The following is a 69,861-nucleotide window of genomic DNA, read 5'->3' as shown; positions in this document are numbered from 1 at the left end:
ACAAGCAATAATGTCAACAATCTTACATCCATAATTGTATTATAAATCCACCAAAAACAAAATCAATATAGGAAACACTACAGAGTAGAGATTTTATGCAAGGAATAAGAGCAGGAAAATACAGATTCTATTCTAATTACTCAAAGGCACTTGCAGCTTCCATTAAAATCTCTCTGTTTAGAAGCTATAAGTCAGAATTTTGATTTTCCGCTCCAAGGTTCAATAGAAACAGAATTATCAAACTTCAAAGAAACTATCAAGAATTCAGAAAATCGAAGTATGAGGTGTCTCCAGGTGCACTACATGTGTATTGTCAAATTGAACAAGCCGTTGGACAATAAATAAATCTTATTTACAATATCGACTATTAATGATTGCATTTAGGATACACATCTTTTTATTCATAGCAGGCTATAAATGTGCATTAGATCTCAAGGAGCACCAAGACATGTAACTTATTCTTGAGGGCACGCCTCATTGAAGGATCATGACTTAGTAGGTATCTAGGCTCAAAGACTGGGCCATAGACCCACGTCTAGTGGGATCCAAATTACTAAGCACGTGCAAATAATAAAGAGCTGAAAATAAAACAGGGCACAGGAACATACTTTTTCAATAGTCTCTCTTATGGCATACTTGCAAGCTCGCTGACATATTTCTGTGATATCTGCCCCGCTAAATCCTTGAGTATACTTGGCCAGTGCTCGTAGATCAATATCTTTGGAAAGCGGTGATTTTCTTAGGCAGGCTTTGAATATCTGATGGCGTGAATCTTCATCAGGCAAAGGGATGTATATTAGCTGATCGAGACGACCAGGACGCAAAAGTGCTGGATCGATTATGTCAGGTCTGTTAGTAGCCCCAATAATAAAAACAGTCTTTTTTGCGTTCATGCCATCCATTTCTGTTAGAAGTTGGTTGAGAACTCTATCAGCTGCACCACCAGCATCACCCACACTGCTTCCTCTCTGTGACAGTTACAAGATGAATTGTGAGTATATATAGATACTGAACATGCAGACTCCCAAGACTAGGTTCCAATTTCATAGGTTACTTCCTTTTGAAACCTCAATATACAATGCAGTATTCAACTTAGAGGCGATTTATTGCCTTTCTAACTTATATTTTATTGATTGACCACATAACTTTAAACTAGCCTGCCAAAAAAGAAAAATAAACATCTTGAATATGTAATTATCTAAAAACTGTACTGACAAACAACCTGAGTTGCAATAGAATCAAGCTCGTCAAAGAAGAGGACACATGGAGCAGATTGTCTAGCTTTGTCAAATATTTCCCGAACATTAGCTTCACTCTCTCCAAACCACATGGTGAGCAATTCAGGTCCTTTTACGCTGATGAAATTGGCTTGGCATTCATTTGCAATTGCCTTGGCCAGAAGAGTTTTGCCACACCCAGGAGGACCATAGAAAAGGACACCCTTTGAAGGTGACATGCCAAATTTCTCAAACTTTTCGGGATGTTCCACTGGATATTGAACAGTCTGAAAGATAATAAAGCAGATAGCTTGATCAACTATCACAGATTATGGTAGATCAAATCTGACCTGAAAATTTGCATTACCTCTTGAAGCTCCCTCTTCACATTTTCTAAGCCTCCAATGTCTTCCCAGGATATGTTGGGTACTTCGACAACCTTTTCATAGTTAAATTTAATGAAGAAAGAATGTACATTATAGTTCATCGTAATATTGATATGCAATGACAAATATAAAAAAGCATCCCATCAAGAAATCACTCACTGTTTCCCGCAATGCCGAAGGATTGCTTGTTCCAAGAGCAGTATGGAAGTGCTCGTTAGTTACAGCCATGGAGTTCAGTATTTCAGCATCAATTGAATCATCTTCCAAATCAATGACATCCATTTTCTCTCTGATGCACTGGAGCGCAGCTTCAGTGCAGAGAGCTGCAAGGTCAGCACCAACATAGCCATGCGTGTCTTTTGCTATTCTTTCTAGATCAACCTGCAATATAAAATATCAATACAGTCAAAATTCATCCAGAACACTCCCAATTGTAAAGTCTCTTAAGATGTGTAGGCCATACATCATCAGAAAGCTTCATGTTCTTGGTATGAATTCGAAGAACTTCAAGACGTCCAACTTCATCTGGAACACCAATGTCTATTTCCCTGTCAAACCTACCAAACCTTCTAAGAGCTGGGTCAATGCTGTTTGGTCGATTGGTAGCTCCCATTACAATAACATGGGAGCGAGATTTCAACCCATCCATGAGAGTCAAAAGCTGAGAAACAATCCTCCTTTCGACTTCACCATTTGTTTTTTCTCGCTTCGGTGCTATGGAATCGATTTCATCAATAAATATAATAGATGGAGCATTCTTCTCTGCTTCCTCAAATGCCTTTCGCAGATTGCTCTCACTCTCCCCAGCCAATTTGGACATGATTTCTGGCCCATTAATCAAAAAGAAGAAAGCACCAGTTTCATTTGCAACAGCTCTAGCAATTAGGGTCTTTCCAGAACCTGGGGGTCCATAAAGTAATATTCCTTTGGGTGGCTTCACACCAATAGACTTGAAAAGCTGGGGATGCCTCAGAGGCAACTCAACCAATTCACGGATCTGAGCCATCTGCTTCCTAACACCACCAACATCGTCATAGCCAACCTCATCTAGTCTATCCTCATCCTCCCTCCTCACAGGTTCTCCTTCACAGAAGATCTCAGTATCAGGAGCCACAACACAATATTCACCGGGATCAGTCTCGACAACTTTAAATTCAACACTTCTCATCCCCCCTCTCACGAGAAAGTGGTCTCCTTTCCTCAAAGGACGATATGCTTCCACAAAGTAAGCTATACAAAGCACAATGCTATCAATTATTAAGTGTTGACCATAGACAAGTAATACAAGATTTGTTTCATTCAGAAAACCACGGAGCAGTCAAGACGAAAACCTAAATATAGACATACGAGAACTTACGCTTGAGGTAGGTTTCAAAAAGATCCCCAGTAAGCCCTTCTATTGTATCGTCCAAGGGAAGTATGTGGACTCGCTTTCCATATTTAACATCAGGGCACTGGTGCACAGATACCACGTCCCCAAGCCTAACCCTCAAGTTTGACCGCACAACCTTGTTCATTCTTATTTTTGGCTCTTCGCATGATTCATCAGCAAGAGCAATGCAGACTGTATCCTTCCTTTTCTTACCCTGCAAACGACCGATGGCAGGATTCTCAAAATTTCATTGCACCAAAATGAAATACAGTACATTATCAAAATTCCATTACACCAAATGTAGAAGTAAAATATAGTACAAAAAAGGTAAATACAAGCATTCATATCCGGAAAATATTTCCAATATTCTGAGATAAACCATAAACATATACATGCAAAAGATGTATTGTCAGAATTTCAGGTTTTCTCTTCATGGTTTTTTACACGTGTGAGATATTGTCATAATTTCAGTTTTCCTCTTCGTGGTTTTCATTAATAATAACCACATGCTTTATTTGCTTCCTGCAGATAATTATGGCCACAATACCAAGACAAAATGAATTTAAAATCCATGCAACCCTAATCCAATTGTGTCCGATACGGCCAAACAACAAATGGTGTTATGGTGGTAATCCCAATCTCACAAGTTGCCATTCTCAACACCATATCTAAAAGTCGATTACTTTTTAAAACATCCATCAACAACAAACACGACTATCAAAATCTTTTGATTATCATTGACGCACAAATGGAGGACTAAGTAATGTTATATTCATAAAAAGCTGTCAACCTTAGGCAATGTCACGTTCATGCCACCAAACAAGTCATTTGAGAACTCATGAGCAAACAGAGATCCTCAATCGTGAAGCACATAGAATCTCAAAATAAACTACAAACCCATAGAATTCATCACGCCAAATTTCAGTTTTAAGAACTAGCTCGTAACCCCATTCAGCAATCGTATATCGTGCAGATCAACAAGAGCATAAGCTTAACAATCAATTACCAGCAGTTATTAAGCAGGAATCTAACTGTATTTCACAATCAGACATGTAGTTGCTAACTTACTATACTCAGGAATCAATAAGCTAGTCGAACAACGATTCTTACAGCAATCCATCCATCAATATCCTCCAGATCAAATAAAATTAAATTCAATCACGAAACCCTCACACATTCGGGAATTTTAAAAAAGAAAACCCTAACAAACCTTAATCAAAATAGTGTCTCCACGGAAAAGCTGGAGCTTTTCCATAGTAGTTGGGTGAAGGGATACGACGGAGTTGTCATCGTTAACCGCCTCGTCCACAATCAGCCGATTCGCTGCCTTTTTCCTCTCCAAAATCGCCGTCGAGAAGTCCTTCTTCCCAGCTTTCCTGTTCCAAAAAGAGAGAGAAAATGAAACCTCCAATAAATTCAACCAAAAACAGGGTAAAAAGGTCGCGAAAGAGGGTTTAAGAAATTGACGAGTATGTGAATACTCACGAATCAGAAGACTCGACTTGGTGACTCATCCTGGCGGTGATCGAAGCAGGGGATAGAAGAGAGCGAAGAAATTCCCCCGATTGGAAGTAGTAATTCGACTGTAGAGAAAGAGGAGAATATATATAGATTGGATACGCGTAGATATCGAATTTACCAACCAAACTCTCCTTGCGTTTGCCGTACCTCAAAATCCCCTATAATGTATGGATTTATGCTCTTATAAAGTTAAAAAAAGGTCATTTGCGTTCAAAATAAGAAAGATAATATTGAAAATAAGACTTGTAAATCTTGAAAATTAGTGTGTGATGATGTATGTAATGATGAATTTATTTTTGGATCATTTCTAAAAATATTCTATAAATAGGTCTCTCAATACTTTTGTATAATAAACTAAACATTTTACCTATTTAATCGGAGTGTCGTCAGGTTATATCTACAGTGTTTTACATAATGTTCCTCATAGCCTAACCATGCAATTGCAATAGATTGTTCCCTGGCATAGATTCCTTCAACAACATTTAGCACAACCTTGTATCATTTTCTGCCTCAAGGTGTACAGTAAAATTTTAATTTTGAAAATTATACATGAGATACATGATAAGGCAAATAAGTATCGATTTTTTTATTCAAACATGTATCATATTATTATTTAATAACCTCATGAGAACGAGACTTTTTTAGCTATTTATAGTAGCTGGGAATATGATACGCATACATTAGAAAGAGAAATATTACAATTTATTTGAAAGAAAATAGAAATATTGAATGATGCATTCATCTTTCTTCTGAATTAGTATTTATAAAAACCTCATTTATATTTGAAACTCGGACTTCATTTTTGTGAATTGCTTTGCCAATTGTGGTCGACATTATCTTTTAATGGGTGTATCACTAGTTAGTGGTCCGTCATGTTGTCGTAGTTGAGTGACACATCCTCCACTAACAGTTAGATATGGGATGGAAATTTTTCCTGAATTATGACTCTTTTGATTTGGGCATTTTAGGCATATCTCTTCTGACCATCCTCTTAGATGAGATATATTGCAGAATTTCTGACAAATTTCTTTACTCATCGGCAGCTTTCTGTTCCACAAAAGTTTTATTTTCTTTCAAAATATTTTTTCTGCAGAGCTTGTAATTTTTCATGTTATAGTATTAACAGAAAAGATCTATTTACAGAATTTTGATAAAATTTAAATGGAAATTTGACTTTGTCTCTCTCTGTTATACATACACAATCTCATGCTCGCTTGGTGAAGCCACGTCGATTATAAAAAATACTACAAGTCCTAGAAACAAGTCATATAAACTATAAAAAAAAATTCAGCAAAACAACACATAAGTCATAACGACTATAAAAAACGGATAAACTGATAAGAATGTGATTTCTTCAAAAAAATAATTGACCAACCTATTGAAAATATAGCAATTTCTAAACTATCAATGTACGAACTACCTAGTCGACTCCGTCTAAAAGCTGTGGAATAAATGACTTAATCATCATAATTATTTCTCAACGACCAAAGCAGCCTCCATCTCAAGACTAATTATTTCCAAGATATGTACTCTCATTCACCCACAGTTCATTGGTGTCTCCCGAGAGTAGGTAGCCTATGATGGTTTATAAGCTCAATTTCATTATTTGTCCAACTTTTCTTAAAAAAACTCAAGCTCATTAGACACTCTTAAAAAATCTATAAATAGATTCTCATCCTCGTTATTCAAAGCACACAATCTCTACGTATGTTCTTCAAGTCTCATTTCTTCAATCTCCCAATCCATTTCACGATTGGAAGATTAGTTTCTCTACAAAATTAAACTAGTAATTTTGAAGAACTTATAACGTATGAGAGCAAAAATCAAAAGACGGATCAAGAACTTGTGTCTTGGAGTTGGTCGAATTTTGAGAGAAAATTAGAGAGGTTTTTTTTTCGAAAATTTGAGCTTGAATAGAGGCTAGGGTTAATCACCTCCTTTATTTAATTGTGTATGCTTGACCTAATTTTCGTAAAATAGATTTAGGCTTCATAATTAACATTAATGTGCTTGATTAATTAATTGGACTAGTCCAACTACTTTAATTAAGACTAGTACAATTAATTAATCAAAGTCCGTTAAAACCTGTAATTATTTAATATGTTGGACGTGTACTCATACAAGCCCATCAAACATACCTCTCACTATATATTTAATAAACTCAACTTTTAAGTTTAATAAATTAAATTCTCAAATTTTATAAATTCAACACCTTGAATTTATTATTCTCTTCGAATTTTAAATATCATAAATTCAACTTCTTGAATTTACTATATCATAATTTATATAAATCCAACTCGTTGAATTTATTCTCTCAATGGAAACAAATGATCAAGTGCTTATTTGACCTTTAATGGTTCAGATATATAGTTAACCATGGATTAACTACTATTTGTGATTCAGGACAATTTCTTTAATTTGCCAACATTCTATGCACCAACATTTGATAATGAGAATGTCAGAAACCATGGTAAGAGCTTCTAGTAGCATCGCCCCAATGATTCCCTGGGTATCACTGATAGTGCCTGCAAGAGCCAATCAGTTATGATTAACGTACAGTGCGATCCCTTCATCTCATATTTTCTGATCGAATCTGCAACTATTGGTTCATTGATGGTTGCATATAATTCGATAGTTATGTAATACAATAACGAAACATTCATAGTGTCATCACATGCACAACTAAAGAACTCTTTCTCTAATGTATATATCTCACACTCTGGCAAGAGATTTCATACACTATTATTTCGCTAGATCACATAGGATATCAACACCCGTAGGTGAGCAGTGAATTCCCGACTATAATGTATTGACTCCTACACATTTTACAATTACACGCAACCTCGCCACTTTTTGACCCTCACGGAGTCGGTAAACGAGTCAAAACACAATCCTAGTATGTAGAGCCTCAGAGTTATCCCTGTTTGTAAGGACTAATCATGTGCAATCACAACCACATACTTTTCCTCTCGATGAATGATAACCACTTGGAAAGTTCGATGTAAGGTTGTTCGGTACAATCATCATATGATTACCCATCTGTATGATTGGACATCTCTATGTCCTTACCATGAAACACGACAACACCACAGATGTTAGTCTCAAGCTCAAGCAGTCTTTATCCTAATTTTAGGCGGCTGAATTGGCTATGAATGAATTTAGAATACACAGTGTTTACAAATGAGTTTCAAGATCGAATTACGATTCATTTGTATTAAAACATAATCAATGACTTTATCAATGCTGATTTCATTAATATACAGATAAAGTGAAATGAAATCATAAAAAGTTAAATTATATTAAAATAAAGATTGTTTATTTCACTTAAGTCAATAAATTCCTTAGCCAACCGTTAACTTGCATGATATCTATTCTAACAATCCCATGTCTAGAGATGAATAAATATTTAATGGAACAAGTCACTTACAAATATATTGATCAAATTTGGAAAACTAATTAAAAGGACAGTTTATACGGAAGAGGGGTGAAATTGGATCGGGTCAGACTAGCGTCATTCAATCTCTCAACAACCGTATTTCTAACAAATGGTTCGGGCTACGATCCAGTGGGTTGAAGCCTGTTTCTTGCCAATTTCTTTGGGTTTTACACTTACTTGTGTGTGCATATTTTAAATAAAATAATATGACAAACTCACTTCCCCAGCTCAAAAAATAAAAAGTAAAACATTCATTTCATTATTTTTTTCCTTCTATTTTTCCATGATGCCCTAGCTAGGATTTGTACAAATTCCTTTAGAAAATTTATCAATATATGCAGAAATTGAATATGATCATACTCGAAAGACAAAATTAAGTACTATAGAATTAAAAAATACTAAAATTCAACGACATTCTACACACACTCACAAACAAATACATAAGTGCACGCGCACACACAGATAAATATATAATTTTTAAAAATTGTACGTGAAAATGACATGAGACGATGGCCTCCACTTCATTCCATTACATGAGTACTAAAATACACAAAATCCTTGACTAGCGAAAGATGATGAGCTAGTCGAGGTGTATCCCAAAACAAATTGATATTTGTATTTTTCTGTGGGAAAATAAAATATACTAGATTTTTTATGTTTTCATTTTCATGCAAGAAACCCCACTCTTGCTGTCCCTCCAAATGAAAAAAAATATAGTAATAATCTTTCTATTTTTTGTACATACTTGTTCACATCAAGTGAGAAAAAAATTAAATTGGGATGTTGACTTGGGTCGTGACCATTAATCGAATTAAAATTTGTAGACTAATTCGATGACGGGGTTTGGAAATTTCGTCCCCAGAAGTCCATTTTATCAATTTCGATAAGGCAAAAACTTGTGTTAGACGGTCTCATGGGTCGTATTTTGTGAGACAGTTATTTTATTTGATTCATCCATGAAAAAATATTATTTTTATGTTAAGAGTATTACTTTTTATTATGAATATCGGTAGGAATGATCTGTCTCATTGATAAAGTTCAGTGATAATATCTTACAAGAGACATATTAATTCGATAAAGGCAACCGAGATTTATTGAATAGCAAATGGACTTGAAAGCCTGTCCACTTTTAACTTTCAAGTTTCATAAACTAAAATTGGACAAAACATTATTTATATATCACTTAAATTTTAATTAAAAAGTTGCGCAAATTTTTTAAAGAGGGTTTGCAATCACTAAAGAAAACTATATTTTAAATATTTTATCCGATTAATCTATCATATATTTAAAAAATGGAATATATAATTTAATTATGTATTTTTTTAAAAGAATAAATGAATTTGATTCTCATTCTCTTTCCGTATGTATAAATTAACAGTTCACACCACCACTCAACTTGTCCTTGTTTTTCCTACTTGGTGTAATCATCACTTCTAGCCCTACCATCACATGCAGTCCAGATATACCGCTTTTGCCCCACTCCTTTTAATATTAAACTGGAAACACGCCTTCTTTATATTTTGTGTTTTAGTCGCATTTAGAGTTTAGCGATTGGTATTGTAGAATGAAATATTAGCCCCTGAAGTCGCATTTTTGCCGTTGGAAACTATGTTGAACTTGAATATACTCTTTATTGTTTGTCCCTACACTTTTACTTTTCTAATTGATTATGTATATAAAATTGCACTTTCAAAGAGGCTAAAAATGTCAATTCACTTTGCCATTTTGTTTATATACTTTGCCAATTCCACGAAACACATTATGTATATTGAGCACGACGGTCTCACGATAAAAAGTAATAATTTTAGATACTGTTTGGTTCAAGTAATTGTAAGTACTAATATAAATAGTCCTATCATATCACTTGTTTTGTACAAGTATTATTTATTTCGATCAATCAAATTATTAATTATTTATTTCACATCAATCAAACTCGTAATAATTTATTTCATATCAATCAAATCAATAATATAAAATTACGATATTACCCTTGATAAATAATATTATTAATATTCTATTGATATTTTCAACAATGATAAAATAGTAATATCATATTATCTCAAATTTAATCAATCAAATCAATTAAATCAAACACTATATTAACTATGATTTTTTATTTATTTTATTATTACAAAATATTACTTATCTCTACACTATATATCTAATATCATGAATCAAACGGTACCTTAACATAAAAAGTAATATTTTTATGGATGACCCAAATAACCGATATTAATAATAAAAAAAATAGTATTGTTAACAAAAAAATTAATAATTTTTTCATGGATGGAAAAAATAAGAGATCCGTCACACAAAATACGACCCGTAAAACTGTCTCACACAAATTTTTGTCTTTTTTAATCTCATTTATTGATAACTTAATTCTACACGTATTTAACAATGAAGCTTATAGTTCAATTGATCTCACCCGTTATCCCTTGCTCTTAAACTAAAGTTCGAATCTCCTTCTCGTATTAAAGAAAAACTTTGCATTATCAAAATATACAATATTATAGACATAAACTTGTTTGAGACGATCTCACAGATGATATTTGTGAGACGGATCTCTTAATTGGGTCATCCATAAAAAAATATTATTTTTTATGGTAATAGTATTATTTTTTATTATGAATATCCGTAAGTATTGACTCGTATCACAAATTAAGATCCGTGAAACAGTCTCACAGGATACTCACTCGTATTATATATTGGAAATGGGACAACGGAAACAACAAAATTCATTGACTATTAACCACTACCCTCGCATGCAAAAAGACCTAATTACCCCTCAGCATGGTTATTTACAAATTTGCACCTCTCTCACATAACGCTACAAGCGTTAGGGTTCTCATCGCTGAACAGTTGCGGAGCATGGAGGAGCCCGACTGAAAACGGGTTATATTGAAACTGGTCCCCAGCAGGACCCGGCCCGTACATAAACGGATAAGTGTATCCGACCTGATACTGCATCTTGTTCCCTTCCATCTTCTCGCCGCCGCCCCCACTCCCTGCCTCGCCTCCATCTCCTCCTCCACCGCCCTTCTTCTTGTCGCCGCCGCCGCCCTCTTTCTTCTCCCCTTCCTTCTTCGGCGGTACCATTTCAACATTCTTCTTCAGATGCTTCTTCAGCATCTCAGCCAAAGCCTTCATATCCATGGCGCCGGTCACTGTCACGAGCTCCTTCTGCCTGTCGATCTTCATATCCTGATATCCTGGAAAATAGGTAGAAACATTCCCTCAGTTGGAACGAATTCGCCCTTAGTTGATATTATCAATCGACCATTTCAATAGATATTTACCCTTAGTTTTGGTGACGATTTTGCGGATTTTCTGAATGCATCCCTCACAGTGCAGATTGATCCTCAGCACCGCCGTCGTAACAGGAATCTGACACAATGGAGGAAAATGTTGGTACAAAATGATCATTAATCAATGCTCCAGTGAAACTGTAAAAACGTAGATGGATTTTGCTAAAATGCGCGTGGTCCACGTGGTCCATATGAGAAAACGTGGGAGTTACGCAAAATTGAATGGGAATCGAGAGAAACGAAGATCAAAACGTTCCAAAAAAAATTTAATGGGTTTGACGTGAAGTATATCCACCAACCGCGCTGCATCAAATGCGCGATCATGCAACTGCTTGATGCTATCGTGCGCTGGTGGCTTGCCCGTACGATTTCACATGGGACATGACAAAAAAAATAAACGTACCAACATATTTGCAGGGATTTAACTTCTACCATTCAATTTAATTTAAGAACTCAATTCAATTTCGAGGTGCAAAAAGGGGAGATGGTACATTCCACAACATATGTATCAACAATAATAAATATACACAACGCATAGAACTAACGTGAGCCGGGGGTGGGGCGGAAAGGAAAGGACAAAAGGACATCAGGATAAACAAATTCTCCGCACATAAAACGCAGAAGCGCACAACAGGGAACAGCGCAGAAAAGGTAATAGTTTAATAATTTGGTGCAGTGAAAATGGAAGAAAGTGATTGGAGTAAAAACAATGGGGTCTTCGATAAATCAAAAAACAGTACCTCCTTCTCCTTGGATTTTTTCTCATCAGGTTTATCCTTTGAGTTTTTGTCCTTGGATTCTTTTTTCTTCTCTTGTTTCTGATTGTCGCCACCATTGTTCTCTTTGCCTTTTGCGTTCTCTTTGTGGTCGCCATTGTTGGCCTCCTTCTTGGGCACTGGTGAAATCAATTCGATCTTTTTGTGGGTTTTTTGCTCCACTTTTTCCCTCAGCTTGAGCGGATCTACTTTTCCGACTACCGTAATCTTCTGACCCTCGCCGATGGTTGCAATATGCACACCTTTTGGAAAACATATTCATGTTAGATGGTAAAAGAAATCAGCACATTTATTATTATCATCATCATCAAATGATATGTGTACAGTTACGAAAAATTCAAATAGAGCCCATTAAAAAGGTAAAGGTACAGAGGATTCCCAGAAAATGAAACGGGTAAAAAAAAAATGCTTTTAGGCCAGAAAATTTTGGAGCCGGATGAAACAGAGCCCATTAAAAGTTACAGCAGAGGAGAAACGGGTAAACATCTGAGAATTGGTTGTGGGTAAGAGGAAAAGGAAAAGAAATCCTGGGATTCCATTCAGATTCCATGAAAATAGAGGAATATTTCCCATGCACACACAGCGATGAAGGAAAAAATAGCATAGATTTCTACCATCGAAAGAGAGAATGCACTTGATGACTTTGGTTGCGCATCCATCACAATGCAAATCAGCCTTCAAAACCACCGTGACATTTCCCTTGCCGCCTCCATCATCATTTTTCTTGTTATCTCCTTCTTTGGCGTCGGTGTTCTTCTGCTGCTGCATCAATCCAGCAAAAAAGAGAACGTCCCAAAAAACATTAATCAAAAAACGATCCACCATTAAAAAAATGCCATAAAAGTCTAGCGGATGATTCTTCATACCTCACCCATCGGGGATACAGGAACTAGAAATTACTATGATTTACTGGGATATTGTAGAGTAGAGATATTAGGAAATCAAAGTGCGGGACTGATGATGGCGGATGTAAATATTTTATATAGCAAGGAAGCAAAAGGGAAGTCGCGTGCGTGTGGGATTAGGGAAGTCAAACGTGCGGAAATTTCACTGTGGATTGGGCCGGGTTGAGGTGCGTAACATGGAAATAAGTAAACTCTCCTCCTTTGGGCCCCCATTACTTTACCACTTTAAAGTTTTTCTAGATTTTCCCGTTTACTTTTTACATAAACTTATTAATTATATTTTGTACTTGTATATTTTTCGTGTTCCGTGATACGAATTTGATGCAAGCGATTCTCTCTCTTGGCGTTGACGAGATAAGACCGAATCTAAATGGTATGATCGAATGTTTATGGTTTTATTAAAACTATACTTGGTGGTAATGGTGTAATTCAAATCTTTTAAACCGCACAGTCGCTCAAATACCACGGTTCGATTGCATCAAGCAAAGACAATTATTGCACCCAATATAAATCGACTATCAAAAAATTTGTATCTGAACTCGTGATGATACTAATGTCGATAATGTTAATTCGACAAAGCATTAGTAATAAAATCAACTATTAAGATAATATCCTTAAAATAACTTGAACTCGACTCTCTATCTGTACAAAAACAAAATTAAAACTTTATGTGACCTTGATCAAATGTCTATTAATTGGGCTTTTCCCATAAAAGGTGTTACATTTTTGTGATACAAAACGTATGGAAATTTGAATGTAATACAAGTAATTTGTGAAATAATATATAGGTCATAAATTTTAAAGAGTGTATTTACGTAGAATTTTACACCAAGTCAGCCATGTACTTTTGAAATGATCATGTACTGACTTTCAATACCCCAATCTAAATAGTCAACGAGAGTGATTCAATGACAATAATAACATGAAAACCATGTGAGATCTTTTTACGAGTCAGTTTTATGAGACAGATCTTCAACTTGACTCGGTTTATGAGAAAATATTATCTTTCGTGCCATAAGTATTAGTTTTTTTTTTAGTAAATATGGATTGAGTCATTCAATGTAATGAATATAAATCTATAAGATCGTCTCATAAGATATCTACGCTTTGAATGGATGTTAGAATTACATGTAAGATGATGTGAATTTTTACTATAAGCAACTTACAACTCCTTATATCTAGTCCAATTTTAAATATGAGCTCTTAGAATATTTGAATAAAACAAATTTTCATACAAGAAAAATGGTTTTATTTGCTTTAATGGCCAACAGTTACTGTCATATGGAACCGGAGTGCCTATAAATAGAGGCAGCCTCAACCAACAAAGATATCCAACCACTTTAATGAACTTTAAAAAAAAACCACTTTAATAAAAATAATTGGTGTTGAGTTTTTGACCCTTGCCCCTGATATGATTGATGTAAATCGCTTCTTCCAAAAATTGGCCTGATATAATGTTATGAATCACTTTTCCCAAATGTTTGGCTGATGAGAAGTAACCTGCATGTCTATAATAATTAATATATACCGTAGCATTTCTTGTTCTTAATTGAGGAACTATTTAGTTACTAACTGATTCTGATATTAGGCGGATAACTGGATAATCATTTTCAATGACCAATTGTGTCATTTTTATACTGGTTGAGTTTTTACAACTATATTTCCTCCGAAAGTTAGGCAATGTAATGATTTTCTGGGTGGTCACATTGTTTGATGGTTTATATTTGTCATGTGATCATGGACGGAGTGAACGGAACTTGGTTTTAAGTAATTATTTTGTTGGTTACAGTTTGCTTAAGGGGTTGGATTTTCCAGAGATGAATTTACCTTATAGGTTATGGGGTACGAGGTATAATTATTAAGACACTGGATGAAATTTTGCTATCCATATCATGAAGCAATCTTTTTTTTTTTTTTTCCGATTGTTATTTCATTGATAACTTTCAGACGTCTGTGTATGACTATATATATTTATCAATTTTGGTTTATTTGAAGACCGTAGTTTTACTGGCACTTTAAATTATTCATGCATTTGTGGTTCAGGAAACATCATCGGCACCTAGTGATCCCACTGAACGAACTGCCTGGACTTTTTGTCAAAAAACTACATTTGAGCTAACACAGCAAGAGCAATCTTTGTTTTTACATTATGAAGTATTTTTGTTTAGGCAATTCTATCATTAATGTCTAACTTTCTGAGTTTGTTGCAGTAACTGGGGTAGTGAAACGGGTCCTGATTTCAAGGGTGATCACAATGGAAACTCAGAGCCTCGTGGTTTTGGTATATCAAATATTTGATTTCAAAATACTATCCTTCTCTTTTGTCGCGCTCACGATTTTATTATACTGGCTATGAATACTAACTTGTGTTAACATGTTTACAGGACACATTGGTGATTGGTATCACAGTGGATGATGTGCACAAGGCATGCGAAAGATTTGAAAGTTTGGGAGTGGAGTTTGAAAAAAGACCCGATGATGGTAAACTTTTCAGTCTGGTTCATGAAAAAAATATCGTGTTTTTAGAATATGGATTTTCCATTAATACTTAGATGCTTCTTATGTTAATGTATGCTCGTCAGTGGGCAGCTTCGAAATTTTTCCTGTTGTATTACACATGTTAAGTTCTTGCATAATTTTTATTTGATCCGATCCGATCCCATAACATTATTTTTGTCATTCATGATTGACATACCACAACTCGTTTCAGGAAAATTAATGATATAGCATTCATTAAGGATCCTGATGGCTACTGGATCGAAACATTTGACTCTACAACTATTGCCAATACAGCTGCTGTGTGATTTGACTCTACTGCACCTGTTTCAGGTTTACCACCTCATCCTTTGTTAACTTGAATTATATATGGATTTCATTATGTTGGCTTGTCGTTGCTTTAATTTGGGAAATCAGCTTTCACACCTACGTGTTTTCTTATCTAGAAAAACAACTGCCGACCAACTCAACTTCAAAATTTTCGGGAAGCACGGATACCTCCACCACACATTAGTGAAGTTGGCATGCAAACATAAAAGCTTCGAACAAGGATGAAGGGAGTATTATCTTATTTTATCCCGTTTCTCTTGAACCTTACCAGTAAACAAATGTACAATGCTCGGAATAAAATATTTGAATATTGAAGGTTCTTTAATATGTTGGATTTTGAGGCTTATTGGGCTTATCTTTGAATGGGAAATTGGATAAGCAAGCAAGGCCTAGTTCATGGCAAGTGGGAAATGTCCCACATAGGAAAATAGACATAGCATTGGTGAGCTTATATTGAATTGCACTTTGTAGAGGTGTAACAATGATTGGTCAAGAGGCTCTCTGCTTGCCTTGTGTGCAGGAGTACGTGCGCGACCTGGGCGTATCGAATGTCGGACCGATCAAGGCAAAATTTCCCACCGAGGTTCACTTGGCTTTTGCTATTTTTATTTTCGAAAATTGGAATTATGGACCAAGACCTTTAGGCAGCCTCAAGTCTTTCAGGATCATCCAATACACTCTCCAACATTCCCAATTCTCGAAGCTTTACTTGTTCTGTTGTCTCGGCTGCTGCTGCTCCTACCAGCTGTTGTCTCTCTGTCGTTGCTCTGCCCCGTGATAAAGTTCAGGTACTTCCTCAGTTCGCCGTGGTGGTGCCTTGTGCTACGGTACTACTGGTTTTCCGTTGTATCCTGGGAAACAGACGTCCACGTTCATCCTCGCAGCACACACCGGAGGGGACGAATCTGTTTTAAGGACACTGTATTATATACAGGCCTCGGTTTGCTTTAATTTTTACACTGTCCTGCTGCTTTGTTTATCGCAATACTATTCGATTTACTAGTTCTCTTCTCGTGTACCTTTCTGTTTGTGCGTACACATTTTATATAACAGAATATTGATAAGATCATATGTTTTTGGACCGCTGGATGATTTCTCAATAAAGAATGTTTATCTTGAATTCCTGCTGCTTTCTTCGCACTTCCAATGAAAAAACATTCATACAATAATTACAGGTAATAACCGCAGACTGTATACATGTCTTACTTTCTATCCTTTTGGGTGTCTGATATTAATTAAAACCATCTAAAACAGGAGTACTTCATCTGATTTGTCTATATGTATTTATATACATATATCTATATATATGTGTGTGCATGGACTCGTCTCTTAGCTGTCTGTGTCTCATTTTGCACTAATGCATGGCTAGAAGTCAACTGTATTGGGTCCCTAGGAAAAGAAAAGTTGAATAATTGTTTATTCATATCAATATATATAAAAAATTCAACCAGAGGACAACAAAATCATTGGTAGGCATAACTTGCCGTGATAGGGGAGTCGTCTGTATTATTATCATTATTTTTTCATGGGCTCAATCATTTTCTGGTAATCTATTTAATTCACATGCACGTACAGTTGTTGATGCTTTTTTCTTGCAACATTTTTTAAAATGGTTCTTATTTTATTCAGGATAATTTAATGCCTTGTTGAAATAAAACCAAGATTATGTTTTTTCTGTCTTATTGGCATGCAGGCTGCAGTACCCAGTAGCAAATTGGAATCTGTCTTTGTTATGAGATAGCTGCACTACCCACGTCCATGAAGTACTCAACCAAAATTACACCTATTATTAATTATTATAATATTAAGAAGCTATTATTGTATTTCAAGTGTGGATTTTGGGCTGGAGTCGTATCTTTGTGCTTAGGCGTAGAAAAATCATCTGTAAGATATTGTATTGCATTTTATAACAAACATAATCATTCAGCCCAAAGGGGTTTCCGAAATTAAGACAAAATAAAGAAAGAAAATTTCAGTTATGTCTTTGCCCAACAATCTTCTGAATCTATTTCCTTAATATTCATGAAACAATGTTTCTTCCTCAAAAAAAAATAATCTTGAAATCGAATCGAATTAATGGCTTCTTTGAATTGAATTTCTGACACAGAAATTGGTACAGAGACATATAAAAAAAAAACCCATAAATTTTCCTAAAAGAAATGAACAAAAGGAAGAAGCTAGCTTTTACTATGTACTGTCATTAATGATTGTTTTTTTTTTTAATGTTCGTTCTACATCACAACGCCGAAACTGAAAATAATGTTGCATCCGAATCATGCCAGTCCCTCCTCAAATCTTTCTGATTGTATTTGATTCATTTTCATCAGTAGTAGTACATGTTCCCTCTTCCATGATTAATGTCATCATTCAACAAAAAGTTGCTGCTAGTCACCGGCTTAACTTCTTCAAAATCATTGTATACTCCACTGTTTTCCAGAACCCCACTTCCCTTTTGATCAAGATCACTAATTAGTGCACTGATCATTTGATCGTGATCATACTGAAGCATGAAACTTGGGTTTTGGTCTTCCCCAAATCCAGCATTTGAGACGAATCCCGGATGTTGAAGTTGTTGGAAATTATCTTTAGCAATGTTACTGAACTTGATGAAACTTTTCTCGGATGAAGAACACTGGAAATCAACCAAACCCCCTTGGCTTTGTTGATTAATATTAAAAGAATAGTACTGACTTGTAGAAGACAAGGGAATACTAGTGCTGTAATTATTTTGTGGGTCTGGAATGGATACAGTGTTGGTGAGAGATTTAGAAACCTGAGGAGTGTAAATGGAGGTGCAATCTCTGAACAATTCCGACAGATTACGTAGAGATGGAGACTGAGGAATCAAAGCTTGAAGGGTTCCTGAAAATGGTGACGATTTTGATGGAACAATTCCCAACATCAGTTTCTTCTTTAGCTTGGTGTTCCAGTAATTCTTGATATCATTATCCGTTCTCCCTGGTAATTGTGCCGCTATGACTGACCACCTTGTTACAATTAAAAACAAAAAATCGGTTCCTTAAGCACCAAATATATTTTTCATCTAAACAGCTTGGACATGCATGCACATCATATTTAATTTGCTCCCAAATTTTATGCAAACAATAATCTCAAGTTTTCCCAGTTCCATTTTTCTTGATTTAGCTCGCGGCCGTTGCCAGTATAGGAAAAAAAGTAAAAAACTTTTCAAAGCTTCAGAGAATTCATATTTGATGTGCTGGTTTGAACATTACCTGCTTCCAAGGGAGGAATAAAGAGTGCAGATTATTTTATCTTCCTCATCAGAAAATTCACCATGTTTGATATTAGGCCTCAAATAGTTCAGCCACCTCAATCTACAGCTCTTCCCACATCTCTTCAGACCTGATCCAACACCAAAATCATCCTACTCAAAACTCATAAACACATATACAAATGTATATATATATATATATATATATATATATATATATATATATATATATATATATATATAGACACACGCACAATTGCTTATTAATTCAGGGTTTACATATAGTTTAAGTTAAGTTTCTAATATATTACCAGCTTTTTGAGGAAGTGCAATCCAATTCCCACCAGTGCCAGATTTTTCAATGAAACCTTTGAGTTTTGCATCTTCTTCAGGCGACCATGGCCCCTTCTTCACATTTGCTTTGTCACAGCATGGAGCTCTTCCCATATTTCTCTGTCTAAATTTATTTTTCGACTCTAGTTTTCTGCGCATTGGAGTGATGGTGTTTCAGTATCTTCTCTTCATTTATTTACACTATTGACTTTTGAGATTTATATTGTTGATCAAGAAACTCTAAATTGTCTCCTCCTCGATATATGATAATCAGTATTTCAATCGTACGATCCAAAAATACCATTTTATGTAATTAATGATTAAAATTAGTAAATATTAGTATTTGAATAATTATTTAAAATTATTGATATAATATAATGAAATTATTTAAATTTTAAATATTATTATAAAAATTATTATATCAATTGATAGAACACTCAAACAATGATAATGATAATATTTTGTTGTTAAATTAACATATTTATCTTGGTTAAATGAAACTGTTATTAATAAAAAAAAATAAGAAAATATTTAAAAAAAATCATATAGTATTTTTTTAATCTATATTTTAAACAATAAATAAATTTTTTTCAAAAAATCATTTTTTGTCATTTATTAAATGAATAAATTTTGATTAAAAATGTAATTATTTTTTGGATATGTTAAAAATATTTATATAAAATTTTCAATAAGATACATATTTTAAAATTTTATTAAGATACATAATAATAATAATAATAATTTACGGACACTCTTTTACAAAGTTGAAAAGCGTAATATTATATAAAAGTTTTTATATTTTATTTAGTATGATAGAAAGTTAAACATAAAATATATAAAAATAACACACAACTTAAACCATAATCAAAAATAAAAAAATGATATAATCAATGCAATTTACTTAAATGTATTTTATATTTTCAAAGAACATCAAATTTAAATTTGAAATTTAAAAAATACATTGAAAAGAGTTCAAATTTAATTATTTATTTATTTCCTATGAGGGTAGATATTATCAACGAATTAATCAGAGTTTAAGCACCACATGTATTTTTGAATGATTTACCTCACAGGCGATATTGAACATTACTACATGTATGAAATATTTATGAATTGATTTATACAATTTATAATCAGCCTGAATTATTTATACAATTTATATTAACAACTAAATATATCATAGCAACACAAAATCATATCCCAAATTAAATTAATTGATATAATAAATGAATATTTTTAAAAGTAGCTTATGTTTTCAACATAATTCAGTTTTAATTTAAATAAAAAAAATAAAAAATATATAATTCATAAATTACATTTAAATTGATATAAAATGAATTAAATTCAAATTTCAACGAATTGATATAATCAATGCAAGCAACAATTTAAATTTTATCTTTCAAATATCTTCCATTCACATTTAAATTTTTTAAAGGAAAATAGAAAAGTCTTTATAAAAAAATATCCATAAAAATTGTATAAAATTAAATGTTTCAATCATTTATTATAGTACATATATTTCGAGATTCATGATATATCTTTATTTTTTTAGAATTGTCATTTTGACGGAAACATACTATAATTGCTTATAATTATAATAATAATAATAATATTATTATTATTATTATTATTATTATTGTTATTCGTTGAGGAGGTACTTCGTGTTCAAGTCCATGAGATGTACAGCTTTTATTTGATAGGTTTCAAGTTTCATCAAAATTTCGAATTATATTATTATATGCATAGTGGACATATATATATATATATATATATATAGACTGAAATGAGAGTTCGAATTTTTAAAACAATGAGAGTTCGAATTTTAAAACAATTAACTATATATATATATATATATATCTATATATATATATATATATATATATATATATATATATATATATATATATATATATATATAGACTGAAATGAGAGTTCGAATTTTTAAAACAATTAACTTTAACTTGAAATTGCAGAGCCAATAAGTCAAACGTTCAATGCGGATCGAGGATATCCGATTCCCAAATAATTGTGTGTTTAAACTGTTCATCGGATTTCCACTTTACCTACCTAACCGATGAAAATGATCATCTTTTATGACCCATCTTTTAGAATTATTTTTATATTAAGAAGAAAAAAAAAACATTGTATGATTTTGATTTTTCCAAAGAAAAAATAATTCTTTTGTTCGATTTCTAATATCATATCAGCATTTTCCTACGTCGTAACATTATTTTATCATTTCAACACTATGAATAGTAGACGTGATAAAAACACAACAAAATTTAAAGTTTTTGTGAACTAAACTCAAAATGAGAAAAATTCATCTTTGAATTTTCGTCACAGCCACAAGAACAAACAGGTCAGGCCAAAACATTTTGAGTAGATCTTTTGTGATACGATCTCACGAATCTTTATCTGTGAGAGACGGGTCAACGCTACCGATATTCACAATAAAAAGTAATACTCTCAGCATAAAAAGTGATATTTTTTCATAGATGAACCAAATAAGAGATCTCTCTCACAAAATATGACCCGTGAGATCCTCTCACATAAGTTTTAGTCCAACATTTTTACCATTCTTTGAAGAAAATTGAAAAAAGTCTGTAGCCATTATTCTTGTTTTGTATTTCTGCCGAATGCGTTTGTATGCCCCAGATCACTATGTCTATGTTTGTTCCATAATTTAAAAATTAATACATATTTCATCCAAAATTAATTTAAAAATATATATATTTTAGCTCACTTAACCCCACATGTAGCTACTCCACTTATCAATTTCCTCAAGTAAATACAGTTGTGCAATATTTATACTAATTTGTTGTTGTCGGATTATATTTAGTTCTTTCTATTTGTCTACATCTCTAACGTTGCGAGCCACACCCGCTCCGATCGGAGTAGAAACGATTGAGTTGACTCGAACCATATATCTTATTTAACATATATAGTTTGTGTAATAAGCTAATTGAATCTATCCGTATACTCTGTACCGAAAAATTAAGGTATAAAGAAAATATAACGATATCGTTTTAGGTACATATAACTAATATATCGAAATTCTACTATGAATTCAGTGCGATATTGATATATACTATTTTATCCTGAAAAAACTTTATATTTTAAAATTTTATTACTTTTTTATTTAAAAATAATATATATATTTTAAAATTTCAATATATTGTTTTGGTATATGAAATTTGAAATTTAATATTGTTGTTGTATCGAAAGTTTCGATATCGATTTTTGTCTTTTCTTTTGCGTGACACCGAATCTTTGGTTAAATAAAACCCAAGTCGTAAAGGGTATCTTTGAAAATAAGTGAAGTTTATGATTGTTGTGAATCATATGATTGCATAAAATAATTGGGAAAAGGAGACAAATGTCGTCGTCCATTTACTTTGGAAGGCTAATACGAGGACTTGTGTTTTTGCTCAATAAATTTGGGTTGGTAAACTGTTGTTGAAATTAATTAATTTCTATACAAAATAATTGTCTAATTATTTCATTGGTGAGTTCATTAACCAAACTTGACAAAGTCAAATTTCATGGAAACATGTATTTTTGGGGTTGCTTCGATGCTATATGTGATGGAGGCACTGTCCCACATAGTTTGGATGGACAAGATTCACATACATATGTGATTTTAAAAAAATTAGTGGACCCCATATATGTGTGGTTAAATTTAAGTCCCTGATTTTATCATGGGGTAGTGCCCCTATTACTTTCACCTCTTTTGTCTTTACCCGTTTTTCCACACGAACAATTTTCTCATCCCTAGACAATATTTTATTGTATTAATAGACAAATATTTTTCCCAAAACAAAATGTTTTTTTTTTTTGGTTTTTGATATATTATTATGGAAAAAGGATAATCGATTTGAAATCTCTTACTCTACGTTTTTTAACTTTGTTATTTCGAATTAATATAAACGATGACGATGTTGATGTTTACTTAAACGTCGCATATATGTGGAAAAATATATATATGCGACGCTTGTGTAATGTAATAAAATTTTAACACTGCGATACCTAAAAACGATGACGATGTTGCTGCATACATAATGTAATCATTTAATAAGTCAATTAGAAATATTTTGAGACTCGTAGAAAAATATGTATCACTATCACCCAAATATATATATATATATATATATATATATATATATATATATATATATATATATATATATATATATATATGATGAGGATGTTGATGGACACATAATATAAATATTTGAATTAATTATTTAATAAGTCAATCTGAATTTCATCGACACTCATGGTTTTTGTTCTAAATAATACTGCATTAAAAAAACTTTCCAACATAAATTCCAGCTAAGTAGATTATGACAAAAATTTGTACGAGACAGTTTAACAGATCGTATTTTGTGAGATAAGTATCTTATTTGGGTCATCCATGAAAAATATTAATTTTTTATATTAAGAATATTAATTTTTATTTTGAATAGCGGTATGGTTGACCCGTCTCACATATAAAGATTCGTGAGATCATCTTACAAGAGACCTACTCTTAGATTATATGTACATTTTGGCAAGGATATGGCGTGAATGAATAATAATAAATTAAAAGATAATTATACAATCATTTTAAATTTCAAATTAATCATCTTTAACATATAATGGCAATATAATATTTATATTTTTTTAAAAAAATCTAAATTGTTAATGAATGTTAATTTCTTATATATTACAAAAAAAATTGTCCATACCTGTCTTACACTTTTGGCTGTATTAATGATAATTATTATTTATTGGTAGTAAGCATATGATTTTAATTTTAAATTGAAAAATCTTTGCTATTCGAATATAATATTTAAATCGATCACATCATCATCAATCCATTTCAAGATGGGTTAGTCATATCTGGTTGGTGGGTTTCGGGTTTTGTGGCCCAAATTATGTGGGCTATTGTGAAGTTTAGCCCATGAATAACCCAAGAAAAGTATACAGTTTTGTCAAATAAATTGAGGCCAAGCCCATACAAAAGTTACTGTTTTTGATGGGTTGTCGGTTTCTTTTTCCTTCTAACGAATGATGACAGTTGAACCAGTGACCAGGATTAGTTATTACTTTTTCTTCTTGTTGAATTATAGTTCAAGAAAAATAAGAGCCCTTCCAAGCATAAGTGATGATCATGAAACCGGTAGCTGATTTTGAAAACCAAGGAGCATTTACGGGAACCCTCGAATTCCCGCAATCTGTTCTTCCAAGATATGTTTTGATCATCATCATCAGCACCACAATCAGTTTTCAAGAATCAAAATCTTCATTTGTTTGTTTCGCTCCATGTTTCTCCGATAATTCATCTATATTAGATTCTAAGTCAAATCAATAGAATACTGTATCTTTGTCCGATACAAATTGAATGAAATTATGTCAAATAATTTTGTTGTTAAAAATAAAATATATATAGTATTACATGAGGCCACAATCTAAACAGATCACGGTTCGACGGTAGCGCAAGATTTTAGCACACAGTGCTCATGAAAATTCCAATATCTTTCTTTTTCTTTTTCATGATGTATTTTGGTGAATGTGTGTAATTTTTTCAACCAATTGGTATGGAATTTAATTGGAAATATGATTCTCAGGTATGCAAACATTGAGTAAAATTCCCTATACAACAAAGCAATTTTTTTGGAGGGCGTTGCCTCATGGCATAAACATGGCATGAAACTACCTTGTGTGTAATTTACGACGTCTTTACATCTCTAAGAAGATGAGCAGCTATAGCCCCATATCTTCTAGCTTCCCAGTCGCTAAGCTTCTTATTTGGGATATTCTCGAGGATGTTACCTTCCTCTACTCGGTCACTTTTACAGTCATCAACCTTGTTAAAAGTAGCACTACAGTCATCAACTTCCTCTGGCCCTTGTTTAATTTCTCCAGATATGTCCTCTTCAACATCATCATCAATTCCTTTGCTCATGCAGTTTGAGGCCTTCGGGTTCATTATATATAGCTGTATACTTGGATGCTGGTACTCACCGTGCATCTACATGGATTACAAAAGACTACGATTCAGGAGACAGTTTAAGTTCCACCACAGAAAATCTTGAGCAATAATTTGTCATTTTGGACTTAAGTGTGTCCCAGATTTGAGAAATTTAAAACTGAGCTACCGCCATGATGCTTAATATTCACAAAACCCCATCAGATACAAATACAATATACATGCACTATTTCACAAGCTCCAAACAATTTATCGTAACCGCAGCTTATTTGCCATTCGTATATCCAGAAGATAGTTTACCTTTGCTTTAGGAACAGTTTTAACTTCAAAATTCGTCTTCCACAAGTCAAGCATTCGATCATGGACATTAGTGGAACGAAGTTCATAACCCAACTACAGACCAAGGTTCTGACAAATTAGAACATTATTATTTTTAGTTCAAACTTCAAATACTTTTAAGAGCAATACCAAAACTGTGGTTCTGGGTCCTGATAATGAAAGTAGAGTCTGCAAAAGCGGTTCCAAATGGTGCTCAACATATACCTAAGTAAACAAAATTCAAAGAGTTGATGAGTATTACTAGCACATGATATTACCAGTGTCGGTTAAAGGCACAATATTCGATAATATTTTTGTGCAATCCCTAGCTCGCCACTTAAGAAGAGAATAGTTTTAATAGGATAATATATTTAGAATTGTACTAACAACATCAGTGCCAATTATGTAGTCAAATGGGGGATCGACAGCCCTTATATGGTCAGCATTACCCCAGTTAAGCTCCGCGACCTCAATGGATCCAAATGAATCTACAAGAAATTAAACCGGAGTGTGAGGAAAAAAGAAAGGGGAGCCAAAAGTATGTGCCTCTACTTCCCACTAGGTTTTTCCTTTTTTTCTTCCAAGCTTGTGCCATTTTTTTTTTAAAATTGCAAGTTTTGACCCCCCAAAATTCATCGAGTTACCTCATCTTGCCTCCCTCATCTTCTCTCATCACCTCTATTGAATTCCAATACTTGCCCCCTCATTCAACCATGCGGAAGCGGTGAAAAAGAACCTAAATCTATGAAAAACACACACATTCAGAAAGAGAGATACGGAGAGACGTGCACCTGAATCAGAATTCATTTGTAGGATTCTTGAAGTATTTCGCTCAACGTTCCTCATAAGCAAAGGCAAAACTTCAGTTTGGTCAGTTGAAATCACATCACATCCGAGCAATGCCATACCTGAAGAACCTCATCATTATTCTCTAATCTTGAATGTCCCAAAAACTTTGCTTTGATCAAGTTTGACAACGCAAGAAGCTCACCAAACCCAGCTACTCCACAGCCGGCTCCAATTTCGATCACACGTTTTCCTTTTAGTTTAGATGGAGAAAACCTTCCCTTTCTACAATTTTTTTCCTTCATAATGAACCCAAACATGTTTTATTAATTTGATTATAAACAAAGACTGACAATTTAGCAATCGTTTGAAAGCTAAATTCATCATCAGCATTTATGGGGGATTTTTGGGCAACCTTCTACAAAAATGGCATCTGTTTCTTAAAATAGCATAATGTAACATGATGCATTATGTGCTTTTAGTCAAAGAATTTCATCCTTTAAATAAATATAGCGGGAAGGTCATACAATTAAATGTCCTCCATGGAAAAAAATTTAAAAAAATCAGTAATAGAAAGAGATCAGAACCCAAAAAATTTACCAAAAATTTGACCAACACCATTGATGCATCCCATACAGTAGTTCCTAAATGCTTGGAGTTGGGATCCTGTCACATTTGCAGGATGTTGGTCATTGTGAACGAGTCAATCATGAAGCAGAAGAAACAGTTTTCTTTCGAGAGAAATAAGTCAAAAAAATAGCAAACAAAGATCAAGGATATACACACATCATTGTCAATCTAATGGTTTTCGAGCAAAAAGATTATTTCGGTCTATAGTATATAAAGCAGAATAATACTTATTATAAAGAACAACAGATATAAAAAGTAAAAACCAAGGCATTTATTAAGTTTTAAAAGAATATAAATCGGAGATTCAAATATGATTACAAGAACCACAAATTTTCATATACTAAGTGCATGTAACGGGATTTTTCCCTGTGAACAAATAACAGATACTGTAATATGACACCAAATAGAACAGAACACATTCACAATCAGAATCATGTGACACCAAATGGTGGGAATAGCAACTATTGACAGTTTATTTTAATTAATTTAAATTAGATGATACGAAGATAAGAAAAAATAATCATGAACAGTTGTACTACCTGTGAAAATTGAAGCTGATGGCCGAGAGCTTCAAATATAACAACTGATGTGTGAGGAGAATTCAATCTGAGAAAAAAAGTAAGAGAGAGATACAGGCCTGATACATTTCAGCGAAGAGATAAACAGAAATTTGGCTTGTGTTGCTGAAATTCTTAGCAGCAAACAGGTTCAGAGGAGACAATAATTGTGAAAAACATTGTACAATGATTCTACCAATACTTTGTGCTTAAAGTAGACCGTTTAAATGGATGAAATAAGGCAACTGATCAAAGTCAAGATAAAAGAATTTGGTGCAAGGAGGTAGAGATAGAACAGAAGAATAGATTATGGGGAGTAAAATTTGCAGCTAATGAAACACAATTTTTTTTAAACAAATTCGTTTCATGGCTGCCATCTCCCCAACCCCCTTAAATCCATCCTCGCAACTGATGCAAGGGGAAAATTTTGACAGACCCAATAGGGAAACATACTATCATGCGGTGGAATCCTTGGAGTTTCAGATTCATTGTCAAGAAATAGCCATATGGAGAAGCACAGCCGACCAAAATGTGCTGTTCTAATTTGTTTAAGATATTATTAACAAAATGTAGAATTCGAACTCAGCAATTTAAAGATAAGAATACGAATTAATCACAGGAAAGCATAGATTAAAGATACACAGCATAGAATCAAACTATTAAGTACAGAAGAAACTGAGAAAGACGTCATACACGATCAAGATAAGTTCTCCTTGATCAATAAAGTGTGTAAAGTAAAGTACCTGTCCGCCTCCATCTGAAAGCTTCGACTCAATCTCTTGCGGCCTCACACTCTCGTCACACACAACACTGAAAATTCCAAACACAGCAAAAACTAAAAAGGAAAAAGGTGGAACCTTTAGTATCAATCCCTTCAACTCAATAGCAAAAGCAAACTCGAATCCATAATGTGAAACAGAGACCCGCAAATGAAAATAAAATTACTGCGTGGGTTCTGATGAAATGCCCAAAACGAGCAGGGGAATAAGGTTTTACAAGTTTGATTAGGCGTTCATCGGAAGGCAAAATCTAAGATTTGATTCTCACGGATTATTTCACCCTGTCCGTGCAGGCAGTAAAAGAACGTCTCGGATCTCTCCACATGAGTGATCTGGCCCAACCACTATGTATAAAAAAAAAAAAAAATTGGCTCGGATTTTTTCGAGCAGTTAGATCTACCGTGCGAGCAGTACCCGCAGAGGTAGGGTCTACTTTACACGAAGCTACCTATTTGAATCTGTTCATTTTCCTCTCTGAACAATTAAACCCATTGAAAGTTGGACGCCATGAATTGAACCAACCTGGGATCGATATGCAGTGTGGACAGTCTTCCAGATGCAGCGGCGAAAATCCCATGTCCATAGCTTCAACCTTCATATCATATAATATAAAATATAAAGATTATTTATTTCAATATTTATAATAATACTGAATTGTTTATTTATATTAAAATTTATTTTTGAACTTTTAGTTTGATGTTATATTTTGTTTTCTCATGAGAACCTAGAGTAATTTGATGTCTTTCAGAAACCAATGATAATTACTATAGAATTGCGTTACCTAATATTATAATAATATAGATTATATTAAACAAAAAAATCTGATATAACAGTAAGTAATTCAATACAAAAACTTTTAGGTACAGTTTGATACATAAGATATGATAAGTAAGGAATATATAGTATAAAGATCAAGGATAAATATAATGATAAGATAATATGTTAAAAGGCAAAAACTTGTGTGAGACGGTCTCACGAATCATATTTGTGAGATGGATCTCTTATTTGGGTCACCCATTAAAAAGTATTATTTTTTATGCTAAGAGTATTACTTTCTATTGTGAATATGGGTAGGATTGACCCGTCTCACAGATTATGATCCGTGAGACGGTCTCACATGAGACTCACTCATGTTAAAAAGGTACCAAACATGAAATAAAGGGGATTATTTATCAATCTCACCCTTATCTCATGTACCAAACAATGTCTTATAATATTGTTTTATAAGTCAATTTTATGAGATTAATCTTCAACCCAACACAATTTATGAAAAAAATATAGCTTTTTATGTCAAAAATATTAATTTTCACAATGAATATAAATCAAATCGACTCATTTTACATATAAAAATTCGTGATATTATCTCACAACAGACACTCCTATCACAAATAACGCATTTTCCTCTTGGTTAACCATCATTTCAAAATCAATGATCCAGTTTTCAATATGGAAATCCAATAGATAGTGAAATTTATCGAACTGAATTTACAATTTCATATTGAAACCAATAAAAAGCGATTTTTTTAGAGTATAATTATAATATTGTTCTAATGGAATCAACATCACAATGTTGTTACTAAAAACAATATGCTACCGCTCGTGGAAATATCTCATAGTTGGAATACTCTATAGAAGTAATTCAATTTTTTGATGGCAGGAGAGTGGAATAAGACTCGAGCTCGAGTCCCGCCAAATAGGTGGACAGGTGAGACCGCTGGGTTACAAACTATTATTATTCTACATCAAATAGTGGAAAAATAGAGATGGATGTTACCGCTTCTTGTTTGCATTTTTTGAATAACCATTTGTTGTTGTGAAAAGAAGCGAATATTAGGAATCAGGGTTTTTCCTACTAAGATAATTCGTTACAGAGTTTTAAAAAAGTGCCAACTAAATTTGCTAAGTTACAGAAGTACACAATTCAACCCGCCTCTCTCTCTCTTGAAAAGGAGTGAAAGAACGACATAGATACACGCGTAGAATGTATGATTACACGGGAAAAACCAAGAATTATGTATTCCAATACGTGCAACGCAGCTAAAGTTTTTTGATACATAAATACAGCTTTGTGAAACAGGATGGGAGTCGAAATTCAGTATCTTCCTTTTATTCACAAACCTCGTATTCAATAACCTTGGCCGGTCAATTTTTGAGAGACTAAGTTATGATCGAACTCTAGCTAGACGGGCCCTAATTTCTTCAAGCTCTTCCTCATCATCAACATTTTCCTATTGTTTAAAAGCAGTATAGGATGTGAGACGGGAAAAGTAAGATTGCATCCCTCCAAAAGTTACGAAGCCCTTACAACTTACAAATGTCTGAATCCACCCACGGAGGCTACATCATAACAGGAAAGAATGAAACGTACCTCTGCATCTTCACTTGTTGCAGGTTGCTTCAGTTTCTCCTTTCTGACTGCTTCAGGAAGTTGTGCAGCAGTTTCACCAGCAATTGAGGTTAACACCTTGTCAATTTCTTCTTCAGTTTCCTCTTCTATGTCTTCTGAATCAAGTGCATTATCCACTGCATCATTCATCATCTCTTCTATAACTCCAGCCTGCAGAACATGATAGAACCTTAATTCTTCTGAGATGACAGAGAATTTTGTCGTAAGGGGTTGGGACCATATTTTTTAATCTGATGGTGTTACACCATTATCATAGTGTCTTTTCTGCCACCATTGTGGGAAGAAATTGGATATATCCTCGGTAAATGATTCAAGCTACCATGAGTAATACGCTCCCAGAATGTGCCTACTGGCTACAGCACCTCAGTTATGACTAAAGAACTTTGAGACCATTATTTTTAACATTATAAACAAACTCCCAGCTATATATGATACCTGGCATAAAAGATCCATCTCTACGAAAAAAAAAGAACAAAGAAGAATATTTCTCACGGTGTTGGCATGTTGCCTGTTACCACAAGGCCAAAGCTAAAATTACCTTTGTCATTTCTTTGTTGAATTCTTGCATGGTAACAGCTACCTCCGGAGCCTTCATAAGATTATTGACAAGCTTCATGACTTCCGCACTTTTGGATAAGTGCCCAACAGTTCTGGCAATAGCTGAAAAATCATTAAATTAAAGAAGAGAAAGTGTATCGTGATACAGTGACAACTAATAAGTACTCAGTTTCCAAAAGTTAAAAAAAAATGAGAAGATCCAAGAAGACATAATTGATGCATCTCTCCAACTCCTAGAAAACTACATTAAATAATAGGACAATGTGAGTGCATTTATTCTCAGCTTGTCACAACTTATAACATCTGCATATAACTATAATCCACCCACTAGAAAGCAAATTTCCATGTTTATCTTACTCGTTAGAACTGACCTCTTAGTTTTGACCTGAATATCAATATATAATTTGTGACAAAGTTCATAATTCTCAGACAAAAAGAGCCAGCAAAGTGACATTGGGTCCTCATCTCGCAGACTGTGGAAATTGCAAATAGAAGGTATGACAGATAGAAACCATGAATGATTGCGAAACAAATCTCTACAGCAAATCCAACATGTTTGATAAGGTAAGAAGATGCCAATGCGCATTAACAAACCAATCTCCATGACTGCCCTGGTCATATATCTAGCCAAAAGTTCACACAATCACACCATCAACCTAAATTGTCAACAAGCCAAATCATGACAACTAAAACGATGCCCCTATACATAGGAACACGATCCAATTCCTGTATGGATATTTGATCCGCTACACATAACACATATAATGTGAATATTTGATTATATAAATAACATGATGATATCTAGAATTAAAAGTACGAAAATTGTTCCTCCACATAATACTTTTAGCATCATCCTTAGTCAAAGCTGAATATAACTAGAAATTTTCTTGCCATCATCAGTAGATCTACCAATATTTCATATGGCATAGATAAACCTATAATATCGAGCTATTCTTGAAAGATGATTACAAGGTTACAAGCCTAACCAGTGATCACTTATTCAAAACAGCAGACAAGTGAAAAATGAAAGGACGGCCATACCAACACTTTCTCCAAGGTGCATTGATATTGAATTCAACTGTGCCTTGTTCTCGTAGAGGCGATTCACAGTTTTCCTAGATCTCACAAGTTCTTTAGCAAGGGCCTGATATAATAAATTATTAATGCGGCACATCAGAAACAAAAACTGTCATCCAGTCTGCATTTATACAGCCCAACTCTAAGAGTTAGTTTCTCCAAAAGTTTATGTAGTTTTCAAGATCATACTTTTGCGCATACAAATAAAGATATATCCCGGGAGGATGAATCAAAAAAGCTAAACTCCACTCAATTATCACTCTATCGCAGACATCAATCAATTCCCCCAACACCAAGTCACCATCATCACTTTAATCACAAAGAAAAAAGCAAACCAAACGTAAACCAATACCTTACTCATCAAAAAATAAAATTAAAATACCTTAGCTGAACCCATATCGTTTCTTTTAGCAGCATCCTTGATCGCTTTCTGCACATTCTTCTCTTCTCTCTGTATATCTAAACAAGCCCATTAATAAAATCAACAAAAATAAATCGTCAACCCCAAAATGAAGGAACAAAATACCTAAACAAAATTAAACACGACACCTCGAATCTGCCGTTCGATATTGCGGCACTCTTGCCGAAGGCGACGCTGCCAATCTCTTAGCAATTCTTGAGGATTGGGCTTCGGCTTCAATACCTTCATCATTTTTTCCATTATGTCTGTTGTTTTGTCAATCTGATTTCCGCGAAAATACAACGTTCCTCTCTCGAATTTGCGTTCGACCTATGCTACGTACAAGATTCTTAACTGATGCTCGTAATCTTCGACAAAACAAATGTCAAATTGGGGACCAAATCCAAAAAGATGGATAGAAATCTAGGATGCATATTTACAAAGTATGGACTCGCCCAAGTCTTGAGTGGTGGTGGGTTAGAAAAGTTCGCTAGAACATGCTGAGCCACTTGGACGAACTGAAGACCATCTTTTAAGGCCCAATTGGGATTCTACAATGAATTGAAAAACAATAATTTACACAATATTTTTTTCATAACATAACAAATAAAAAATAATATTTTTGTATTGAAAAATATTATATTATTATTGGGTCGGGTCGAAAATCCATCTTACAAAATTACTCAGTGAGACAATATCACAATAATTTATGTTATTATTATATAAAGTTCTAAAATTTGAAACCAAAGCGACCAAAAATGGACAAGATTATAAACAAAAGAAATAGATTTTCATAAAAAAAAAATCACATAGAAATATATTTGTATATTTTTTTTTGTTTTTTAAAAAAAAATGAATTTGAATCAATTTTTTGTAATTAATTTAATTTATATTATAAAATATAAGTAATATTATAATGGCTAAATTTTACTTTGGTGAAAAATATAATAATAATTTTATTTCGATATAATTTTTTCATACCAACAAAGGTTTGTTGCTTTATATATAATTTAAATATTTATTCAATTAGCATATCACATGATTTCATATTTATTCCACGAACAACAAAAAATCTTATTAGAAATTTTAAAAAAATAAAATTGATCGATCATCAAATATTGAGATGATTCTATCTAAATGCAGATGAATCCAATCAGTAAACAACAACTGAAATCGTCACTACCATAATAATTGATTTGGTAAAAAAAAAATGTTGATTTTTTTGATTTTATTTTTTTTCTTAATAAAAAGTTTATAACCAAAGTAATGATCAACCTATTTTTTTTAAAATACAAACAGAACACAGTCAAATATCATGTTTTGACAATTATTTACATATGTAGAGATAATTATTACTCTTCGATAATATCGTTATTCAATAATCCCATCAAGTTGCAATCTTACATCAGCCAAACATGTAATTTTGATTCGAATACTAATTATAAGACCGAAATCTTAAAGTGTTGAGAGTCTGGTCTTTATAGAGTCATGGATGTTACTTTTTATATATAAGATAGTAAGATATATCATAACAGTTGATCGGATGATCAATGTTTTGTCACATTAGTATTATCGACATTAATATTATACATGTGTTCAAAGACGAACCTTTCGATGAACGATTGAGATACTAACATTGAGTAACATCTCATCGACCTTATTTTAATTGTTATACTAATATAAAATGAGAGTACCGGGAGACAATGACCCTTCACCTTTTCTATTGAAATTTTGTGCACGCCTCTTCTACTAATATATATATATATATATATATATATATATATATATATATATATATATATATATATATATATATATATATATATATATATATATATATATATATATATATATATAAATGATATATAAATGTCGGCCGTATTAAATAGAATCATTTGTGTGACATTCCACTATTATTTCTGTTTGTCTCTTATAGAAGTTGGAGCTTATGAAAAATAAAAAGCTTCCAAAGAAGATAATTTTATTATATAGAGTGCATGAATTTTTTATATTATTCCATTCCCGACAAACCATCACCCAATCATTAATACCGTCTTAGAATAATTCTATTCTCAGGTGTGAAATTATGTTTTAAATTAAAAAAAATTAACAGAAATTTGTTCTCTCTAGTTAAGTTCCAGATATTAAAATTTTAGCAAAATATATTTGTGAAACTGTAAGAGGGTATGAGGTTGGATGATCCGTGAAAGGAAATTATATATCCACCAAATGTTTTCGTAACCAAACCGGTGATCGTCTTGTCTTGTCTACTTTAAAATAGTTGTTCAATAGGTCAGATCGGAATATTGTTATATTATATAAAATAATAATATATATAATATGATATAATAAACAATATATTTTAAATTCTAAACATCTTAAATATGTATATAACTCCTAAAAAATATATATTTTACGATGTTTAAAAAATCATATAAGCTTTAATATTACTAAAATAATATTGTTAACAAAGTTCAAAATCTAAATAAACATATATATAACAATTTTTTTAAATCTTTTTTTAAAAAAATTAAAAAAAGTGTGAACTGGTCCAATCAGTTTTTGACTGCTTTAATATCGGTATCAATTCTTGATTGGTCTGATCGGTAAAACAGTTTTTGAACGATGTATAGATCAGACTCGTGAATGGTTCCCGCTTGAACCACCGGTCCGGTTCAGAAAACACTGATTCAGGCCAAGCATGTGAGTTGTGACAATAAATAATAAAAATATAATGACTTTCCTTCTACATTTATGATTTTTATTAAAAGTTCTTCTTACTTATTTAATGTTTGCGAGTAGTATTTTTGTATATAACTTGTTAATTATTTGTACTCCAAAAGTATACATGTGATTTTATATTCATTCCAATTTACTAATAGTACTTTACAAAATATAATGACATCTTCATATTCCACTCTCCAACAAGCTAGCACGTCATTTTTCAATTAAATTCTAGTGTGGACCAATCTAATTTTTTTTAATGTTTTTTAATATGAGAAAAAGAAAAACCAATTTAAATATTTCAAGGGATCGAAAGAATAATTATGTATGAAGCTCCTTTTATCAATATAGGGATTCTCACATTCTTCTTATTTATACCATTTACACGACCACACTATACAATTTCATGGTATATTATACCTCTTACATTCCTATGATATCATGAATCTCTCCCCTTTAACCAGTAATCAGTAGCTAACAAAATATACTTTGTGGCCATGGATGTCCAGCTTGTTTCTTCTCTTCTCTTCCTAATCTTGATGTTTCCTTTAACAAATAAGGCAAATGTGCATGGACCACCATCTCCAGGCTACTACCCAAGTAGAAGAATTGGCTCCACAGGATTCGACCAAGCGTGCGCCAATCTTTGGGGTCCTCAGCATCAGACTCTCGACTACCAAGGGACTCTAACTATTTTGCTCGACAATAACTCAGGTACAGCATGCTGTTTACTTGAGAGCGTAACTATGTGTTCATAATGGTTTTTTTATTTTATATAATGCTATATTGTAAATGATGGGCTACTTTTTGATAATTTTCAATCACATGCAGGAAGTGGATTTAAATCTCTTAGTCCGTATTCATCTGGTTATTTTGGTGCCTCCGTCAAGCTCCAATCTGGTTATACTGCTGGAGTGATTACATCTTTCTATGTAAGAAATTGATCATTCCATAAAAACCGTGGCTAAGCTGTAGAGGCTAGAGCCTTCCTCCTCTTTGCTTAATTATGCAAGAATGTTCGTACGTATTTGTCGGTATATCTGATAATGGTGGAGTTTATACATATGGGCAGCTTTCGAACAATGAAGATTACCCAGGGAACCATGATGAGATTGATATAGAGTTTCTTGGGACAACAGAAGATAAGCCTTATGTCCTGCAAACAAATGTTTACAATAGAGGGAGTGGAGATGGAAGCAATATTATTGGTCGAGAAGTGAGATTTAACCTTTGGTTCGACCCCACCAAAGATTTCCACAATTATGCCATTTTTTGGAATCCAGATGAAATCATGTAAGTTATATATAGAGTTCATACTAAGTTAAAAACATTGAAAGTGAACAATGAACACCCCGTGAACTTCGAAAGGGCAAGCTAGTTTATATATATACAACACTTGGTGCAAATTTATTATTCATTTTGTCTCATTTCCCTTTAAATAAACTACACTATATGTAATGTATTTCTTTAATTTCTACACATATATATATGCTAATGTTAAGATTAAAATACAGTTTTTTTGTGGATGATGTGCCAATAAGAAGGTACCCGAGGAAAGATGACGAGACTTTTCCATCGAGGCCTATGTGGGTGTACGGATCAATATGGGATGCTTCTTCGTGGGCCACGGAAAATGGAAAATACAAAGCTGACTACAGTTACCAACCCTTTGTTAGCCAATACAAGAATTTCAAGATTATAGGTGGGTGTGATCGCAATGGTCTGGCCCGGTGCCGCCGGCCTGTTTCCGGTCATCCTTCGAGATCACGAGGGCTGAGCGGCCGCCAGAAGGCGGCAATGGCGTGGGTACAGAAAAAATACAAGGTTTATGATTATTGTCAGGATATCCTAAGGGATCACAGTTTCACACCTGAATGCTAGGGCGTTTGGAGATTCGATAACGAATTCTTGAATATATGTGTTATGCATGCCCGGGTGGTCTTCGATCATTTTTTTATTTTCGGATAATTTGTATTGTCTGTCATTGAGCCTACGTAAAGAATGTAATTGATATTCATAGTGTGGCAGAAGAAATAAAAAAAGAATGAAAGCAGACAAAAAATCAAAATCAAAATTTTAGTAACATTTATTTTAAAATTTAGAGATGCACGATTAAATTAATACGTTGGATCACGTGTCTTAGTCGATTGAGGAGTGGTTGAATACATCTTTTTTGTCTTTGTGAAAAAATGCATGTAATAATGATCCGCTCTTCCACAACATAAAGAATTCGAAGGATGTATTATACATATTTGATGATATTCTGGGAAGTGTTCGGGTAGCAATGATTCACTCTCACCTTTTAATGAGCGATTATGGACACCAGCTGCCCGCCGTAATATTTCTCTTTCTTTTATTTCGATTTATTACTTATTCTCGTTCGTTGATCTAAAAAATTTCGATTACGCTTTGGTCGACACAAGCTTGGTCGACCACCGACCCAAGCGTGGGTTGATCCGGGGTCAGACCAAGCTTGAGTCAACCAAAAAACAGTGGTCTACCAAGCTTGGGTCGACCAATGTTTTGGTCTGCTAAGCTTGGGTGGACCCAAAACTTTGGGTCTACCAAGCTTGGTCAACCAAAAAACAGTGTGGGTCAAAAATTGGTCAAGCAATCCAATTTCTTTCTCAAATATGAGCTTGTAATGAGTCTCATCATTTTTTATTTTTTTAAAAATAAAATAAAATAAATTACAGCTGGTACCCTGCTCACCCGTGACCTCAGGCAATTCTTCAAGTTTAAGTAAGTTATCATAGGTTTTTAATCAAGTTTACTACTAGCTAATCCGTCACTAATATAGATTAGAAACCAAATTTGTGGAATCTTTTGACAGGTGTCACCAAATATCTACTAATTCGTATAGTCTGACTATTTTAGTTATATCAATGAAAAACCCAAAATATGTTTTGACTTTCTTTAATTAAATGAAACTTTGCCTTTTAATGCAAAAGTTGGTAAAAAAATAATTTGAAATGAGATTTAGACCAAACCCATGCTCCAACTTTCATTTTGTTTTTTTAATTGTGAAAGGGTGTTATTCCTTTCAAATTGATTTGTCTATTTCTTAATTCTAAATGAAAGATTAATTTCAACTAGTTATTCTGCACACGTGATGCGTGTGTACATTTTTGTTATCATTATTCATGGACTAAAGTGAAATTTGACAAATCATGCAGAGACTAAATTGATATTTGAATTGTTGAAATAAAAAATAAAAATAAAAGTGTGTGTTGAATTTTTTTTAAAAAAAACGAAAAATACAAGTATTATATTAGTATCATATAAAAATAAAGTTGGAAAAAAAAGTCGATATCTTTCTCAAGTGATTATTGTAATTTTAATAAAATAGAACGGATGAAATCAAACCGGAACTAGTCTCCATGTTCGTATTGGCAATTCCTTTCCTTTCCGAACAAAATGTGAAGATGGGCCTCCTCCACTCAAGCCTGGCCAACTCAGCTGTACAATCCACGTGGTTCTATCCAAATCCGAGAACCTCCGGCCCAATCTGATTCCTGCTGTTTGAAAATTCACTTTCATCCATTCCTAACGTGGCAAGGCAGATAAGTCAGTAAAAATCTGGCACGTGGAAGACTCATTGCTTGCTTTTGTGGGACCTGTATAGCCTCTCGGACAGTGCAACCAAAACATGCCACGTGGCGTCACCTGGCAACATTGGATCGTTGAATAGCAGGGCTTTTCTTACGTCTGCCTCCCACAGCTTTGTCTGAATGCGAGTGAGGTTGGTGGCTGCCACGTGCTCAAGGACTCTCCCGAGGTTGCCAACATCGTTCTCTGCCACTGTGAGGGATATCTCGGCCCATGGCACGGCGGTAGAGAATGGCAACCGGATTCCATTGGCTATGATGACTGGGACGCAGCCCAAAGCCACGGATTCCACTAACCTCGGACTCCATGGAGCCCATCCCAAAGGGCACAAGCAAAACTTTGACCGTAAGATCTCTGACTGGAAACCGGTGAACCGGTGTCTCCGCAAGTAAAATCGTCGGTCATTGCCGTATTTCCGCCATATCAGAGTTCGCACTCGCCTAGAAATAATACATATCAATTTGACAATTTCACAAGCAAATGAAAAATAGATGTTTTTTTTACGGATAAACAAATATTGTTTTCAGGTCAAATAATTTTTTTAAAATCCTTTACTCTGCATTAAATAAAATTTAGTAATTTACTGTAATATTGAATAATTTTGAAATTTCAACACCTTCTTTTAAAGGAAGAAATTTCAATATTACTTAAAGAAAGAAATTTTGATGATGGTATATAAATTAAGTCGATCTCCTCGTAAAGTTACCTCTACACAGTTAGTGATGTTAGAAAAGTATACTCAATTTTGTTTAAACACTTTTCATTTAAGATTGAATCTCTAATAAAATTATGAATTAAAAATGTAATAACATATTTATTTCTATTCTATAAATATATGTAAATATAAAGTAGCTCTCAATTTCAAGTTCTAGTTTGTGCATTTCTGATGTATCCGATTAAATTAGATTAGTAGATAATAATTTTCGAATTTATACCAAAATAAATATTAAACTTATGAATTAAGTCATACTTGCTATAAAAACGACCGCTGACGTTCTTGGGGTGGACCTCCATCTTTCCCCTGAAGTACGCGAATATGTCCCGTCGGGCAGTCAACGGCGATTCTCCCAGCGTCCTTCGTATACTTTCCGGCGGCACGTACGGGGGAATCACGATATTGTCCACTTGCTGACATGGGTGCTTGTATTTCACCCCGAAAGTCTGTAATATTATTGAGTTTTTCAGAAACTCGGGTACCCCATCCGCCATAGCCACGTCTTCCTGCCAAACAATAACAAAACAGATTTCAATTCTCTTACGAAATCATAATACTTCCTTCCAGACTTCTCGATGAGACACGTGTTACTGATATTTCTTACCAGGGTGTGAAAACAAGAGCCGAAATCATGGGACGCGACAAATACATGGTCAGAGCCGAGGCTGCGGTTCCAAAACGGAAGCTGAGAAGAAACGTGTTTGATTGCGGATGATATGAGAGAACGAGCGTGCCCGATTGCTGGGAATCCATTAACAGTGCTAAAATTGCATGAGACATAAACAGGGACGAAGAAAAAATCAGCCTCCCACGGGTCTCTTGTCCTCACATCTCCGCTGATTAAAGCCCGATGGATCGCCACCTCCGAGGCAAACAAATGTCTGCTGCACCGCTCATTCGATAGCCAGTCTGTGTTGTATTTCGATGGCAAATCGTACACATACACCTTCCACCCCTTAAAAAAACCTGAAAAAAGAAATCAAGAAACATTTAGACATAAAGAATATGTCGATAACCTTAAAAAAAAAAATCAGAACCATATAAGGGTTTCTCAGTTCTTACCAGAAGAAATTTTCAAGACTGTGGAATTATGGGATGGTTCTTCAATGAGAGAGTGGTACTTTTTAGAAGGTGAAACAATGGTTCTTGAAACAGAGGTGGTGGGTTTATTTCGAGTAACAAGAAAAGAGGATAGAAAATACAAAGAAACGGAAAACCAGAGAATCCATCTGGAAAACCTGTAACAAAAACTCTTCTCTAAATTTCTGCTATATCTCGTGCTATGCAAGAACCTCATCCTCACGTAGAACCCTCTGTTTCTCTGAGTTTCAAGCATGTCGATTACCTTCTCATTTTCACCCCCTTAAACCTCTGAGGACAAGCGGCTGTTAAGATTGAGCTTTCTGAATTTGGTATAGCGTGAATTGGAGATTAAGGAACAGAAGATGCCCCCGATCCACTGTAAATTCTTTTCAAAATAACACGTAATACTTTGTATTTTTTATGTATAAATTGATGAAACTGAACATATCATAAGCATCGTATCACCATAATTAGAATACATATTTTTAAAAATACAGCATAAACTATAAAGATTATAAACAGTCCATATAATTAATTTTAGTACACAGTAGCTGTGTGGTAATAAATCAGTTCTCATCCCATATAATTTTCCATTACATGAAGACCAGCAGCATGTGCTGGTGAACAGAGGCAAACGGCGAAAGAATTTAAAGCAGCAGATATAGGGTAGATATATCTATCATAAATGACCAAAGAAAAAAAATCAATAGAAAGGGGATAAGGAAGCTTTGTAATAAAGAGGGATAGTACGTGCTGACTGCATTGTCTCTTGCAAAAATCGAAATCGGCATGGAACATTAAAAGCTTAGGGTAATACAAATCTTGACAAACTTCACTCGCACTGTGGATTTCAAACTTTAAAGCATGATCGGACATGGTTTCATGGTGTTTTGACCACTTGAGACAGATGGATTGATGTGGCTAAACTATGCCCATTTGTATTTGATATATGGAAAATTTTAGTAACTTTACATCAGTCGAATCATATTCATTTTCCAATGGTTGAACGAATAATTTAGGAAAATTTATTATATGTAACATAATTATCATTCAATCAATCACCTAAGTACGTGGTGAGTTGTATGACGATTGAGCACAAGTGATCTGTTATTACAAGACATGACAGCACGTGTAGACTTGATCTTCCCATTTTGCATTCTTGATTATACGTTCTTGATTCTTATCCAGTTACTTGTGAAAATAAATTATGATTTGCTGCGGCTGAGTGAGCTAGTTTTAGACAATAAAAACTTGGACAGCTAGGGACCAGAATTGACTTTTTCTTTTTCTTTGGTCTTTATTAGTCATTAATTAATTTGTGGCAATCAGCAAATCCTTTTCACGTGGGGTTTAAGCGAAACCATGCTCATCTTTATCTCTTTCGATAATGTAATGCTAGCTGATTTTCAATTAATTTAGAGGATTGGATTATCACAGAAATTTCTCAATTTTGTGAGACATATATGTCGAAAAAAATAATACATCGAATGATAGATGTCATTTAGTCAAAAAAAAAGTTGGTAAATGTATGAAAGATTCGATGAATGTTTTACCTTCAGAAATGAGAAATCATATATAAATATGTATTTTCTCTCATCATTAAAAAGCATCTCGGACATCCATTGAGTTATTTCTCTCATCGTATATCATTTGAGCGTTTGTTCTCGTGTATTAAGAGACTGTGTGTTCTATTTGGAAATACAGTGAATACATGTACATCATAAAATATCGAAGTTGAATTTTTTCATTTTGTCCGTGGTTTTACCCTAACTCTATGTTTGGAAGCAAGGATTTGGAGGGATTTGTGTGAATTTGGATTTGTAAACTCTGGTTTTAACAGTTTGGTTAGTTGTACTTTAAAAATAAAATTGAATTTTAAAGGATTTAACGTGTTTTCATTGTGTATAAATAAATCTTCTTAAAACTGGTCAGATTTGATGAGATTTGAATTTGAATAAAACAAAAAAATATCCATAATAAAAAAATTTAATCATTATCTTTATATCATCTTTATGTAATGGTTGAATTAAATGTCAATTTTATTTATTTTTTATTTTACTTATTTGATTCTTGATATCTATTCTTATATTTGTCATGAATATTGAATAATTCTTTATTCAATAATAATTTATTTTCAATTTATAAAATTAAGATGTAGTTGAATATTTAATTTTGAAATAATTTATTTCTTGGAATTTAAATTTGAATATTTAGATGTTATGTTTGATTATTTTATTTTAATAATTAATTTTCTGTTCGTTAAGATTAGTTAATTAATTATATAAAAGTTTATGTAGTTTTTATAACACAAATATATAATTGAAATGATGTAAGAAAATATATGATAAATTAATTTTTTTTCCGTTTTTTAGTAATGTAAATAATATGTTTAAATCTTGATTTTTGTAAAAGATAATTAAGATTATTTTAATAAAACTTTAAAATTTCAAATTCAAATCTTGTTTTTTCCAAACAAGAAATGAATTCTAAATAGAATTTTTAATTTCAAACCAAACACAAGATGAAATTCTAAATCCATGAATTTTCAAATTCAATTCTAAATCCAATTCTAATTCTAAATCCAAACCCAAAATTTTGAGCATCCAAACATATCTTAATAATTTTTAGGAGTTTTTCACGTAATCTGAATGTCCAATTTTAATATTTTATTTTCATGTTATTATCTCAATTTTATCGCACATGAGATCAGCAAAATATTTTATTTGGATCACACATGAAAATTATTTTTTTTGTTCCAAGATTTTTTATTGTAAATATGAGTAAAGTTGACCCATCTCACGAATAAAAACTCACAAGATCGTCTCACAAGAAACTCACTCATAAATTATCGCGATCTTATCAAATACACATGTCAAAGTTTGTATTTTTGTAATAATTGATCATTGAAGTCGAAATATCATGTCAATGTTACAGAGAATAAATAGATGCAGTATTCTTGGTTTTAGAAAGTTCCCAGTTCTGGTTTCTTTCTTTCTAACGAATAGAGTTAATCTAGACGAGTGACTAGTGGAAATCCATCCATGAAATTAAAGAAATTTTGAACCTTCACGGCTGATATTGATAAAATTTATTTCGATTTAGAATGATGAATATGAAAATTTTGCGAAGAATTTAAGATGTATTTGAATAGATCGATTTTGAGTTTAATGGATTTTAATTCAATAATCTAAATCCATGTAATGTTTGGCTATAAAAAGTTGGAAATTGGAAATTTGAGTTTAATGAATTCTTTTATAGAAATAAATAATTTTTGGATGGAGAGACTTGTTTAAAATCACTTTTTGGAAATCTAGAGATGGAAAGTAGTAAAATTACCAAATTTCCATTGTTGCATATGTAAGCAAACTAGTCTTGTTGCCTCAGTGCATCGAATCTAATTTGGGCCTCTTCTTCTTTGAGGGCTTGCGCGAAGATTTTGGACCTCCATGGGTGGATGCCCACTTTTATTTTATTTAATTATTTATGAAATTTAATTTTTGAAAAACAACATGAACAATCTAGTATGCAGTGTTCTAAAAAGTCCGCTTAAACGCGTTTAAGTTTGAAGCTTGACAAAAACGCTCCGCTTCGAATAAAAACGGAAAAAAAACGATCAAACTGTAGTTTGACCAAATTAAGCGTAATTAAGGCTTTTAATTAAGTGTGTTTAAGCATAATTAATCGCATCTATTTATTTTTAATTTTTATTTGAGGGTATGTATTTTTATTTTAAAATAATAAATTAGGTTTATAATTTAAGTGTTTATTTTTAATTTTAATTATGATTAAGCATGTTTGATAATGATTTGAAAAATATTTAACATTTTTTAATGTGGTCTAGTTGCAAAAAAAAATAAAGATTGTAATTTTGAGATTTTATGCTTTTATAAATATGAGAATTAATGCATAAGACTTAAATTTATCATATTTATGTATTATTTTATCTATTTGTTGGTTTGAGATAATTACAATTATACTAAAGATAAAAAATACTTTTTAACGCCTAAGCCTGTGCTAATTTCGCTTAAGCTTGAAAAGCTTAGAGCTCGACATTCGCGTTTCGGGGCGCTTCACGCTTTTTAGAACCTTGCTAGTATGAAGTTTTTTGGATATTGGCGAAGACCATAGATTAATTTATCACGTACTGGCGGTGACGGAGCCATGGTGCTGGTGGATGCGACCGTCCTTTCAGTTTTTAATTTAATTGGATAAGACCTTAAAAATAATTTTATTTTTTTCACTTTCTCCTTAATATTTGCTCTTATTTCTCTAAAAATTTTAATTCTTTTTTGCTCTCAACCACTATTTTCTGGCTACGACCCTATACACTAATAAGCAGTAGTTTAATACTATTACTACACTGGAGAAATGTTCTACAAGTTCATTGCAAGGAGTTTATTGTATGATAAAAATGTGACTGAAGGAGCCTGAAGACGTGACTGAATCAAGAAAAACACCCGTTTCTGTTAGGTTCGATGGAATATAACATGTGATTTCGAGAAATGTTGGGTGAAAAACGTTGATGTTGAGAGCAAAAAAAGAATATATTATAAAGAGAAAAAAAAAAACATGGTAGATATATAGACCAAAATTGTTGCCACGACCTTTCAAAAAAATGTTACCATGACTGTTGGGACAAATTTATGTGAATTTCATCTTGTGTTTGTGATGTTCTTCATTTGGTGTAAAGTTGGTGAAACTTCGGATGATTACGCAACTTCATGTTCACCGATCATGGTGAGATTTTCTTGTTTTGTATGAACTTGAACGTATAGAAAGGGTGATTTATTTTTAAATATCCAACAATATAGTTAAATATGTGTTCAGTTTTTGTCGGATCGAAAATTTTTCTACGTTACTTTGTTCACAAAAAAAATGTTTCTACACTTCTTGGGTATACAGTTATTTTTTCGAATGAAATCCAATACAAAACATTGAAAATATGAAACATATACATGATATTGCAGAACAAATTGTTTTAGATCTGATACAAAAGATAAAAAATTGAGTATAAAATTGAAACGACTATATTAATATCTATATTTTTTTTCACTTGTTTGTATGCTCAAATATCATGTATTTTACCCGATCTGAAATAATTTATATTGAAATATAATATATTAGTAATACATTTTTAATTTTTGTATCAATTTTCATCTGAAAAACACATGTGTCATTAATACTAAAATTTGTTATATGTGTTTGAGTAGTCAAAAATCATGTATTAAATATTTCATACTCAAATATTATATATTAATACCAAATTTTCAATGTTTTGTACCAAAATTTCATCTGAAAAAACGTGTCATTAATAACACAATTTGTTATACATATTTGAGTACTCAGATATAATATATTAATGTCATATATGAAACATTTAGTACTTAAATATCATATACTTATATTATTTTTTGAAGTTTTGTATCTAATTTTCATCCGAAAAAGATGTATTATTAATATCAAAATTTATTACAAATATTTGAGTACTCCAAAATCATATATTATTGTTAGATATACAACATTTAGTTTTAAAATATCGTATATTTATTCTAGATTTTTAATACTGAAATAGAGATTTATCCATCTTTTGCTCATATAAAAACACCTGTAAAATTTAAAAAATAAATGGCGCAATATTGGCCTTTGAATACTATAATTAGGAGAACAGTTTTCAGATCGAAAAGTACAAACAAAAATTAAAGAATATTAGTTGGTGGTTGTAAAGAATGGTAATTTTTTTTTTTTTACAGGAAAAAGAAAAAATAGTAGTTTATCCAAATTGGCATGCGATATAGCAAGTGGGATGAACATCGAGGCATTCAAAGTTTCAAACCATCTAAGTTCCCTTGAAAGTCGTTCGAGCACGTATTAGCAATTGTCATTATAAATTATATTATCTTGAACCATGTTCTTATTACATTTCATGAGGCCAATTCAGTTTAGAATTCTAATCAAACAAAAAGTGCTTAAAGTGACACTACTTTGTTTCTTCTTAAAAATTTACTCAATAAATTTAAACATATTGTCTTGTTGATTGAGGGGGAAACTGTATTTGGGCCAACAATGATTGCTTCATTAATGGAACTATAATGAATTCTTGATGAATCCAAGAAAATTTCTGGTATTGCTTATTACTTCAGGGATTTTTGCTTGGTTGTCACCCCACCTTATTTGGGTAGTAAATCAAGAAAACTGCATCGGCAAATGAAAACCCCATCTTCTGTCCATTTCTGCGATCTCTACTCCATTTTTTAGTATATTCCAGCCCCACCCTCCCATAGGCCTGTCACTCAAAAACCAGTCTTTTATCCGCTAATGTAAGTAGTTCTTCTGCCCATTCTCTTCACCAAATTCAGTTACCAAACCAAGAAATATGGTCATTGCCACCGCAGACACTTGGAGCCGCAGCAACCTGCTGGCCTTCGGAGTCACCGTGATTCGTGGCCGATGGTTTTCCCTTTTCGCGTCTTTTCTCATCATGGCCGGAGCAGGAGCAACATATCTCTTTGCAGTTTACTCCAAAGAGATAAAATCCTCTCTTGGATATGATCAAACAACCCTCAATCTCCTAGGTTTCTTCAAGGATCTTGGTGCCAACGTTGGAGTGTTGTCTGGCCTCATAGCTGAGGTAACTCCAACATGGTTTGTGTTATTAATCGGATCTGCCATGAATTTTGCAGGGTATTTCATGATATGGCTTTCTGTCACGGGCAAGATTTCAAAGCCGAAAGTGTGGCAGATGTGTATCTACATATGCATTGGGGCAAATTCCCAGAATTTTGCGAATACAGGTGCTCTTGTTACTTCTGTGAGAAATTTTCCAGAAAATAGAGGCGTTATGTTAGGTTTGCTAAAGGGCTTTACAGGATTGAGTGGTGCGATTCTTACGCAGATTTATCTGGCTGTCTATGGAAACGATTCTAAATCACTTATTCTTTTGATTGCTTGGCTTCCAGCTGCTTTGTCTGTGGTTTTTGTGTACACAATCCGTGCGATGCCCGTAGTTAGGAACCCGAATGGGCTTAAAATATTTTACCAGTTTCTGTATGTGTCCATTGTGCTTGCGTTGTTTATAATGGTGATGACTATAGTAGAGAAAATGGTGGCTTTCTCACAGGCGGCATATGCAGCAAGTGCCACTGTAGTATGTGCCTTACTCTTTGTCCCTCTTCTGATAGCCATTAGGGAGGAATCGATAATTTGGACCAAAAAGAACCTCCCCATAAATTCGAATCCTCCTCAGATAGCCATAGAGAGTTCACCTGTCCAAGATACTCCACCTGCTGCCTCAAAGTCAGAAAATAAACCAAATGACCCACCTTGCTTTGCCGATATATTCAATAAACCAGAAAGAGGAGAAGATTACACCATCTTGCAAGCACTTTCGAGCACCGATATGATGATTCTGTTTCTCGCAACTTTTTGTGGCCTGGGATCGAGCTTAACAGCCGTAGACAACTTGGGACAGATTGGGGAATCATTAGGATATCCAACAAAAACGATAAAAACGTTCTTATCCCTTCTCAGTATATGGAACTACTTTGGCAGAATTTTCTCAGGATTTGTGTCTGAAAGCCTTCTCGCCAAGTACAAATTTCCAAGACCTCTTATGATGACTTTGATCCTATTCTTGTCCTGCATTGGCCTTTTACTCATCGCATTTCCATTCAAGGGTTCCGTCTATTTTGCATCAATGATCATTGGTTTCTCATTTGGTGCTCAATTGCCACTAATATTCGCCATAATTTCTGAACTTTTTGGCCTGAAATACTACTCTACCTTATTCAACTGTGGTCAACTGGCTAGTCCACTCGGCTCCTACATTTTGAATGTGAAAGTTACGGGACCCCTTTATGATAAAGAGGCATTGAAGGAGTTGGCGAAGAAGGGGATGACAAGATCATCTGTGAAAGAACTGACTTGCATTGGCAGTCAATGCTACCGACTGGCATTTGTGATTTTGGCCTCAATCACGTTCTTTGGGGCCCTTTCGTCTCTGATCTTAGTGGCAAGAACGCGCAAATTTTACAAAGGTGATATTTACAAGAAGTTCAGGGATGAAGCTGATCAGGCAGAGATGGGTGTATCGATCAGCAAATGAATGACATTCTGAAGGACCTTAGACTAGTAAAGAAGAAACTCGATGTATCTCATTGGTATTTATTAGATGATATAACTCATGAATAATCCTCAATTATCTCCACCAAGTCTCGTTCAAATCTTCAAACATACCTTACTGTCTTCAAATATTTCATAATCTTCAAACATATCTTCTTCAAACTTCAGTTATATCCAAGATGATATATTCAAAATTATTTCCATAACTCAAATATAAAATCTTCTAAATCTCTTATCAATAATCTTCAAATCTTCAACCAACATTGTTAATTTTCTGGAATATATATCAATATTTGTTGAAATAATAACAATTTAAATAGTTACTTTGCCATCATTCGGTGTATAATACTCTATTGTACAAGCAAACTTCTAAAAATGATCACAGTCACCTAATAAATTCTGGGTGATACCCGGATGAATCCATCAAAATCCGGTCCAAACCCCTGGTCCATCCCAAGCCCAAATGGAAGACAAGTCCATCAAAGGTCCATGTAATCTCCTATAAATACCAGGTTTGAGTATTCAGTTGAGGGATTCACGATATTGTTTTCAGCAGCGCCCTTAGCTGCTACCCCATATATCCTCAGTCTCTGACTTGAGCGTCGGAGGGGCTATGTCAGGACACCCTCCTGGCCCCCTCCGAACGGTCTTATTTGTGATTTCAGACCCAGAGTAATTTTGAAGCCCGTGTCTGAATTAGTGATGCTTGCGTGGATCGGACCCTAAATTTCTCGTGAGTATCACTGGGGATTCTTACCAAATGTAAAAGTTAGCCCCGTTCAGTAAAATCTGCTGCAGATGGACAGTATTAATCTCGGATATTTCCGAAAAAAAGCAACGCTGAATCCTTGGAACTGAATAGGTCAGCCCCCATAAAATACATATTTATATTAGACACTTCGGTTACAATTTCACAACATAAAAATAAAAAATTATCACGGAAGAACAGCGATTCTAAAACATGGATTGTTCCACGGTGAGCATGAAGCTGCTGATTGAAACCCAAAGCAAACGAGCCCTATTTACAGAAGCCAGCAAAGAAACCGTAGATTTCCTCTTCCACGTCATCACTTTGCCAGTGGCAACTATCATTCGCCCGCTTAAAACTCAAGGAACGGTGGGTTCATTAGCAAACCTGTAACGCCCCAGTTCGAACTGTCCTCACTGTTCCAAAACGAATATTTCCAACGTGTTTATATCCCCACTTATACGCATCCTAAGAATTCCCAGGGTCACCTATCCAAAATTGGACAGTCTCATACCTGAACAGCTCTGGAATCCTCTTGTTACGATATGGCATCAGTTCAGTCATGTTTCCTTCGCCTAAAAACCTGCCAAAAAGCACTCTTTGTCCGTGCAACCTCATGACATCAGCGATCACCCCGTCATCTTCGACCCGGGCGTCATGTAACCCAGACGATAGCATAGGAAAACCTGAATGAATCATACATCCAAGCAAACCAAGCTACTGAAAACCTTTTGGAGTCAATACCTGTAGGCATTCCTTCCGTTCCTCTGCTCTGAAGAAAGATTCCAAAACCGATATAAAGTTCTATAGATGTGGTCGAAACTGTAAATATCGTGTTTCTGATGATCCAAACACAATCTGCCGACAGTGCAACAGGAGAATGACAGGACGTTCCATACGTGGCTCCACCGTGTGAACAGGCGTCATCGACCGAAGGGGAGTGTTCGTGAAGGGAGTCGTTACTTAAATGGTTATGGATAATTTGGTGATGAACCCATGTCTACTATTTCAAGTATGACTTTGCTTAATAAATTCAATGTTTAGGAGGTGGTGACCTTGCAGGAGGAGGTAACTTTGGGCATGGACGAGGTATTCTATTTTCTTCCTTCTCGTTTGTCTTTCCAAATTTCTCAATAGATCATGAATCTAATATAAATTTTGCATCTTGGAATCTGACAAGTAGTCACCTAATGGGAACCAGACTTGAATTCTTTTGTTTTTCCATAGGTTCTGAAGTTGTTGAAGGCTTCATTGCATTCTGAGAAGGTTCTGATCAACGTGTTCCTCAACTGAAAGCAAATGGGATGGTTGAATAGAGAGAAAGTTGCTGGCAATGGATGAAGTTTGGAAATGTTCGGACTATTTCTTGTTGATCAAGAACTTTGTTACATCTTTGCTGTTTTGAAACTTTCACCCAACATTGATTGTGTTGAATGAAACATTCTTACTCGTACTAAGTCAGTGACAGTGTGGTGGATTTTTGCATGACAAATTGAGACATCAATTCTAGTGATATATTCTTAAATAACGCTAGTTTGATATGAAAGTGTGTGTTTTATATATCTACATCTTAATTTTGTTAAATTTCATTCTTAGTCATATTTCGTTTAATTTATGTTGTTGTTCGATAATGTGTGTGGATATAAAATAATATAGTATGTTTTTTGTGAGACAGATCTTTATCCGTAGTTAGATCGTTTTATCTCCTCGTAGAACTTTGCTTAATCAATTCAATGTGAAGGAGGTTGGAGCCCTTGCAGGAAAAGGAGGTAAATTTGAGCTGGATGAGTACCATATCTTCCTCTTTATTTTTTTTTCCAGATAGAAACTAAATTCATATTTTAAATTTCCAATTTTTTATTAATCCGTGATTATATATAGGCTACGAAGTTGTTGAAGGCAATCCAAGAAGGTTCTGACTGAAGTATTCCTCAAACTGTAAGCCAAAGTATATTAATATTTGGTTGAAGATGAAGATGGCATTTATGAAGATGGCATTTACTTCTTTTTTAAGTATATAATTCAACCTTTTTTGTTGATCATGAATTTCAATATTATGCGTAATTATATCAAAAGTCCTAAGTAATAATCACAACACAAATTAATTTCTAATTAAAGAAATCCCATGTTTGGTATGATTTTAATATAAAAAATTACGAAGACCAAAATACTCTTATGTCGTTTCTCCATTGATGTGTTATTAGTATTCTCAACAAAACTCATTTCTTCCTTCCTCAATTTTTCATCCCTTTTTGCCAAGTTGCCTAGAAACATTTCCTCCAACAATTTTGTGATGGTCTCTAGCTACTAATGATATTTAGTAGAACATTAAATTCCCTCATCAATTTCATTTTCAATTAAAGTCTTTTATTTGAAGGAAAAAATATATATGAAGATTTTCTTTAAAATGTTGCCACCGGATCAAGGCGGCAATGAGGATGCGATGGAGTTGAGGAGGGCTTCTCTTCTAGGAAATGGCGCCACTTTTCTTTGTTCCTTGACCGTTCAACAAAGATCATTTTGGAAAAAGAAAATTCTGACTACTAGGTGAAGTGAAAATGAATTATCGAAAAGATTGAAGTTCTAAGTAAGTGGGTATAGGATTATAGTTGAAGTAACCATGTGCTCAAATAGATTGATGATCTCTTGGTAGATTTGGTGAGCTGAATGGACAATCTACTGGACAAAGAAGTGTACTTTCCTTTTGAAGATTTTTGAACTGATGAGATGAGTCCGGATAGCATGAGAATATAATAACGAAGAACCTAAATTTATAATCCCTTAAGAATCAAAATGTATTACTTTTTCCATTCCCTGTGGCCGTCAATTTAATGTACCACTGCTCCATTAATATTACTAACAAAAGATGTACACGCGTTGTATTTTTATTATTATTTTTAATTTGATCAATTAATACTAAATAATTAACATGAAATTATTTTCAATTTAGAAGAGCTTCTATTTAAAAAGTGAAGTTTTCTTTAGATTTTTTTCTATGTAAAATATGAATTGATTTGATGAGATTTTTAGTATGGTAAGAAAAGTAATTATGGAACTAAATATTTTGGTGTCCTCTAAGATAGTTATTCTATAAGGGCGTCATATTTAATAATATAATATAGATCATAGTATAGATTTTTTATTACGAGCAAACATGCAGCGCAATAGCTACTTTCAGTAAGCACGTACGAGGTAAACCTCATATTAACCTAATGAACTGCAAACAATATTAGGGATTTGTTCTCCACTCGAAAATCAGTGAGTCCAATTCGAAACCGAACCGCTAAAAAATATTTTTCAAAAAATTTTAATAATCATAAAATAAAAAATTTAAAAAATAAATTATTAAATTATTTTTTAACTTTTTATATTAATAATATTTAAGAAAAAATATTATCACAAGTTAAAATCTATTAATTTATCTTCAACCATAAAAAATTAAAACTATAATTACACACACAATTGATGCGATCCGGGCGAAATGGATGAGCTGGGTCGGGTACTCCATCGAATCTGTTATCCATATAATGAAGGAAATAAGAGCAAGATGTATCCGAACCAGAAGCTTCTTTCCTGGACGAGGAAGATGTCCTGCACTCAAGAAGATAACCACGTGAATGGGCGCCGGAGAGGTGTCTGACGTGTCCACTCCGAAGCTTAAGTCAGTGAAAGATTCAAACAAGCAATCAATATAACCAAGTGATGATTGTGATATTGGTATAAGAGTATAGGAAATAAATGAGTAGTAAATGTGGGTTTTAATATCAGAATAGAGAATCAAATGCAAGAGGGGAACTTGGTATTTATGTAAGAAAAGTAATGATTATCTCGTTCTGCGTGCTACCTACTAATTATAGCATGACGACTAATCATACCCTATATTCTGACATGTCAAATCTCATACTAGTCACATCCACCCTACCTGATTTTGTCAACTACTTGGGTCAGTGTCAGAGACGGGACAACTGTCAACACCCTATTCTACTAATACACTTAAGTGTAGTGCTCATATCGAGGTGGTCTGATAGAAAATTTCCTAGGAGCTTGCACAAGAGCCCGGTCATCCTATATCCCATGGAAAAATACGTCCTGGGTGTTAGTTGTCCGACCTTTTGATGAACCATTCTCGCAGATTCAACTTGAGTTGAGCTATCCATTGGATATCTCGGGTTGTCCGTAACCCGAGTTTACCAACCGTCTCGGATCATCCTTGACCCGGGCACAATCCATACCCCTGATCTGAGCACCATCCACGACTCGATACATCCCCAGGCATCATCAATGAACATGAATTATACAGTAACCACTTGTCAAGTGTTTACTTGTTCTATTAACTCAGACACATTTGATTAATGAAGTGCCATTACTTCTTGTATTTGAGTGTGTGCACGTGCATTTAATCTTTTATCCAATGCGGCTGATTCATAGGAGCTTTAAACTTTTAGGAATTATCTGTTAAAAAAGACAGGGGATCGGACTTCCTCGAGTCCATTTGAATTTCCTCACTCACTCACACACATTGCACGTATAATTTATAATGTTTGGTTTTAGAAGTTTTGGCTTCGTGTTGAAAAAAGGTGCAACATTCTTCCAATTACTGCACGTCGATGGCTAATGAATCTTATGATGACTAAGCACTGATTATAAAATATAGTCTATCTAAAATAGCATCTCACTGTTCACATCATTGTCAAGTTTAATCTACATTAACAAATTTAATTTGTTCAAAACTAAAATTCGATTATAATTTTAAAAAAGAATCATTGAATGTATAAAAAAAATTTATAGTAGAAAATTAGAACGATAAATTTAGGCAAAAAAAGTAAAAATAAATATTTTTGAGATGATGTTTTTTACATATATCTTTCAACTGAAATGTGAGAATGGTAATTGAGATGACAATTTGATAGATTTAACTACAAGGTCATAATTCATAATAGTATAGGTAATATTCACTTTGTTATAGCAATATTTAGTAGTTGTAATGTCCGAGATTTAATGACTGTAATCAGACGTTGATTAACTGTCAGAATTGTGATTAGCAAATATCACAGGAGCCAAATAAGACATTAGAGGTGAAGCCGGGCGTCGGTACATTAAAAGCTAAGATGTTGGGCAAAACATCTGGCGCCCGAGCGCCAAAGCTCAACAAGGTGTGTTTCGGGCAGAGGATGTGGCGCCCGGGCGGTAGTTTTTGACCGCCCGAGCGCCAACGATACATCGTGAGGGCATAATACCTCGCGCTCGGGCGGAAATTTATTACCGCCCGAGCGCCGAGCAAAATGGAGGAAAAGTTGACACGTTGATTTACATGCAACGTATATATATATATATATATATATATATATATATATATATATATATATATATATATATATATATACACACAAATGTGATTTATCATTTGTAAGAAAGAAGAGAAACGAGAAAGGAAGCATGAGAAATTCTCCAGAAAATCCTTACGCCTTTTGTGAGAAATCCGTCCGTCTGATTTTGAATCTGAGTACAGTACCGAGTTCCTATCAACGTAGGCTACAACTGGACGTAATTTTTGCTACGTTTTGATATGCTTTGAAATTATGCTGTTGTCAGAATTGAATAGGATTCATATATGATGTTCTTGTCATGTTAGACATCATAGAATCGAAGTCAGATTGAGAAACAGAATGATTATGTAATTGTTATGATTTTTGGAGTCGATTTGACTGAGAATTCATATCCGATATGTATTGTTATTGAGATTATGACTGGTATCGATATTGATTATGAGTTCTGGTATTATATCTGTGATGTTCGGACTGACGGGGTTATCGAGACTGTATTGTTATGCCGTCGAAACATCAGTTGATTGATATTGATCAGATTCGGTATTGATTTAGATTGCATCTTGATTCGATATTGATCAGAGTATATTTCGATTTGAATATTAATCAGAACAGATATTGAATTGAGTTGTGTATTGATATTATACCTATTCAATTGTCCTTATCAGATTGGGAATGAACCGAGATAGAGTCGGGACTTCTTCTTCTTCTTCTGAGCGAGAAGATAAAGGTATAAATTAATGTTGAGTTGGGATTGCACAACTCGAGTGAGGTTTGACTCGAGTTTCCCTAAATCACATACTTATTATCTGTTTATCATTGTGTTTAATGATTTGATTTAAATGCTTGTTCTATGGAGTTATAGGAGCATGCATTCGACGAGTAATCTTGTGACAGAAGTACCTGATAGTGGCAGGTAACCACGGGTACATTGCACGATGTCACAAGATATGGTGATAGACCAAAGTCTATGACGGATGCGTCTGGACACTGGATGTTTGGTTATATCGACTTGGATAGAACTGGAGTCTTTTCTATTACTGTTTGTCGATATAGGAATGCCACATCTGGACATCGGGATCCCTAGGCTAGGACTGAGTCTAGTCTAAAACGTGGAGTCACGAGTCTGAGTGACAATTATATTGATTTATATTTATTGATGTTGATTATGTTCCTGAATATGATTCATGTTTCTTGCTGTTCTTGATATTGGTACAAGTTTAGAATAGGAGTTATTCTTAATATTGATTATGTTCCTGATTAGGGTACATGTTTAGAATATGATTTATTCTTGTTATTATTTAATGTCATGATTTTGATATGGGATATGATTTTCTGTTATATGCTTTTATATTGTTTATATGATTGCATGTATACATGATTTATACTGGGATATTTATATCTCACCGGAGTTATCCGGCTGTTGTCTTGTTTGTATGTGTGCATGACAACAGGTGGGACATGATAAGGGTCAGGAAGAGAACGAGGCTGGACTAGATAATGTGGAGATCCGGGCTTCAGAAGCAACTTAGGATTCAGTACTGATATGTAATTGAACCTAGTTGAATTATTGTAGATAACATCAGATTTGTATGTTTATGTTTAATATGTAATTTGAATTTAATTACATTACGTTTCCGCTGTGTATTTTAGAAAAAAAATTAGACCCTGTTTATTATAAGTGATTAATTAGTCCCAATGACGATTAAGAACTGGATTAGCTTCCGGGTCCCCACAGCAGTGAAGCTAATTTTCCGACAACTGTTTATTTGCGTATATAAAGATTAATTTAATGATATTACATTTGTTCTACGGATTTAAAATCTTGAATATGTTTTTTCAGAGACAAGAAGTCGTGAGAGTTAAAAAAAAAAAGTGACAAAAGGACTAAGATAACTTTCTTCAATGATGTCCATGGTGCGGTGGAAACGGATGCGCCTAAGGCAAGATCGTCTTTCCCTTTTACTAGCTTGTGAAAGTTGGAGCTGCGGCCATTCTTTCTATCCCCAGACAAAGCGGAGGAATCAATCCAACAATGCATCAGAGCGTCTCGTCGACTAAACAATCAAATATACCACGCCACATATCATCTCCTCTTTCCATACAAGAAATAAAAATAAAAGATATAATGATTGCGATGAACTCGTTGGCTCCATGCTCTATTCGGTCGAAACCCTGTTTGAGAACCTTCTCTCATGGATTCTATTCTTACTAATCCTATTGTAAGATGGATTGGATTTCTTTCAATATTTAGAGTCTTGTCACCTTTTAATTTAGGTAAAATGTCAATTTTAACTTTGTATCTATTGGAGTGTGATACTTTTAGTTGTGTTTCTTTTGGTGAAATAATTACTGTCATGTAACTATGTTTTAATGATTAATTTTAATCATTTTCCTGAAAATCATGTAATTAAATTATTAATTTTATTGTTAATTTTTTATAATTACAAGTTTTAAAAAACCCTTTGTCATATTTATGTATGTTAACAATGTAATTATTAAATTTTAAGAATGATACATGATTTTAATAAAAATACTAAAATTGATTATTAAAACATAAATATAAGAATATGATTTACAAGAAAATAGTATGGACAGGCCTCTAAGGTCTTTTTTACAGGTATTGGGCAATGTACACTAAATCAAACCGGATTAATTTCGTAAATTCTCTCCTATCTCTCCAGTTACATGAACTGATGCATTTATATGGAAACAAAAAATGTAAATACGTAATAAATCCACGAGATTTTGAACGTCGAAAAATCTGCTGCAACTGCCGCGCGCCAATCATGGAAAGTGGAAACTTTAACGTCCTCAGAAAAAGAATTAATGCAATTTCTTTGAGCTGAAGCGTCAGCCATCCCCCCATATCCCTGCTATCATAAATCACAACTATAAAATTCTCACCGGAAAACAGCGGTTCTAAGCATGGCGTGTTCCACAGTGAGCATGAAGCTGCTGATTGACAGTGAAAGCAAAAGGGTTCTATTTGCAGAAGCCAGCAAAGAAACTGTAGATTTCCTCTTCTACATCCTCTCTTTGCCTGTGGCAACCGTTATACGCCTGCTTAGAACACAAGGAATGGCTGGTTCATTAGAAAACCTGTACGCAAGCGTAGAAAACCTGAATGTATCATACATCCAACCAAATCAAACTAAAGAAACCCTTTTGAAGCCCAGCCTTCCGGTTGGCATTTCTTCTGTTCCTCTCCTCCTGATGAACAATACAACCACCGGTAGAAATTACTATACGTGCCCCCCAATGTCGTTACAGTTCAAACCGTGTTTCTGATGATCCAAGCGCGATTTGCCCAGCGTGCAGCCGGATAATGAACACGGTTGTTCACTACGTGGCTCCTCCGGGAAAACCGGAGTCGGCTGAAGGGGGGTTTGTGAAGGGAGTCGTCACTTACATGATAATGGATAATTTGGTTGTGAAACCCATGTCTACTATCTCAAGTATTACTTTGCTCAATAATTTCAATATTAAGGATGTGGTTAACTTGCAGGAAATGGAGGTGACTTTGGGAATGGAAGAGGTATGTGTGTATAAATAACATTTCTTCTTTTTTATTTTTCTTTCCAAACGGCTCGAAAGAGAGAAAAATATTGAATTTGTATATAAACCTGAAAATATAAATATAAATTTTACCTATCAACCCATGCATATATCATGCACGTACACGCTTGTCCCAACTTGTGGGAATAAACTCTACTTGTTTCCTTTCCATAGGCTGTGAAGTTGCTGAAGGCTTCATTGCAATCCGAGAAGGTGCTGACTGATGTATTCCTTAACGGTAAGAGAATCGATGCAAAGAAGAAGAAAGTTGTCGCTGTCAAGGGATGAAGTTTTTTTGACGTCTGATTCTCCAGTTATGCAAGTTTGGACACTTTTAGTTTGTTGATCAAGAACTTTATTTTTGTCTTTTTGGAACTTCGATCCATCCTTGTTTGTGTTGAATGGAATATTACGCGTAATTGTGTTTGAAGTCCTGAGTTATTTTACTACATTAGATTCTAATTAGCGTAATCCTGTAGTTATCTTGATCTTCACATAATGTGCGCATGGATTCACCGTTGGGAACTCAGTAAACTGTTCTCAGATTTTTTTAACTTAGGTAAACCACGATGTGCAAGGTATGTGTGAGAATTTCGTCCAAAATAATATCGGAATGCAGAACTATCAAAACAGGTCAGACCAGTCGGACCAACCTCTCCGCCATGAAAATTAAGCTGATTACTAATTTAGTGGCCTCTTCGAAGGCGAGGCAAGATAAGCCAACCTGTTTGGGCTGCAAGTGGGGGCAAACAGGCAACCAAATATTTTTACTATTTTTTTACATCTTTTATTATATTATTTCACTAATTTATGTATGTTTGATGATTTTTGAAATATAGCTAGACATTAGGTTACAAACTTGACCCATGTTCTGCAACAAAGAACAAATTGATTGGAAAATTATATATGCCTAATTAAAGCAAATTGGTGGACTTAAAATCATGGTTTACCAAAACGGGATCGGAACGGTCGTTCCGGAACCAGAACGCTACCTACCTTGACGGAGTTCCGGTGTTTGGAGGTATATGATGTGGGTCGGCGTTCCATGCATGAAGAACGGCGATTTAACGGGAAAACGGAACGGGCGAAGCTTGGAACGGAACCGGAACGCAATTCGCGACGGTTTTGTTAAGAACTGTCGCTAGTAGCGACGGTTTTATGTATATAGCGACGGTTCTTTAACTGTCGCCGATTTACATCGGCGCCGGGTTTAAAAACCCATAGCTAAAGTTAGCGACGGTTTTGAATTAAAACCGTCGCCAAATGAAATTGGGCGACGGTTAAATAAACACCGTCGCTAAATGTAGCGACGGTGTTTTATAAACCCGTCGCAAATTACGTATCTTTGCTTAATACAAATAATGTAATTGTAGGTCTAATCAATGTTTTCAAAACCGGACCGGACCGGCCGGTTGGACCGGTTCAACCGTGAACCGGCCTCCAGACCGGTCCGGACATAAATAAAAACCCGGAAAACAGGTTTAACCGGAAAAAACCGGTTAAAACCCGGTTCAACCGGAAAAACCGGAAACCGGCCGGTCTTCAGGAACCGGCCGGGTCTGTGAAATTATTAAAAAATTGCCCAGAGATCGGCGACGGTTATTTCAAAAACCGTCGCTATATAGCGACGGTTAAAGAATAACCGTCGCCATTTAGCGACGGTTTGTTTAAAACCGTCGCTAAATAGCGACGGTTTTTGATGTTTGCTACTTTTTTTATAATTAATCTTGATGTTTACTTGGGCACTTAAATTTGGTCATCCCTATTTGGTTACATGTTATGTGTAATTTGGATTTTTGAATTTGAAAAATGATTTTTATTTTGATATTTGTTGTAATTTTCATCTTAAAAATTAAATAAAAATTATAAAAACATAAATAATCAATATTTTACTATTTTATTTATTATATAAAATAAATAAAATATTAATTTTATTGATCCGGTTCGACCGGTTGAACCGGTTGAACCATTTTTTAAGGCTTGACCGGTTCGATTAACGGTCCGGTTATAAAAACACTGGGTCTAATTGCACGTCATATCTTTGTTTTGTAGTATAAATAATACAATTTTGAGCACCTGCATTGTTTGGATAAACCGTTGTCAAATTAAATTTCTTATTTACATCAAATAATCTATTTAAATGATATTTATTTTAATTTTTATATTTCTAAATATTTTCCAAAATTTTTAATTTTTATATATTTATAATATTTTTTTAAATACCCGTTCCGTGAAATTTCATTGTAACTGAAACGATAGCATCCGTTCCGACCTCCGCGACCGCGACAGCGAACCATGCTTAAAATGAATCAGTTTGAAGATGTACTTGCACGAATATAAATTTTATCTTCTATAAATATGCGCTAAATATATTTATTTTGTTTTCGTTGCCACTGCACTAATATATATAAACAAGTCTATATGCTTAGGACGGATGGGATAATTCATATTGAATCATTTATTTTTCCCCCGTTCGCTTTGGTCCTCAAATTAATATGTACTACTAATAAACCATTATTTCTTGTTATTATGAGTGTGTACACATGCATTTATTTTTTTATCCGACTTTACAGGAGCATTAAATTTTTAGGATTATTATTGATCTGTTCCAAAACAATAATTAAAAGAATAATAGTGGGTAGTTCCTCGAGCTTCAATGCTCGTTGATGATATAAGTAGTAAATATCAAATTTTTTAAATCATCTTCAACTGCAAGTACTATATCTGAACAATTTTAGATCGATCGGTTCATTCATGTTTTTTGTCTAGAAGTCTGCCAAGATCCGCTCATTGTTCGTGCAACCTTATGACTCCAACGATCACTCTGCCCTCTTCAGCCCTAGGCGTCACACATAGTTAATCTCATGACGATTAAGCTGTATTAATAAAGTATGGTCTATCTCAAGTAGCATATCCACGTAGACATTTTCAAAATTATCTAAAATAATTATACTAATTATCGTTTATAATATCATTGTTATGAATATGATTAGGAAAAAGTAGTCCAACATATGGAAGATTCTGGTCTAAAGATAAACGCACAAGTCAAAAAGAGCAGGGGCCTTGGATCCTCATTTGACAATGACCAATGTACATCATTTTGTTTTGCACTCAATGAATGCATTGCCCATTGTATCTATTGATCAATACCTTCTCAAAAAGTGAGATCTAAGCATTTGGTTTAAAAGAGAAATTATATTTTTGGTAATATAATTCGTATTTTTGGATTTATTACATGTCAACTTGCGGTTTTAATCAATTAATTTGTTTTTTTTCATATTTTGATTTTTCATCGGACAACATTAACACTCCCATAAAAAAATGTTTAAAATAAAAAATATATACAAATTAATTGACTAAGACTTAGAATTGCACGACAATAAAACCAGAAAAAGAATTTCCCCATAAAGCGTTTGGTACAAGTGATAGAGAGATTATGGTAGTTTATCTAACATAAACCATCCGTTTGGTTCATCTTTGCATAAACCCAGCCGATCTTCTTCTATTGAAAGGACTAACCAAACACTAAGTCTGTGTTTGGTTGGGGGATAAAAAAATGAAATGATTAAGAGAGAATTGAAAAAAAAAAATGATTGAAATAGAAATATAATATATAATAATAAAATAATATTATGTTTGGTATGGTGGTTAAGAATGAGATAATTAATAATTTTTTGATGAATTGACAAAATTGTCCTTATATTTTTTTGCGGTCGACGGCGCTAGGGGGGAGGGTATTCTAAACAATGTATGGTGGTCGGCCGGCGGCGACGGTGGAGGCGGCGGTAGGCCGACAGGAGGAGAGGGTGGTCGGCAGCGGCTGTTGGCGTCGGCCGGCGGCAGCGGCGGTCAGCGATCAGCGACGACAGGCGGTCGAAGGCAGTCGGTGGCAAGCAGTCGGCGGCGGCGGGCGGCGACAGGCGGCGGCGGGGGTTGCCGTCCGGTGGTCGGTGGTCGATCGGTTGATGGAAGTGGTGGTGAGTTTGGATTTAAGAAAATGGTAAAATTGAAAAAATATGATGGATTAAGAGTGAGATAAATAATCCTAGGAGTTGAGGAGTGATTATGTGTGTGAGATAATATTACCTAATCATTCATAAGAGTGATCGACTTGGTTAAGAGTGAGATAATATTACCTAATCATTCATAGGAGTGATCGACTTGATTAAATAAAAAATATACTAAAAATTAGATAATGTGTGTTAAAAAAATAAATCCACCTAAACAAGCCAACTAAACGTAGCCTTATTGAAGGAAAATAAACTCACTGCCCATACTAACAATCATTTCCTCAATCATCCACACTAATTCCCAGATACAACCAAAAAAAGCCCAACATTGTTAGAAATTTTAATTTTAATCTTACAAAATATAATATTATTTTTATCTATAGAGTTTTTTGAATTTATTTATTTACTGATAATTAAATAATAATCACATCCTTCAAACTAAACATGGGGCAAGCCACGACAATGATGACATGTGATTTGTTAATTGGGAAATTGCAAAGAACATGGTTTATTTGCTTCTTAGGGTGGGAGAGAATTCCAAGTCGGGGCACAAATCAAATCAGGGGATCAGACGTTGTCGTATAACTCCCGCAAATGCAGCCGATATGTACATTCCATAGCATCACATGCCCTACACATCCTTTGTACCTCGAATGGCTCGACCTATTTGCCCTACAGTCTGTCTACGTTTCGTCTTTCTCTTTTTTCCTTAAAAAAAACAATAATATCCTAATGTCTCGTCACTCATTCGTGATACCGTAGCATAGCGTCGAGTCTTTTGTCCTTGACCGTGTTGGCTTTTTCTGATTTAGTCGCACGCTAGTTAACCAAACCAAACCCCACACCCCAACAAAAATAAACCTATATTTATTTTCTTTAGGGTGGCTAAAACGGTTGTGTGAATATATAATACGAATTTTTAGGGGATCCAATGGCTACTGTGTTTTTAGCATTAAGTTCAACATAATCTTGTATCAATGAGAAAAAATTCTTTAATTTATCTTTTTCTTTTTAATTCTAATGAAAATGTTATGTGGGTTTTTTTTGAAATTTGAAAATAACGAAGAATGACTAAAATAACATGAAACATGTGTACCCCGTTCATGCACTACGTTGAGAGAGAATGTGCTAAAGATGAGAAAGCACATGAACAATTTGAGAATTACTACTTTCGAATTAATTGATGGTAAAAATTTATGTGAGACGATCTCAATGATCGTATTTTGTGAGATATATCTCTTATTTGGATAATCTATAAAAAAATGCTACTTTTTATGCTAAAAGATACTTTTTATTGTGAATATCAATAAGATTGATCCGTCTCACAAATAAAGATTTGTGAGATCGTATCACAAGAGACCTACTCTTAATTAATATCCACATAAAACTTATATGTATTTGTTAGTACATGCACGTTTAAACAGAGATTAGAGAGGCGAGGAAAAGAGTGTCAATATAAAAGCGTACAACTCTGAACCGTTCCTTCACTCTCCAACACCTCGATTGCATTTTGGTGAAAGGGCTATGGATATCCAAAAAGGTCTTCCTGTCAACTGGACTTACTTCTACCAAGAAAAGGTGAGAGAGAATAATGTTCTAGCTAACTTCACTCGTTAATCTCACTTTACCAGCCAGTATCGCTACAATTCTGGCTTGTTACAAGTAATTTGAGGTTGGCTTTCGTTTGCACAGAGTATGGATGAGCTACGGCATTCTCTGGTGCTGACAATGGAGCTTGAAGAAACCAGATTAAACGCACAGGAGGAGCTCAGGAACAGAGACGACCAAATTCTGCAGCTCAAATCACTGCTGAACAGGGCAATCGAAGAGAGGGATGAAGCTAAAGAAAAGTGTCAAAACGTCTTCTTCCAGAAACTGTTGCTTCAGCAGCAGCTGGAGAAGCAACAGTGTCACCAATCTGCTCCACATTCTGGGATTTCAGGCGTTGAAGATGATCCCAGAAGAGGAATCGACTCCAACAATGGCTTCTCCTCATCAGATAGTGACGAAAGCATCGTCTCGTCGCCTCAACAACTCTCACCACCACTAACTGCGCCTCCTCCACCGCCACAGCCGGCTGTAGAAGCTGGTCAAGGCTTGCCTATAGTTCCCGACAGGCCATTGCCTGAAAAGGGTAAGCTTCTGCAAGCAGTGATGAAAGCAGGGCCACTGCTTCAGACCCTCCTCCTCGCCGGCCCGCTTCCGCGATGGCGCAACCCTCCGCCACCTCTTGACACCTACCAGATTCCACCTCCACCGGTGGTTATTCCCTCACCGTCGCCACTGCCTACACTTCCATCTCTAATTCCCCTCCCTTCAATCTACCAAGATTCATTACACTACGATATCGATTTTAAGAGCAATGTCAATGTAAACAGGAAACGGGGTCTTTCTGAAGGATCTGATACCTCCACGGAGTTCAAACATCCGAAGGTTTTCTTCCTCAGTAACCATTAATTTAGCAAAATATGTCTACTTTTTTAGGTGCTGTCTTTATCCATCAACTGGAGCAATTACTAGCTAGGTTGAGTAACTATGTGAATACTTTTATATTTTAATTGCCGTATAATCATTGATTAAATATGAGATCTTTTATTATTAAGATTTAAGCCTTTAATGCGTGTGAGAGGAGCAGGCTTTTAATACATAGAATTTTAGGAAGAGTAATGTTACATGTATAACTAAATCTGTATAACAATTTTTACAACACAAAAAATTTAATACAAAAATTTTATTTATCAATATCTCATGATAAATTCAATATAAAATCTGACGATATAATAACAAAATCTCACGATTTAATTGTTATAAATATCGTTGTACGATATTTTGGTTGTACATTTATCAATACTCTTTTATGAATATTTTCTATACATATACATATGGTTTAATGTATATGAAGAGGTAATATTTGCAAATTTTTTTTTAAAAAAAATTTGCAATGAATTTACAAACACTACATTAATATACATGTGACAAAACATTGAAAGAAATAGGTTAGAAGATTTTCTCCCATGCTAGATAGATGGGCCCGGGTTGTCGGTTGAGTGGGCACAGATCCAGATTGGGATCTAATACTTGTATTAATAATTAATCATTTCTTTAATCAAGTGTTATGCTTTATTCATCTGCATCAGTTTCTTAATTCTAGCTAAAAATCATCATGGTTACTATTATGTATAACTATTCAACAAGAGTTAAAAAAAACTGTTTTAACTAATAAGCTTTTACATGTACTAATATCTTCTGCATATAATAATTTCAAAATAAGGCCTGGTAATATCTTCTGTACTAATATCTTCTGCATATAATAATTTCAAAAAAGTTATGTGGGGGCTTAAAGAGGCCATCTATGAACCTCTGGACAAAATAAGGCCTGGACATGGCCTATGGTAAGTTGGCCCGTTGGACCAAAAAATCTGCATTTATTATCTTGTGTGCTACCACCACAACATGAGTTAAAATCACCACCATCATCGGGATTTATTCAAGTTTATAATAAATGAATTCTAAATATGGGCTTGGGACTCGAACTCCGAGTAGCTTGACATAGAATTTTGTAAAACCAAGAACTCCAATTATGAATCAAAACTCATTTACTTGTGGTACCCCATAATTCTAGTCCGACTCTGACTTTAAAGTGGTCTGACTCGATGGACTTCGCCGCCCATTAGTTAAAACAAGATGCTCATATTGAATCCAATTTAGAATATGATAAGAGACCAATCATACCCGACCTTATCACCCTGGCTAGGGAGTAATACCTCCAGAGAGTCCGTCGAGCATTTTATTTCAAATACTATATCATATTCCGACCCAAGTTTAGACAAGTATGACGGTAAATAAAATCTTATACATCTCAAACTATGGAATAAATTTTCAATGATAAAGAAAGAATCCTAAGAAAGTCGGGGTATATCATTCAAGCCTATAACTCACCAAAGATAAAATAAAATCAATTCCAATATGATATCCAGAACAACTTGTAATGCTAAAATTCTTGTCATATAAGGTACTCAGTTCAAAATATATAAATACCAGGAATTTCTTGTTGTTTGGTTCATTCACTGTTTTACACAAAGTATTAGACTTGCACTCTTAAGTTTGCTCTCCGGACCGACTTAAACATCAGAGAAGATACACCTGTGTAGGATCCATGAAACGTCCATTACTTTTAACTTTAAAATCTTACTAATTTTTTTTTCTCCACTAAAATTCGAAACATTCCCTTTAAAAGATAACTCAGCATTTCCAAAATCCAAAAATTAATTCAACATTTAAAATCTCCAGTGCATAAAATCCATAAATCGTCAATTAACAAAAATCCTACGTCAACCATTAACATGATCAAAACCAGGGGCGGCTCTAGGATTTCTACTCTGTGGGAGCCGTTTCAAAATAGGGACAAAATATTAAAAGAGAAAAGACAAAAATTACATCAGTTATATTCAACTAAACATAAACAGTACGTTTTTAACAAGAAAATTTCTAACTAAAAGGAATTCGACGTTCCTTCAAATTTTCAAAGTCTTCAATAATGGTATCTATACAAATATTTTTAACAATTTCTCTTTCAATAAATATCATCAATACATCCGAGAGAAAATCATCTTCCATTTTGCTCCGAAACCTAGTTTTGACGATATTCATAGCTGAGAATGACCGTTCTATAGTAGCGGTAGAAACTGGAAGAGTCAGCACAAGCACGATCACTCTAAAAACAAGGTCATATGTAGCAGCTTTTTTAGTCTTCACCAACCATTGACACAACTCAGAAATAGTTGAAAGACTTTTGTAGTGTGACCCTTTAACTACATTATGCTCATAGTGCTTCAACTGCATCTCTAACCGTTCTTTTTCTTCACTAGTAAAATCTTGTGAATAAAACTTTTCAACCAATTTGCATATATCCATATATCTCAATGAATCACTTGCATTTTGAGGATTTAAAGCAGAACTAAGCATGAGTAACTCCATCGCATCTTCACTAAAACACACATTAATTTCTTGCAGTTGTGAATTTATAGTGGCATAAAAAAAGTTTACCTTATAATGATGCTCAATGGTGAATCTGTCTTGATGACGACGAGCTCGACCTCGCCTATCAACATACTGAGCACTAAAATCAGGAACATCAATGTTACGAGCCACACAAAAGGACTTCACTTTTTCAAGCAAATCATCCCATTTGTCATCCCTTAGCTCTTGAATTAATTTTTTTGTAGATGAAACTAGCTCCATTGCATTCAAAATATCTTGAGACTTACTTTGCAATGTCTGACAAAGCACATCTGTGATCTCCATAATCTCGTTCATTAGATGCAATATGAATACAAAATCAAATGAATTCATTTCATCATAAACAGACGTTGCTTCTGCTCTTTGGGAAGGAAGTCCATCTTCCATAACTTTGAGCAATACAGTACATGCTGCACTAAACATCTTGATCAAGCTCGATAATGATCTAAAATGAGAACTCCAACGCGTATCAGCTGCTCGTTGTAAATTACATATCTGATTAAGTCCACGCCCTGTCTCGAGTTCATTAATAAAAATCAAATAAGCAATGTCATCTGCGTGACATAAACAATGTCTCGGATTTATGCGTGCAGAAACTTCTGACTTGCTATGGAGATATATGTTCTTTCAATTTATTGTGGTGGGGCCACTTATATATATACACACACTCAAGTTTTCAAAAATTAATATAAACTAAAAAAATTAAATTTTAGGGGGGGCCGTGGCCCACGTGTGTCCTAACATAAATCCGCCTCTGATCAAAACTAAACTTCAAAATAAAGTATAAAAATCTCTAAATAAATCATTCTCAAAATCTTTATTTCAAAATTTTAACTATCAAGTTAATGCGGAAAATAATGTCCCTCGAGAGTGTATTGTCGGACTCGATCCACTCAAACGTCAGCGTCTCCCTCAATCTCAATCTCACCTGTAACATTCAAACCTAATGAGTTTAATGACTCAACATGTTCTAAACATGAGTAACAAATAATACATATATAAAAACATGTATTAAAAATCATACTTTTACTCAAAATCTAGCATAAATTTGTAAACATAATTTAATCATAAATTGTCAAATCATAAAGCTTTCTATCATTTATCGTTTTGGGTGAAATTTGATCCTTGAAAGTAACTAGTTGTATCATTTGGTCGACTGATCAATCTTAGCTCACCATTGCGCATGAGGATGAGCAATAGGCATCGACGTAAAATGGAAATACGATAATTGGGCTCCCTCTGGGCTTTCTCCCGTAAACGGGCTCCTTCTGGAGCCTTCTTCCTCACGATATTCCCAAAAATCATATATCATATCTTTTTTGTCACAGTCAATTCACATTCTTCATAATATTTTTCTTTTTCTTTTTAATCATAAAACATTGCTTCCTTTCCACATTCGAAAAATACAATTTTAACAGTAAAAATTACACAGCTTTATCGTAAATCGTAAAATCGCATATTTTCATCATAAACGTTTAAAATATCATTTAACATGCGTTATGATTCTTCGGGACACAGTAAACCCTTTTTGTACTACCAGTTATAAAATGACTGTTTTGCTCATGGACTCCAAAATTCTCGATTTTGACTTTTTCTTACCTTTATTGGCTCGAGCCTATCTCGTAGTATCATATAAGCTTAAATTTGACTTCTAGTATTTTTCTTAGACATAAACCCGGGTTTTTCGATTTAATAACTTAATGACTAAACCATGAAGCGTTTTTAACCCGAATAAATTCGAAACTTAATATTTTCTTCCCAAATTTTAAACCTAAACTTTTCATACTTAAAATTAACATGAAACATTAAATACACCCATAAACATTTCTTAGACATAAATTAAGCTCCTCAACTAATTTCCCAATTCATTTTAAAACTTAACCGTATGCCCCAATTTTAACCCGAATCGACTCAAAACTTAACAAATCTTTACCAAAATTGAATCATAGCTTATTAACACCTAACAATAACTTATGCCCAAATCTAACCATTTAAGACCCTCGTAATAGCTTAGAATGCCTACTGAATTTTCTGCACAATTGATCAAACCCTAGCCCAAGCCAACTTTCAATTCATCGAGCCTATCACTTAACCATCATGTCCAGTCCCCATTTATCCATATATCCTAGGACCTAGAGTGAACTCTTAAAACTCTACT

The 69,861-nt window shown here is 34.0% G+C and overlaps 11 protein-coding genes and 1 long non-coding RNA gene across 16 annotated transcripts in view; 5 read left to right on the top strand and 7 right to left on the bottom strand.

Annotated features, from left to right (window-relative positions):
• The window catches only part of LOC140834750 (cell division cycle protein 48 homolog), a 5,119-nt gene extending 486 nt beyond the window's left edge, over positions 1–4,633 (bottom strand). The window contains exons 1-8 of the mRNA XM_073199849.1: positions 4,461–4,633; positions 4,186–4,351; positions 2,961–3,189; positions 2,067–2,833; positions 1,763–1,984; positions 1,585–1,656; positions 1,223–1,504; positions 609–968 (exon numbers count right to left, since the gene is read on the bottom strand). Of these exons, the coding sequence (XP_073055950.1) occupies positions 609–968; positions 1,223–1,504; positions 1,585–1,656; positions 1,763–1,984; positions 2,067–2,833; positions 2,961–3,189; positions 4,186–4,351; positions 4,461–4,489 (2,127 nt within the window). The 5' untranslated portion in view covers positions 4,490–4,633. The remainder of the gene's footprint in view (positions 1–608; positions 969–1,222; positions 1,505–1,584; positions 1,657–1,762; positions 1,985–2,066; positions 2,834–2,960; positions 3,190–4,185; positions 4,352–4,460) is intronic.
• Positions 4,634–10,613: 5,980 nt separating this feature from the next.
• Positions 10,614–13,007, bottom strand: LOC140834730 (heavy metal-associated isoprenylated plant protein 3-like). 2 transcript variants are annotated; one of them, XM_073199817.1, is made up of 5 exons: positions 12,883–13,007; positions 12,631–12,778; positions 11,981–12,258; positions 11,232–11,319; positions 10,614–11,144 (listed from the first exon to the last, which is right to left on the bottom strand). In XM_073199817.1, the coding sequence occupies exons 1-5, from the start codon at positions 12,889–12,891 to the stop codon at positions 10,753–10,755; spliced, it is 915 nt and encodes a 304-aa protein (XP_073055918.1). In that variant the 5' UTR covers positions 12,892–13,007; the 3' UTR covers positions 10,614–10,752. The 2 variants fall into 2 exon arrangements, with proteins under 2 accessions (XP_073055918.1, XP_073055927.1); XM_073199826.1 differs by having other exon boundaries at positions 12,631–12,775; positions 12,883–12,990.
• Positions 13,008–14,260: 1,253 nt separating this feature from the next.
• LOC140834743 (uncharacterized) lies at positions 14,261–16,069 on the top strand. Of its 2 annotated transcripts, XR_012118754.1 has the most exons (4): positions 14,261–15,202; positions 15,306–15,402; positions 15,632–15,750; positions 15,864–16,069. It is a non-coding gene; the product is annotated as an uncharacterized lncRNA (long non-coding RNA). The 2 variants fall into 2 exon arrangements; XR_012118753.1 differs by having other exon boundaries at positions 14,267–15,402.
• Positions 16,070–17,839: 1,770 nt separating this feature from the next.
• Positions 17,840–19,522, bottom strand: LOC140813207 (transcription factor MYB36-like). Its single transcript, XM_073171688.1, has 3 exons — positions 19,291–19,522; positions 18,981–19,110; positions 17,840–18,734 (listed from the first exon to the last, which is right to left on the bottom strand). The coding sequence occupies exons 1-3, from the start codon at positions 19,469–19,471 to the stop codon at positions 18,071–18,073; spliced, it is 975 nt and encodes a 324-aa protein (XP_073027789.1). The 5' UTR covers positions 19,472–19,522; the 3' UTR covers positions 17,840–18,070.
• Positions 19,523–24,892: 5,370 nt separating this feature from the next.
• On the bottom strand, positions 24,893–28,954 carry LOC140834717 (uncharacterized). 2 transcript variants are annotated; one of them, XM_073199798.1, is made up of 10 exons: positions 28,876–28,954; positions 28,318–28,409; positions 27,557–27,623; positions 26,988–27,053; positions 26,593–26,686; positions 26,393–26,509; positions 25,989–26,089; positions 25,752–25,826; positions 25,584–25,676; positions 24,893–25,325 (listed from the first exon to the last, which is right to left on the bottom strand). In XM_073199798.1, exons 2-10 carry the CDS (start codon positions 28,329–28,331, stop codon positions 25,023–25,025), a joined length of 930 nt encoding a protein of 309 aa, XP_073055899.1. In that variant the 5' UTR covers positions 28,332–28,409; positions 28,876–28,954; the 3' UTR covers positions 24,893–25,022. The 2 variants fall into 2 exon arrangements, with proteins under 2 accessions (XP_073055899.1, XP_073055907.1); XM_073199806.1 differs by having other exon boundaries at positions 28,794–28,946.
• A 1,227-nt stretch (positions 28,955–30,181) lies between these two features.
• LOC140834710 (vacuolar protein sorting-associated protein 24 homolog 1-like) lies at positions 30,182–33,314 on the bottom strand. The gene is made up of 6 exons (XM_073199787.1): positions 32,945–33,314; positions 32,778–32,854; positions 32,360–32,462; positions 31,299–31,420; positions 30,722–30,910; positions 30,182–30,581 (listed from the first exon to the last, which is right to left on the bottom strand). Exons 1-6 carry the CDS (start codon positions 33,054–33,056, stop codon positions 30,516–30,518), a joined length of 669 nt encoding a protein of 222 aa, XP_073055888.1. The 5' UTR covers positions 33,057–33,314; the 3' UTR covers positions 30,182–30,515.
• Positions 33,315–35,875: 2,561 nt separating this feature from the next.
• On the top strand, positions 35,876–37,793 carry LOC140834701 (probable xyloglucan endotransglucosylase/hydrolase protein 32). Its single transcript, XM_073199775.1, has 4 exons — positions 35,876–36,233; positions 36,351–36,451; positions 36,592–36,812; positions 37,034–37,793. The coding sequence occupies exons 1-4, from the start codon at positions 36,017–36,019 to the stop codon at positions 37,398–37,400; spliced, it is 906 nt and encodes a 301-aa protein (XP_073055876.1). The 5' UTR covers positions 35,876–36,016; the 3' UTR covers positions 37,401–37,793.
• LOC140834691 (probable glucuronoxylan glucuronosyltransferase IRX7) lies at positions 36,592–41,876 on the bottom strand. 2 transcript variants are annotated; one of them, XR_012118746.1, is made up of 5 exons: positions 40,906–41,876; positions 40,448–40,809; positions 40,099–40,349; positions 38,886–39,568; positions 36,592–36,675 (listed from the first exon to the last, which is right to left on the bottom strand). XR_012118746.1 is itself a non-coding variant. In XM_073199758.1 (4 exons), the coding sequence occupies exons 1-4, from the start codon at positions 41,177–41,179 to the stop codon at positions 39,115–39,117; spliced, it is 1,341 nt and encodes a 446-aa protein (XP_073055859.1). In that variant the 5' UTR covers positions 41,180–41,876; the 3' UTR covers positions 38,744–39,114. The 2 variants fall into 2 exon arrangements, 1 of the variants encoding a protein (XP_073055859.1); XM_073199758.1 differs by lacking the exon at positions 36,592–36,675 and having other exon boundaries at positions 38,744–39,568.
• Positions 41,877–46,884: 5,008 nt separating this feature from the next.
• LOC140834685 (protein NUCLEAR FUSION DEFECTIVE 4) lies at positions 46,885–49,102 on the top strand. The gene has a single exon (XM_073199745.1). It carries the CDS (start codon positions 47,300–47,302, stop codon positions 49,025–49,027), a length of 1,728 nt encoding a protein of 575 aa, XP_073055846.1. The 5' UTR covers positions 46,885–47,299; the 3' UTR covers positions 49,028–49,102.
• Positions 49,103–57,674: 8,572 nt separating this feature from the next.
• LOC140813197 (uncharacterized) lies at positions 57,675–59,185 on the top strand. The gene is made up of 2 exons (XM_073171675.1): positions 57,675–58,654; positions 58,849–59,185. The coding sequence occupies exons 1-2, from the start codon at positions 58,445–58,447 to the stop codon at positions 58,960–58,962; spliced, it is 324 nt and encodes a 107-aa protein (XP_073027776.1). The 5' UTR covers positions 57,675–58,444; the 3' UTR covers positions 58,963–59,185.
• Positions 59,186–64,131: 4,946 nt separating this feature from the next.
• On the top strand, positions 64,132–65,251 carry LOC140813190 (uncharacterized). The gene is made up of 2 exons (XM_073171663.1): positions 64,132–64,262; positions 64,377–65,251. Exons 1-2 carry the CDS (start codon positions 64,209–64,211, stop codon positions 65,139–65,141), a joined length of 819 nt encoding a protein of 272 aa, XP_073027764.1. The 5' UTR covers positions 64,132–64,208; the 3' UTR covers positions 65,142–65,251.
• A 1,921-nt stretch (positions 65,252–67,172) lies between these two features.
• LOC140808978 (uncharacterized) lies at positions 67,173–68,126 on the bottom strand. Its single transcript, XM_073166402.1, has one exon. It carries the CDS (start codon positions 68,124–68,126, stop codon positions 67,173–67,175), a length of 954 nt encoding a protein of 317 aa, XP_073022503.1.
• Between the last annotated feature and the right edge of the window lie 1,735 nt (positions 68,127–69,861).

The sequence above is a fragment of the Primulina eburnea genome, chromosome 1, assembly GCF_022965805.1.
Source record: "Primulina eburnea isolate SZY01 chromosome 1, ASM2296580v1, whole genome shotgun sequence".
Lineage (NCBI taxonomy): Eukaryota > Viridiplantae > Streptophyta > Magnoliopsida > Lamiales > Gesneriaceae > Primulina > Primulina eburnea.
The sequence above is the reverse complement of the archived record's forward strand: the minus strand, read 5'-3'. Positions and strand labels throughout refer to the sequence as shown.

Bases quoted from the DNA above. Each gene is read 5' to 3' on its own strand.
- LOC140808978 (XM_073166402.1), bottom strand. From the start codon at position 68,126: ATGTTTAGTGCAGCATGTACTGTATTGCTCAAAGTTATGGAAGATGGA.
- LOC140834701 (XM_073199775.1), top strand. From the start codon at position 36,017: ATGGATGTCCAGCTTGTTTCTTCTCTTCTCTTCCTAATCTTGATGTTT. The intron at 36,234-36,350 runs GTACAGCATGCT...AATCACATGCAG, and splicing joins TTTGCTCGACAATAACTCAG to GAAGTGGATTTAAATCTCTT. The intron at 36,452-36,591 runs GTAAGAAATTGA...ACATATGGGCAG, and splicing joins GAGTGATTACATCTTTCTAT to CTTTCGAACAATGAAGATTA.
- LOC140834710 (XM_073199787.1), bottom strand. From the start codon at position 33,056: ATGGAAAAAATGATGAAGGTATTGAAGCCGAAGCCCAATCCTCAAGAA. The intron at 31,421-32,359 runs GTATGGCCGTCC...ATGATTTTTCAG, and splicing joins GCACCTTGGAGAAAGTGTTG to CTATTGCCAGAACTGTTGGG. The intron at 30,911-31,298 runs GTAATTTTAGCT...CATGTTCTGCAG, and splicing joins TCAACAAAGAAATGACAAAG to GCTGGAGTTATAGAAGAGAT.
- LOC140813207 (XM_073171688.1), bottom strand. From the start codon at position 19,471: ATGCGCAGAAAACTAGAGTCGAAAAATAAATTTAGACAGAGAAATATG. The intron at 19,111-19,290 runs GTAATATATTAG...GTGTTGGATCAG, and splicing joins TGCACTTCCTCAAAAAGCTG to GTCTGAAGAGATGTGGGAAG. The intron at 18,735-18,980 runs GTAATGTTCAAA...AATTGTAACAAG, and splicing joins TATTCCTCCCTTGGAAGCAG to GTGGTCAGTCATAGCGGCAC.
- LOC140834730 (XM_073199817.1), bottom strand. The intron at 11,320-11,980 runs GTACTGTTTTTT...CCATTGTGTCAG, and splicing joins AAAAATCCAAGGAGAAGGAG to ATTCCTGTTACGACGGCGGT. The intron at 11,145-11,231 runs GTAAATATCTAT...CCTATTTTCCAG, and splicing joins AATCGTCACCAAAACTAAGG to GATATCAGGATATGAAGATC.
- LOC140834717 (XM_073199798.1), bottom strand. The intron at 27,054-27,556 runs GTAGTACAACTG...CAAATGTGACAG, and splicing joins ATCAGCTTCAATTTTCACAG to GATCCCAACTCCAAGCATTT. The intron at 26,090-26,392 runs GTGCACGTCTCT...AATTTCTTGTAG, and splicing joins ACAAATGAATTCTGATTCAG to ATTCATTTGGATCCATTGAG.
- LOC140813197 (XM_073171675.1), top strand. From the start codon at position 58,445: ATGAACACGGTTGTTCACTACGTGGCTCCTCCGGGAAAACCGGAGTCG. The intron at 58,655-58,848 runs GTATGTGTGTAT...TCCTTTCCATAG, and splicing joins TGACTTTGGGAATGGAAGAG to GCTGTGAAGTTGCTGAAGGC.
- LOC140834685 (XM_073199745.1), top strand. From the start codon at position 47,300: ATGGTCATTGCCACCGCAGACACTTGGAGCCGCAGCAACCTGCTGGCC.
- LOC140813190 (XM_073171663.1), top strand. From the start codon at position 64,209: ATGGATATCCAAAAAGGTCTTCCTGTCAACTGGACTTACTTCTACCAA. The intron at 64,263-64,376 runs GTGAGAGAGAAT...TCGTTTGCACAG, and splicing joins CTTACTTCTACCAAGAAAAG to AGTATGGATGAGCTACGGCA.
- LOC140834691 (XM_073199758.1), bottom strand. From the start codon at position 41,179: ATGCTTGAAACTCAGAGAAACAGAGGGTTCTACGTGAGGATGAGGTTC. The intron at 40,810-40,905 runs GTAAGAACTGAG...TTCTTTTTTCAG, and splicing joins AGTCTTGAAAATTTCTTCTG to GTTTTTTTAAGGGGTGGAAG. The intron at 40,350-40,447 runs GTAAGAAATATC...ATTGTTTGGCAG, and splicing joins GCTCTTGTTTTCACACCCTG to GAAGACGTGGCTATGGCGGA.